The 72,089-nt window shown below is 37.1% G+C and overlaps 1 protein-coding gene across 1 annotated transcript; it reads right to left on the bottom strand.

Moving 5' to 3' along the window:
* Positions 1–17,649: 17,649 nt before the first annotated feature.
* TAT (tyrosine aminotransferase) lies at positions 17,650–30,132 on the bottom strand. The gene is made up of 12 exons (XM_074199844.1): positions 30,026–30,132; positions 29,122–29,368; positions 28,807–28,911; positions 26,919–26,986; positions 24,412–24,570; positions 23,218–23,356; positions 22,625–22,677; positions 21,958–22,110; positions 21,083–21,211; positions 20,615–20,698; positions 19,400–19,498; positions 17,650–18,851 (listed from the first exon to the last, which is right to left on the bottom strand). The coding sequence occupies exons 2-12, from the start codon at positions 29,354–29,356 to the stop codon at positions 18,711–18,713; spliced, it is 1,365 nt and encodes a 454-aa protein (XP_074055945.1). The 5' UTR covers positions 29,357–29,368; positions 30,026–30,132; the 3' UTR covers positions 17,650–18,710.
* Between the last annotated feature and the right edge of the window lie 41,957 nt (positions 30,133–72,089).

A 72,089-nucleotide genomic window follows, 5' to 3' on the forward strand; every position in this document is an offset into this window, starting at 1 on the left:
AATATTTAGATCACTGACAAGCTTCACTTTGATTATGGGTAGTCTAATGTGAAATCCAAAAGAAGGGGGGAGGAAGAAGGAGAAGAAAAAAGGAGGAGGAGGAGGAGGAGAAGGAGAAGGAGAAGGAGAAGGAGAAGGAGAAGAAGAAGAAGAAGAAGAAGAAGAAGAAGAAGAAGAAGAAGAAGAAGAAGAAGGAGAGGAGGAGATGGAGGGGGAATGAGAGTGAGGAGGAGGAGGAGAGTGAGGAAGAAGAGGAAGAAGAAAAGGAGTTTTAAGGTTTGTAAAGTACATTATAAATCTATCTAATTTTATCCTCATAGCAATATGGAATGTAGATTATATTATTATCTCTATTTTACAAATAAGAAATTTGAGGTAAACAGAGGTTAAGAAAGTTCTGCAGGATAAATGCCTGAGACAGTCTTCTTGACTTCAGGCCCAATGTTCTATCCATTGCACTGTCTTGTTGTGGCCTCTAATCCCTTCTTTCTTCTTCCTCTTCTGTCCAATCAACTACAAAGTCTTTCTGATTTCCACAACATCTCTTGCATTCATCCATTTTTCTCTGGTCACACAACCAACTCCCTGGTTTAGGCTCTCATCACTTCTCAGACTAATTGGTCCCTTTGTTTCTAATCCGTTCCCTCTCCAATCCATCTGGCACCTGACTTTCAACAAGGACTATGGACTCAAGGGTTCTGACCCTTGTATCCCAGCAGGGAGTTGCACTGAAGGGGAACTTAGTGAAAACTACACAATGGAAGAAGACTTCTAATAAGCAAAGGCTGTGATACCCTTTGAAGACATGTCCTCTCTAAGTTTGAACCTCTTTTCCCAAAGAGCCTTATGAATGTAAGGGCAGAGTTTGCTTCTCGTATAGGATGATCCTTTGTATTCATTATTGTTCCTATGTCAAATTAGTATAAACTCTTTCTAAAAGGGTAAATTAGGCTAACTGGTTAATAATCACTGGGTAGTACACCAGATGGGGGGTTTCAAGAACAATAATACCAGAATTCTCCAACCCTTAGGATTATTCCTAGGGGTAGAGAAGTCAGGGATCTTCTGGGGATCCAATCTGCCAGTAGTAGAGAAAGTTACATCTACATGTTGTCTACTCAGCTGGAGCATAATGACTAAATCTGAAGAATGAGAGATAGCTAGTCAGAAGCTCTTCCTTAAATGAAAGTTCTAGAAGAACTCACCAATGGGAAAATAACTTTCAATCTATCAGTGAGAGTGAATGTAAGTTGGGGTGTTGGGAGCCAGGGTCTCTAAGCTGTTTGACACAGTCGTGGCAAGAAGACTCAGGGCAGTCACACTGCCTGATGGAACAACATTTCCTTCTTCTATATATAGGGATTCCATGTATACCCATATTTATAGGTCTATTATTGATTGCAAAACTTACTCATCCTAATAGTGGAATGACTATAAAGGAAAGATTTCAGAGAAATTCCTTGAATAAAACAGATTGTGAACTCTGTCCAAATTTAACAGGACTGCCTCTCCCTGAGACATACAAAAGGCTTCAGCATTATGAAATCTTTGGAAGACACAGCACTGGGAGTTCCAGGGAGATGTCAGAATATATACAGGGAAACCAGATACAAGATGGGTCAGATAGAATTCCAGGGAAATTGACAGTTTTGCTCCCCTTATCATACACAGGAATATATGATAAAGATGGTGAGAGAATAGTTAGTATAGGTAACCAATATGTGAACTCTAACAGCCTTAGTTAATTGGCAAAGAATAAAAAGTCATAGAAACTGTAGCGTCTACCAACAAGGGCTGAAAGGAAAATTAGTTATTGAAGGAGTTAACGGACAGGTGGACAAGCATAGCTACCCTCACTATAGGTTGTCAAGGGAGCATATCGAAAACATTACATATGCGGTACAAAAACATAGAAGCATTCCATTAAACAAATTACATCAAAGATTATTCTAAGGAAAGTTCTGTTTAATCAATAACTTTACTATGCAGCAACAAACTAGGCAACAGGCAGGTTGAGGTCATCACGGTCTGAGCAGGGACAAGAAAATTAATTACATGATTGATAATCACATTTGTAACCACTACATGATCAAACTTGTAACCATATGAACTATGTGATTAATGATGAAAATTGTATACTTTTGTAACCAAGGAAATTATTTTAGTTTGCTTGTTTCATATGATTCTAAGACTATAAAAATAAATCTAAACAGCTGACAGTCAGTCAACCTGCTCCTGCCTTTACCCACTTGTTGACTCAACTCATTTTGCCAACTCTATCCCTCCTGTCAAGTTCCAAGGACCCAGCGGAGGCTGGACCCCCACATTGGGGGAGAAACTCAGAGGAAGTACCACATTTAAAATAAATACAAAATGATCATGGGGAGGTGGCTCTAATAACTGGTGAAATTAGCCTAATTCCAGATCTTCCAGGTCAAGAAGAAAATTGTTATGTGCTGTCAGGAAGAAATAATTCAAATGTCATGAAGTCAGAGTCGGGATCATACAAGATTTAGGAACCTCCACCTTAAAGGATAAAAAGGTTTGGAATATGAATTTCCAGAAGGTATAGGAGTTAGGATCACAACCAAGAATAATCTATCAATCAAAACTGATTTTGTAAGAAATGGATTCATATTTGTCAGAATAAGAGCCATTCTCCAATTGACAGATCAAAAGATATGCCTGTAAAGCTTTCTTTTTCTTTTCTTTTTTTGGTTTTTGCAAGGCAATGGGATTAAGTGACTTGCTCAAGTCATACAATTAACATCAAGTATCTGAGGTCAAATTTAAACTCAGAACCTCCTGACTCCAGGTCCAGGACACTCTCCATGCCACCTAACTGCCTCATCTGGGTGGGTTTTTTTTTTTTTAGGTTTTTGCAAGGCAAATGGGGTTAAGTGGCTTGCTCAAGGCCACACAGCTAGGTAATTATTAAGTGTCTGAGACTGGTTTTGAACCCAGGTACTCCTGACTCCAGGGCCGGTGCTTTATCCACTGCACCACCTAGCCACCCCCACTGTGCCACCTAGCCACCCCAGGGTGGTTTTTTTTTGTTATGTTTTGTTTTTGTTTTTAAGTTTTTGCAAGGCAAATGGAGTTAAGTGGCTTGCCCAAGGTCACACAGCTAGGTAATTATTAGGTGTCTGAGGCCAGATTTGAACTCAGGTACTCCTGACTCCAGGGCCAGTGCTCTATCCACTTCGCCACCTAGCCGCCCCTGGGTGGTTTTATAAGGAAGAAGATCAAGCTATCAATCGACACATGAAAAAAAAATGACTCCAAATCACTAACAGTTGTGCAAATTAAAAGTAAACAACTTTGAGGTTCCACCTCTCATTCATCAGATTGACAAAGTTGGCAAAAAAAATAAAGAAATGCATGGTTGGTGGCACTGTGAATTGGTCTAGCCATTTGAGCAAGCAATTTGGAACTATGCCTCTCAAGTTTCTGAATTGTGAATATTTTCTAAGTATATATATTATATGTACACACACACACACACACACACACACACACACACACATATATATACATGCCAAGGCCAGTTGTTTCAGAAACATTGCCCCAAATAGGGGACACTCTTTCCTCACAAGGTTCTAAGAAGAGTGGGATCAAATTTTAAAATTATAAAGTTAATAGTAACTGGAAGTCCTTTTCCTCTTTTATGGGCTCTTTAAATTCACCAGTATTTATTCTCCTGTTTTTTAGCATGATATTGTTGGATGCCTTCAATGAGGGTGAAAACAGTCTTCAACTACCACAATGACAGTAAATTATTTAACTTGAAAAGGCTACAAACCAAGGTGAAAGTGAAGAGGGAATTGCTGCATTACCTTTTATCTTTGGATGATTGTATCCTCAGTACAACTTCTGAGGCTGAGGTGCCACGGAGTAGTTGGATTCTTTGTTGCTTGTGTTAATTTTGGTCTGACCAAGAAAAGTTCTCCACCGACCAGTACCACACCATCTGTATGTGAAACCATCAGTTTTTTTTAAAGGAAGAAATTATTTTATTTTTATTTTTTTAATTTTAGAAATGTTTTATTTATTTTCAGTTTTACAATCTTTGCCCCAATCTTGATGGAATTATCATTTTTTAAATGCTGTGGATAAGTTCACTTACCTTGACAATCTACTTTCCAGGGATGTACACATCGCTGATGAAACTGATGCATGCATTGCCAGAGTTAGTTAAGCAAGTTCAAGAAAGTGAGGGAGAGAAGAGGTATTTGGTACCAAACTGAAGATCTTCAGAGTCATTATACTGATCTCATTATTATTTGCCTGTGAAACCTAGACAATCTACCAGGACCATGTCAGAAAATCGAACAACTTCCATTTGAATTATCTCAGAAGGATTCTGAGGATCTTTCTGAAGATCACCTGGCAAGATAAGGTGTTGGATACTGAGGTATTTTGTCAAGTTGAACTGCCAAGTATTCAAACTATACTGCAGAGAGCCCACTCTAGTGGGCTGGCCACATTGTTCAAATGCCAAACATACACTTTCCAAAAAAACTATTTTATAGTGAACTCATATAAGTCATAACATGGAAGTCAGAAGAGATATCAAGACATTTTCAAGGTCTCTCTGAAGAACTTTGGAATTGATTATTAATCATGGAAAATATTGCCTAGCATGGCATGGCCCTCATCAGAGAAGTTGCTGTGCCCTGTGAGTGAAGCAGAGCCATCATAACTCAAAAGAAACATGAGATGCATAAATTTAGAGACATCTACACTCCAAAAGTTCTTATAGACTATCTGTGCCTGAGCTATGGTAAATCTTCTAAGCTTGTTTAGATCTGATCAACCACAGTCAGATACATTCTACCCTAACCCCAACATGGGATGTCACTTTGGTCCTTTTTGAGCATGAAGGATAACAAACAAGGTGTCTATAATTATATTAATTGAAGTGAAGTTAGAGAATTTAACTTTAACAAAAGCCAAGAATATTTTTTTTCTTTCTGGTATTCCAATGAGCACTTATCTTTTTATCTTTTTAATTCTCCAGCCTCAGCATGTCTAAAAAAATAGATGATATTATAGAAGCATATTGAGTCCCTATGCCCTATATCTTTATATATTATAATGTAATGGGTTATGTATTACTAAATAATATTAGGAAAATAGTCCAAAGTCCTTGGTCACAACTGGATGAGAAACTCTCATCAATTATTAACTATTAATTCCAAAACAATTTCCTGAACGAAATCAATTTTTCACTCTACCAGGGATGTGGTTCTTCCTGAAGCTAATCAACTACTTTCTGGTCCTGTGAGATCTACCTACTGCCAAACACCCTTTGTACTCCATAACCTATCTAACCTCCTTCCTTTTTTTAAAATGGGAATTATATCTGTATTCTAATGAAGCAGACAGCATGCAAATGCACACTAAAATCTGGGATAAATAGGTACTAAGGCACAAAGTTCTAAGCATGTTCAGGATAGCAAATTCCAATAAAGTGGATCCAAGACTTTTCAGTGATTGAGGATACATTTGACAATCAGAACCCCTCTTTTATAGCATTTATGTAGTGACTATACAGATGAATTTCACTTCTTATTGGTTGGTACTGCTTCATCAGCTGGACCAACATTCCATGAGTAACATCCTCTGGAAAGTCCTCGTGGTGGGCAAACAAACTGAACAGATTGATTCATCTCCACCACGGTCAGCAAAAACTCAGATCTGAATCTTTGGAGCTGGACTTTAGCCCACAGAAATAGAGAAGTTAAACTCTTACAAACTTTACAAATAGGAACTATACAATCAAGTTTGAGTTTGATTCACAAATATTGATTCTGATTAGATACACTGATAAGATATAATTCTCAATAATAATTAATCATGCAATATCAATTTTCAAATTTCCCAATAGTTGGCTGAAGTTACAGGATTAAGGAAGCACAATCAGTAAATATTGGATTGATCATTACTGCATAATACATTGACTAAGCCTTATTAAAATAAGACAACATAAAGTGGAGTATCAATTTTCAAATTCCATAATACAAGAAATATACAGAGTAGATCTGAAGGTCATCTGAGAAGATATGGTTAAATTAGTAACTGGAGAAACTAGGAAATGCTTCCTGCCTTTTTTTTGGGGGGGGGACACTGGGTTTCCTCTTTTTTCCCCAGATTAGACATATAGCATCAATTCCTGAATTAGTCCTGCTTCTAAACACCACAAGAGTTCAACTGATTTGATCTGGGTCTTGAAGGAAACCTGGGAATTTAAAAAATATGGGTGAGACAGTCTAACATTCTAGGCATGGTTAGACATCGCATTCTGTGACTAAAGTCCTTCTGTTAGTGTTTGAAGAAAAGTCCTCTCAAAGGAACAGAGGGCAAGTCCCTGCTCATAGGGGACACTAAGTTCAACGAGTATCAAAGTTTAAATGGTCACTTTTGTATATGAAAGAAAAATGGGCTAAAACATAAGACTGGGATCAGAGGGAGATGCCTCTGTGCTTCTTCCTCTATTTCCAAGGGGAAATAAAAGACATAATTTAAAAATAGATAGATATTAATTGCATATGATTGGGACATGCCCAGGAGTGTGATGTAGACAGCTTGAAATAATAGTCCACCTAGGGTGTGGTGGAGCCAACTTGAGCTTCAAAATGGCTCTGAGAATGAATTGCTACATTTTCAAGTGGGAATAATTATGGGATTCAGAAAATGCTATAAATAAGAGCTTGATTTACTGTTTATTGGTTGTCTGGACTTTAAAAAGTGATGAAGAAAATGTTAATCATGAAGAGCAAACTTAAAACATATGTTCTGCTACAATATTTTTGAGAGTTGGTTGTTAAACATTTACCAACTTTCCATGGTTGTGTCCATACAATAACATGGACAATAAAATCTAAATTACCTTATAGATTTAGGTATTTCAGTCTATCTCAATCAACTACCGAAAGGATTACCTTATAAAATTAGAAAAAAATTAATAAAATTCATCTGACGGATACTGATTAGGGACATAGGTCTGTAATTTTCTTTATTTTAGCTCTTTCTGATTCAGGAATCAACATCCTATTTCTGTCATAAAAGAGTTTGGTAAGACTCTTTCTTTGCCTGTTTTTCCAAACACTTTATGTAGTATTGAAATTATTCTTTGAATAGTTGGTAGAATTTGCTTGTGAACCCATCTGAACCTTGGGATTTTTTCCCTAGGGAGTTCAGTAATGGTTTCTCAAATTACTTTTTCTAAGATGAAGTTATTTATTTATTTTTCATTTTAAAATTTTATTTATTTATTTTTCCAATTACAAGCTAAGATAGTTTGCTATAATCATTTTTTGTAGCACTCTCCCTGATAGAAAGCAATCCAATCTATGTTAAACACATATCCATATTAATCAAGATTGGTTATTTAATCATTCTGTTTCCTGATCTGTTAATTTGTGTAATTCATATTTTCCTAATATTCATCTATTTCACTGAAGTTATCTGATTTTCATTGACATATAATTGGGCAAAATATTTCCTAATAATTACTTTAATATTTTTTTTGTTGATGGTGATTTCACCCTGTTCATTTTTTTTTATTTTTTTATTTTTTGCAAGGGTTAAGTGGCTTGCCCAAGGCCACACGGCTAGGTGTGTCTGAGACCAGATTTGAACCCAGGTACTCCTGACTCCAAGGCCAGTGCTTTATCCACTATGTCACCTAGCCTCCCCGCTGTTCATTTTTGATACTGGATATTTGATTTCTTCTTTCTTTTTTTAAATCAGAATAACCAATGGTTTATACATCTTATTGTTTTTTTCATAAAAACAGATCAAAGATTTATTTATTAGATTAATTGTTTTTTACTTTCAGTCTTATTTATTTCATCTTTGTTTTTCAAGATTTTCAATTTGGTGCTCAATTGGGATTTTAAATTTGTTCTTCTTTAGTTGCATATTCAATTCATTTAGCTATTTTTTCTATTGATTGATATAAGAATTGAGAGAAATTAATTTTACCCTAAGCACTTCTTTGGCTGCATCTATAAATTTTGATATGTTATCTCATTGTTATTATTCTCCTTAATGAAACTGCTTGTTTCTATGATTTGTTCTTTGACCCACTTAATCTTTAGAATTAGATTATTTAGTTTCCAATTAATTTTTAATCTTTCTCCTGCCCTTTGTGAAATGTTATTTTTATTGCATTATGATAGAGAATTTTTTTTAATATTTCTGCCTTTCTACATTTGATTTTGAGATTTTAATGTCCTAATACATTATGTCCAATTTTTTTGTAGGTATCATGTACTGTGGAGAAAATGATACATTAATTTCTGTTCCCATTCAGTGTTTTCCAAAGGTCTGACATATCTAACTTTTCTAATATTTTATTTACCTCTTTAGTTTATTTCTTGCTTATTTTTGGTTGAATTTATCAAGTTCTGATAGGGGACATCTGACACCCCCCACTTGTATAGTTTTGCTGTCTATTTCATCCTAATAGATATCAATTAACTATACCACTTGGTGCTTATATATTTAGTATTAATATTGTTTGTGTTTTTTAGGTTTTTGCAAAGCAAACGGGGTTAAGTGGTTTGCCCAAGGCCACACAGCTAGGTAATTATTAAGTGTCTGAGACCGGATTTGAACCCAGGTACTCCTGACTCCAGGGCTAGTGCTTTATACACTACACCACCTAGCCACCCCTTATTTAGTATTAAGATTGCTTCATATCTTTTTACCTTTTTCCTTATCTCTTTTATGTCTGAGATCAGGATTGCTACCACTGCTTTTTTTGTTCAGTTTTTCTTTCAATTTACTTTCACTTCTTTTTACCACACCCAATGTTCCATGTACCACCTCTCAAATATTGGCTATCTAGAGGAAAGAACCTCAAACAAACAGTACTTCACCCTTACCCACACCCACATAATAGATTCTACTCGAGTCTCTTATCTTTATTCTGTATATGTCTCTCAGTTTCTTGTAAACAATATACTGTAGAATTCTGGTTCTTGATCTACTCTGCTCTCCTTTTCCATTTTATGGGAGAGTTCATTCCATTCACATTTACAATTTTGATTGTTAACTGCCTATTTCTCTCCAAATGACCTTTTCTCCCATTTGTCCCATCTCACCTTTCACCCTTTCCCTATTCACCAGTGTTTTGTTTCTGTCTACACCTCCTCCAATCTACCTTCCCTTCTGTCAGTCCCTCCCTCCCCTACTTATTCTCTCTCCTATGTGCATAACTGTGGTAATTTTATTTTTTTAGGTTTTTGCAAAGCAAATGGGGTTAAGTGGCTTGCCCAAGTCCATACAGCTAGGTAATTATTAAGTGTCTGAGACCAGATTTGAACCTAGGTACTCCTGACTCCAAGGCTGGTGCTTTATCCACTACGCCACCTAGCAGCCCCTATTTTTTTATTTTTTGTGATTCAGTGGTGTTAAGTCACTTGCTCAAGATCATACACTGTGGTAATTCTAGAGCTAAATTATGTCAAACAGTGCTGACCCAGGCCTTTTCCTCCCCTGTCTCCCACCCTACCCATTGGGGAGACCCTGGGGATGTGTACATTTGTCAGCCCAAACCAGGCAGTTTTCCCTCAATCAGGGGTGGGGGTACCCTGCTAAATTGGTAGGTCTAGATAACCTCAGGCCAATTGTGTACCACCTCCCCCTTACCCCTGCAGAAATGACCCAGTCAAATATCTGCCCTATCAACTTTTGATGGTACTTGCGGTGCCTATGTACATATATACATACATACATACATATATATATATATGTACAGATATACAGATATATATATATGCATGTGTGTGTGTGTGTGTGTGTGTGTGTGTGTATGTGTGTGTGGCTACTATATCCAAAGTAGGCAGAAAGCAAGCAAATTACCTAGTCCTAATCTGGGAAGGTGATGATGAAAAATAACAATACAAGAAGCTTTGGAGTCTCTATAATTGGAATAAGTATATTTTAAATCCTTTAACAGGGCTCCATAGGGGAGCAAATCTGGTGCTAGTAGCCTGGGTAATTCCAACTCCAATTACATATATTGAAGTTGCTGCAGTTTAAAAGCTTGTAGCTGGAACTTGGGATGGAGCCACTTGTCCCCATGTTCAGCCCCTGCCTCTCAATGTTCTTAGCTGAGTGTCCCTTGAGGTCCAAAGCATTTACTTTGATAAAATTAGAGTGTTCAAAGCATAATTGAGTCACCTGGATACCCTAGCTAGGAATAATGGAATGGGATCCCAGTTCATTTTTGGAACTGGGGCCGTGATTACGAGGGATAGCAGGGGGCATTGTACAACTAGGTGGTATAGTGAATAAAGCACTAGCTAAGAAGTCAGGAAGACCTGAGTTCAAATCCAGCTTCAGATATTTATACTTGCTAGCATGTAACTTTGGATAGGTCACTTAACTCTGATGATTACCATCCAAGACTATCTCCAATCACCCTGATTCATATCTGGTCATTGGATCCAGATAGCTCCGGAGGAGAAAATGAAGCTAGTGACTTAGTACAGCACCCTCTCACTCAAATACAATTCATGTGCTTGTTATGGCATCACCTCCCTGATGTCATGGTCTTCTTTGAGAATGAAGGATGAACATCATTGTGCCACTAGAAGTTAAATTCTTGGATTGGAGCAAGACAGACAAGACAGACAAGAAAGAATTTGCCAAGAATGTTTTCATTAATCAAGAAGGAAAATTAGAGGTTCAAAGATAATCAGAAACTGTTGTAATTCTGACCATAAATGATGTTGACTAGCAGCTTCTAGGAAACCAAAGTCTTTGAGTTCCCAAGGGGAATATGGAGTATATTGACAATTAGTCCATCAAGAGACAGGTTTGGATGTATTGTGTTATTGCCAGTTTGTCACCAGAAAATCATATGCTGACACTTTGCCTGGTGTTACTGGAGCACTGTTGTACCTGTTGATATGGGAGGGAATTCCATCTATAAGACCAAAGACTTCCTCAGCATTCAAACCATCACCAGAAGTCCTGTTTACTAATAAATCAGGCCATGGATGAAAATGGTTCTGGAAAAGGCAGTGAGAAGGATGCACAACATTCTCCTCACTATAATCAACATAATGTACATGTCATACCATCATTCTATTTGATGTCATGGTCATCATGGTCAACCTTTACTTAATCTCCTCTCCTTCTGCTTCTCTATTGGGTAAGATAGATTTCTATATTCAACTGATAGTGCATATTATTCCCTCTTTGAGTCAATATTGATGAGACTAAGATTCAAACAATGTCCCTTGCTCACCCTCTTATCTTCCCCTCCACTGTAATAAGTCTTTCCTGCCTCTTTATGTGAAATAATTTACCCCATTCTACCTCTTCCTTTCCAGCCAGTGTACTCCTCTTTTTCATCCCTTAATTATATTTTATGTCACTCCCTCAAATTCACCATATAGCCATATATTCTGTCTATATATTCCTTCTAGCTGTACTACTAGAGAAACAATTTTTAAGAATTCCCATGTAGTGGGCCAAGTAGATGGCGCAGAGGATAGAACACTGACCCTAGAGGCAGGAGGACCTAAGTTCAAATCCAACTTCAGATACTTAATAATTGCCTAGCTGTGTGACCTTGGGCAAGTCACTTAACCCCTTAAATTGCCTTAAATAAATAAATTTTTTTAAAAAAGAATTCCCATGTAGAATATAAACAGTTTATCTCAATTGAATCCCTTATATTTTCTTTTCCCTTTTTAACCTGTTTATGCCTTTCTTGGGTCTTTCAATGAATAAACTAAAAAACAACTTGAAATTATTAACAACTTTAGCCAAGTTGCAGGATATATGATAAATCTACTACATCTCCCAAAAGAATGTGAGTAAGCTCCATGCCTGCAGGGATTGTTTTTGTTTTGTCTTTGTCTTCTGAATAGTACTTTACACACAGTAGACACTTAATAAATGCTTATTGAAATGAATAATACTAGAAAGTACCCTAGAGGGGTGGCTAGGTGGCAGTGGATAGAGCACTGGCCCTGGAGTCAGGAATCCCTGAGTTCAAATCCTCAGACACTTAACAATTATCTAGCTGGGTGGCCTTGGGCAAGCCACTTAACCCCATTTGCCTTGCAAAAACCTAAAAAAAAGAAAAAGGAAAAAAGTGCCCTAGAGTGCCATTCCCTGATTTCATAAATGAAGAGATTAATGACTTTATTGGAGGTGATGCTTTAGTGAGTAACAGAGCCTCAATTTGAATCTGAATTCTTTGATTCCACACCCAATGTTCCATGTGCCCATCTTAAATAAAATATTGGCTGTTTAAAGGAAAGAACCTCAAACAAATAGTATTTCACACACACCCCATGATCCCAGGAGTACCACTTTCTAGAAAAAGAAGAAAAAAATGAACACTCTCTGAAAACTACCAATAGAGGGCTGAGATACCTGTAACTTGAGTTCCTTATGTTTGCAAGTTGAATATTTTTCTATTTTTGTCTTGTCATCAAGAAGTTTACCATGTTGTGGTACATGGACTACTGGCTGCTGAGTCCATTAGACTTAGATTCAAAATCTGTTTCTGATGCACACTAGATCTAAATTGCTCCCACTGGGAATTCTCAAAGATTTAGCCAACCAGTCAACAAATATTTATTTATTAAGGTCTTCAAACACTGTGCTAAGTGGTAGGGACATGAAATAAGGCCAAAAAAAAGTCTTTGCCCTCAAGCATGTTTGCATTCTATTGGGAAAAACAACATATAAATCTCTAGTTAAATTTAGAATCTATGAAAGGTAGAGACAAAACTCACCCAGAGCTCCATAAACCAGGGAAATCGTGGAGCCCAAACCCAAATCTCACTAGTATTACAGAGTTAGGAGAATCACTTACAGGTGAAATGGGAAGAGAGTGGCAGGAGGAATATCAAGTCCTGAATCAAAGTCATAAATAGAGGAATAAAATGTCTTTAATCAGGTTTAACAGGATAACAAAGCTATCAGCCTGAGGGAATGTCCCACCAGAAGATTCACAGGACAAATGTCTTATACTTTTAGGGGAAAAGGGGAAAAAGAAAGTAGGAGATAGAAAGGTCTGGTCACAAGACCCCTATCACCCTGGCAAGGAATCAGGTGTAAGAACATTTTGGAAATTAATCTAGCTCAAGCTGGCTTTGTTTTATGGATAAAATCCCAACGTGGGTAACTTTATATACATATATACATATGCATTTAAATTATACATACACACACACACACACACACACACATATATATATATATATATATATATATATATAGAGAGAGAGAGAGAGAGAGAGAGAGATAGAGAATAACATTACATAATACGGATGAAGGGAAGAGAGACTGATTGATACATTGACAGGAGTTTGTTGGGGGTGCTCCTTAACAAGTAAGCAGACATTACACAGAACAGAGGCACATAGGGAAGAAGTTAAAAAGCAAAGGGTTCATTTCATCAGTCCATCATACCTCAGATCTTGGACATATCATAAAGTTATCTGGCTTCTGAGAACAGCTCCTAATGTAGTTCTCTAGAAATCTCTCCTCTTTTGTGAGTGGGGTTTCAGAGCAGCTTCTAGCAGATTTACTGCTCTGGGATCCCTTTTTCTGTTAAAATCTCTTAGAAAAATAGATCTTAATATATTTCATATTTGAAGAGAGACTCTAAAAAGAATCTATGAAGATCCTACTTGTTGAATGAGTCATTTTAGTTATGAATTTTATATTTGCCAAATATAATTATGGTAGGCTAAGGTTATTGACAAATCTCTACTATGATTGAACTTCTCAGTGTTCATCAATTTCATTCTTCACTTCGGATTCAAGTTTCATAAATGGTAAGAACTTCAGAAAGGGAAGAAATTTTAGTTTATCACCTATATATGCCTTGTGATATAGCTTAGTAAATTGTAAAGCTGACATATTTGGGAAATTCAAATACTAATTGAAAAATCAGAAAATTCCTAACCCAGTTCTTGTATTTGGCATATAATAATTATCTGATCTTGTTACTTTTTGTGAAAACAAAATTTCACTCAAAACAAAATCTTATTTATTCTAGTTATTTTTTTAGCTGCTCATTCGACCTCAGGAGGAGATATTGCTAAGAAATTAATAAACATTTTTTAAAAACAAGATAACCACTAAAACAAAAATGAATTCATTTAAAAATTGTCAAATTAACTTCAAACCAGACAGAAGTCATATGGGTATCCAAATGTACTGAGTGAGGCTCAAATGATGGGATAACTTCCCATTCAAGAGGAAATGTCATACTAGGGAAATTGAGTCAGGAGATTCCTACCTCAGTCCTTGCCAAGCATTGTTCTCCCAATCTTTCCCTTGAGAACTCTACCTACAATTCATAGCAGTCGACTCCATAGGGTTTCTGGCATCATGGATCATTGGCTTACTAGCATTCCTTGATGATCATACCTAGAATCCCATATGGTCCTAAAGAGAAAGCTTTGGGTGATTTAGTTATTAAGGATCATATATAACAGAGAACAAGCAGCAACTCTAATTTCAGATTGAAAACAGTAAGAGATTTATCATTTAAAAAATTTTGACTTATCTTGACCTGGTTAGAGATATTTGCTTTGAGAAAAAGAAGCCGAAAATTCAAATGGAAATTCCTACATTAAAATATACTCAAATTGAACTATCATGTGGGATGATGATGGTGTGAGGATCAAATGATGTGAAATATTTCACACATTGTCTGACATGTGTCAGTAAAAACTATATAAATGTCTACTATTATTATTAATTATTATTGTCATCATTATTATTTTTGTTATTTTATGTAATTATTCCATACTGGATTACTCTATACTAAGTTTTAGGTGTGGTTACTATAGAATGCAAAAGTGAAAAGATGAATGATTTTCTATGTAAAATAATTTGCATTTGACAGAATTGATGTCATCTGATTGGTAATAAGTTTTGTTTCATTTTTAAGGACATGATATTCTGTATGTTATGATTGTGTTTCTAAAATTTTTTAACTTGTAAAATTTGGGAAACCAATGTATCTGAAATGGTAAATCTGGAATTAGAAAAGTAACTACTCTTTAATCTGCATGTTATTAGATTGTGAATTGAGTTGTCAAAGAAATGTGGTAAAATGTTTGAAAACTGGCAAATATTTAAAGGGGTGTATTTGCTTTAAAGCAGATAATAAAAATCATTATAGTGTTTTATTGGGAGAAAAATTGCACAAACCCCTTAAATTCTCCTTATTTGTCAGGTTCTTTAGGACCTTCTATTTGGGCAAGTCACAAGAACTCATTAGCCTTGCTGTCTACAGTTTCTAAAATTCTTAAATACTGAGTTTTGAGACACTGGAACCTCTCCTAGACAAAGTAGAAAATTTACAAGTTTTCCTATTGTTAAGAGTGGGTTTTATCTGAGATTATATGCTTATGATTTATGAAAATTACAAAAATGTTTCTTAACAATTAGTATATTGAAGTTGCATCTTTGAATCAATTTAATAACAATAGACTTCAAAGATTTTATTTTGTCTTAGGAGTTAATAGACCATATGGATATCTATTAGTCTGGACTAATTTTCTGAGAGTTTTAAATTAATACATTAACTATTCACTCTATGTGTGAAATTCAAGGATGTGACTATTCTTAATTTATAAATGAAGAATAAATGAAATGCCCTAATATTTGCTCATTATTAAGTGTTAGGGGAAATATGAAAAACTAATAATATTCTAGCTCTAAGCTGTGATTAGTGAAATGTTGCTATTTGAGTAATATCTGGTAGGACCATTATTTAATATTATTCTAAATTTTGATTTCAGAGGTTTTCTGAATTGTCATTAAGTCAATAATCCACCATTCAGGGTGAATGCTATATACTGCCCAAAGAGAGAACTACTACTGGTGGATATCTGGATCTAGGAAAGTTGAGGGGATGAATTTTTGATTCAGTTTCCCCATTATGCTATTTCATTTCTGAACAGGAAATTCTCCCACTTGTTTAATTCTGAGTCCGACCTTTGATAACTTATGAATAATACAGAACTGTGCAGTATATCAGTTAACTATGACTCCTGCCTGAAATTATACCGAGCCAATGGAGTATTTTTGTCTTCACTATGGCTTGTATCAGATCAAGCTGTGCCATTGAGGGAACAGTCTTGATATTGTCCTAGTCATGTCCATCCTTATTTCCTTGCATTGCAAAATTTCTCTAATCAAGTCAGGTGAACAATGGAAATTTGTTATTACAATACTAAGTCTATTAATAAATTAATTCTGAAACATCTGAATTACTATAATAGGACACAAGTATGAAAGCCTTACTATTGCTGATCTTTATTTGTAGACAGCTCCTTAACCTATGTAACTATATAAATAAGTTCTTAGGCTTGGCACCCACCCATCCCCCTTGCTTTCATCTTCTCTCCCTTACCTTTAATCTCTTTTCCCTGTGATATGACAATGAAGGAGAAGCTTAGAAATATGCATCTGCAAAGCATACTATTTTCATTTTTTAATTTGTTTTTTCTTGTGGTTTTTCCCTTTTGTTCTGATTCTTCTTTCACAGCATGACTAATATGAAAATATGTGTAACATGATAGAGCATGTACAACCTATATCAGATTACTTGCTATTTTAGGGTGGGGGAGGGAAGGATAGGAGGGAGAAAACTTAACAAAAATGAATGTAGAAAAGTATATTTACATATAATTGGAAAATGAAGTATTTCAAAAAAGAAATCTATATCTACCTTGTTGTAAATTTTAATTGTAAATTGTCTCTGAGATAATTCTAACTCATCCTCTTTTGGAGATGCATACTGATCAGGATTGTCTTGCTTTTATTATGAAAAGTTGTCTTTCGGGGCTGTTCCCAGTTTGAATTCCATGTTTTTCCCTCATAGCCATTCCACTAATAAGTTTCAGCCTTGGTGTTGTTTTTAATGAACTCCTTTTAATTTTCTCTAAGTTTTACCTCTTTAGCTGGGGAAAAGACCTGAACAAAGATTTTTTTTTTTTTGGTTTTTGCAAGGCAATGGGGTTAAGTGACTTGCCCAAGGCACATAGCTAGGTAATTATTAAGTGTCTGAGGCCACATTTGAATTCAAATCCTCCTGACTCCAGGGCCAGTGCTCTATCCACTGTGTCACCTAGCTGCTTTTAACAGAGGAATGATAAATGAAGCCTTGTACCTTGGGCAACACTATTACAAGTCCTATGCCCTCTTCAAAAAGAGTTGAGTGTTATTAAAATGTTTTAATCTCCAAACTCCCTAGAAGCCTAGGTAGGTGTTAGAGATAGCATTTGAGCCCACATCCTTTGAATCGAAATCTTAGTCCTCTATAGTGCATTGCATCTTCTAATTAATTCTGCCCCCAAAGACTCTGAGATTAGGAGTCTCTTGTTTGATGAACTCATTTAGCAACATGAGGGCTACTTAAAGTGGAAAATATGCAAAGCATTACTATCAGAATTGGCTAACTCCCATTTTGTCAACACTTTAAGATCTAATTTGATTTGAAAGTATAAAAGAATCAACGGAAATACAAAACTGATTGTTCTTCAAGGACTCCTGTCTATGTAAAAGTAAATGGTGACCTCACTAACACCCTAAAGAATAGAGATTATCTTTGCATCCTCAACAAAGGAGAAAAATCACACCACAGGGCTGTAGACTTTGTAAAATTTATTTTTTAAAAACAATAATTTATGCCTTTTGCAAAACAAAAGGTTTGGTCAGTATAAATGGTCTTTAGATAACTTATTAAAAGATAATATAATATATAATATATAATATAATAAATCAACATTAGAGTTACACCAAAGGTGATTCCATGACAGGTCAGACTATTCCTGGTTCTTTCACCAGAATGGCACAATAACTCCTCAAAAGGTCCTTTCTGGCATAAAAGTTTATCCCCCCCCTTTAAGAAAATCCAATATACAAAAATATAGACACAAAACAGATAAATTATAGAGTTATTATTTCCATTACAAAAGGACTCTTCAAGTGATAAAAATTATTCCTGTGAGGGTTCCTTTAAAAAGTTAACTCCCCCAATACATTGAAAGTGCAATTGCCAAAAATTTGTTCCAAACCCAATTTTTTTCAGTAACATCTATTGCATAGAGTCAGTAAGATGGTAACTGAATTCGGCTCCACAACTAATTTGTATATCCGCAGCATGAGAAAGTAGAAGGGACACAGGGTCCCTTAACCTTCTGTTTCCATCCTTTCTTTTCCATTAGATTGGAAGCCCCTTGAAGGCAGGAATTTTCTTTTGCCTCTTTTTGCATCCCCAAAGCTTTGCAAAGTGTCTGGTACTTAATAAATGTTTATTTACTAACTCTTGATCGACTGACTGATTTCTTTGCTCTTCATTTTCTCACTTTTTGTATGATACTTCCTTGGGAAGCCAGAGATTATATTAACTAGGTTAGATCTTTACTAATGTGTTACACCGAGAAAAAAGAGAAGAGAATCTAATGATGGGGAGATACTAAAACTAGGGGAGTGAATCATGTTACTACAACTTTAGGAGAATATATGGAGGCAGAATGTGTTCATTTGGGACTAGGAAACAATAGGAGTTCTAAAGAGTTGGGGGGGGGAAGTGGGGTGCTTTTTTGGCCTCTCTCCCAGGAGTAGGTATTCCAACTCACTGGGTAACATAAGGACACTGTCACTCTAGCCCCAGAAGGTGCACACTGTATGGGAGAAGGAAGATGGGCTTATTTGTCACATTCTTCCTGGGTTCCTTCAGCACCCTGGTAGTGCTTCTCACAGAACTCCTGGATCCGGCTGCAGGCCTCCATCATCATCACTTCAGGGACTGTGATAACCACTCGGAAAAAATTGGGGTATTCAAAGCACTGGCAAAAAAATATATACATTTTAGCTTTGGAAAACTTGAACTTTGGACAAGATGATGCCTAAGATCATACATCCCCTAAGTTACAAAAGGCATTGACTTAATTTTAGATACTTTGGGTAAGGAAACCATTCAGGGAATGGCCCAAGTGGAAAGTGTGGATCTTAAATCTAGAGGAAGGAACATGGCTTCCTTTCTCTCTCTTAAAGCAAAGAATCTTTACTCAGTCAACAAGTTGGTTTTTTTTTTAGTTTTTTTTTGCAAGGCAATGGGGTTAAGAGTCAACAAGTTTTTATGAAGCTTTTACTATGTTCAAAGAGCCATGCTAAACATTGGGTATAAATCAAGAAAAAAAGAAACTCACATCATGATTAATAGATTAAAGTCAAACCCAATCTTTAGGTCTATGGGGGTTGAAGAGGGTGGGAATGATCCTTTGAGATTCAGAGATGAATTTTTAAGTCAAACCAAATGACAAAGAAGTCAGGGAAGTCCTGGGACCATCAAGACCTTTAAGTAACATGAGTCTATTCTGACAAAGCTACTCACCTTTCCTGGAAGACAAACGACTGACTGCTCTGCAATTAACCTCTCGCTGAATTCAACATCATTTTCAAATTCTGGAAAATGTTCCATTTCGATTCCAACCTATGTCCATAGCAGGAAGGAGGAGATAGAAGTGAAAGATCTTTCCCAGGTATAAGAAAGAGTAAGGAGTGCTAGCACAGTTCCCCAAAAATGTCCAATTTATCTATCTTCTAATAATAACTCATATTTATATAGCATTTTTTAGGGGTTTTTTTTTTGCAAGGCAAATGGGGTTAAGTGGCTTGCCCAAGGCCACACAGCTAGGTAATTATTAAGTGTCTGAGACCAGATTTGAACCCAGGTACTCCTGACTCCAGGGCCGGTGCCTTATCCACTACGCCACCTAGCTGCCCCTTTATATAGCATTTTAAGGTTCACAAAGGGCTTTAGGAAGATAGTCTTTGTCCATTTATATGGGACTTTCTCCTTATTGGTGGAGATGAATGCTCAACCCTGTGTTAGGGGTAAGGTGAGAGTTGATGAGGAGAGCTTCAGTTCTCAGTCAGTCCATGCTTTGGGGACTTTTCAAATAGGAGTTCCCCTTTGGGACTCTTCAAATGGGAGTACTCCCTTTAATATTGTCGTCCCCCCCCCAGAGCAGGGCATTCATCTCCACCAAGCCCATACCAATGGGTTTGGGGATGGGGTTACACAATTATGGTTTTATTTTATTGTCACAACAACACTGGTGCCATTATTATCATTCTCATTTTATGAATGAAGAAACTGTGGTAAGCAGAGGTCAAGACATGTAAAAGGGTTGGATATTAGATGAGGAATTTTAACAGAAATCCTGAAGCTATAGCAAGGGACCTATAAGCCTGATGCATTCTTTTAGTGATGGAAGGGTTATTAGTTTTAGAAAGATTAAAAGGATTTAGAGATCAAAAGTAATCTTGGAACTTGATGTAGAATTCAGTTCTAGTGACTACTGGAGTTATAATCACTTCATTGATAAAATAATCATTAAGTCTTGAATAAATCAAATTTACTTTGGGATACACAGAAAAGAAAAGGGTCCTGCTCTATAGGGACAGTCCAAGCCATTGATTAGTCCTCTCCCTACTAAGACAGAGTTGAAGCCATTTAGAGAGGGAGAGTTTTTAATCTACATGGCTCCCCACTGACCTAGAATATATAATAGATTGATCCAGTGGTTGGTGGAGATATACTTACCATGAGGTACATGGCCCCAGAAGGCTGGACAGGCCGGAGTCCAGGAACAGCAGCCAAGGCCCCATAACAAAGGTCAGCATTTGACTATAAGAACCAAGACAGAGGCCAAAGATCACCATTTGGGGAAAGGGGATATCAAGCTATTGCAGTGAGCACCATTTTGAAAGACTAGACCCCACATTTGTTTGCCTATGAAAGAATCAACAGGGCGAGGATTGTTTCCATTCTGCCTTTGGTGGAATGAAAAGGGTTACCAAGAGTCCAGAAAATTATTCACATTGACCAAGATGGATGAAGGAAAAGTAAGAGAACCCACCCCAGACTGCAACCCTGACCCTCCCAGGATAAATTATATTGTCTCCTGGCAGGACCATAGATAAGATGAGGTTATTCCCAGGGTTCCATGTAAGCTTTTCCTCATGGATATCTTCCTTTCCCCAAAAATGGAAAATTTCTGAGCCATCTTACCTTCAGAAAGCTTAGAGTATTATGGTAGAATTCTTGAGGAGTTCTTCTCATGATGTTTTTCAGCGCTCCCTGAACAATAGTACAGGGTCCCAGGATCCTCTGGGTCAGCTTCACCAGCCCATCTCGGATCTGAAACATTCCAGGAATCACAGTCAGTACCTCCAAAATTATCTTTATGTAGGTAGCTCATGCCTTTCTTTGTTCCATTTTAAGTACTTAGGACACAGATCCATTTCTGGCTCTTCGGAATTTACCACCTTGCCTCTGCTCAGGGACCTTTCCTTCCTTCTTCTTCCCCTTTCATCTTTCTTTAATGTGTTGTCTTCCCCCATTAGAATGTAAGCTCCATGAGGGCAGGGATTATTTTTTTCTGTTTGTACTTGAATTTCCAGCATTTAGCACAGTGACTAAACAATAGTGAACACTTAATAGATGCTTCTTCACTTGACTTCACTGGATCCCAAAGTGAGAGAGAAATAAGAGCTCTTGACAAAATTGGGTTTTGGGTAAGAAATAGCTGCTTTTCTGGAGTCAGTATCTTCCTCAGAGTTCCTGAACCTCTAAGGGCATAGGATCATAGATTAAGAGCTAATTGGTCACTTTTATAGAGGAGACTGAGGCTCAGAGAGATTAACTGACATCATTCACCTCATAAGTGGTAAGGCAGGGATCCCAATCAGGAAACAACTCTAAATCTACTATGGTTTCCACTATGTTTTCTTGTTATTAATGCTAAAAAAACCCCACTCATTCTAAAACCCCCAAATCTATCTCACCATAGTTGTATGTGTAAGACAAAGGATGCATGAATATATATTTCTGGGCTGGAAGAAGGACCATAATCTCCACTGAACAAGAGATTCTGCTGCCCTTACCTCATTACCAAAGATGTCTCTTCTGTCATGGATCAGAATCCAGCCCAGTCTCCAGCCTGGTACCAACCATCTTTTAGCTAGCCCCCCACAGGATAAGATAGGAACGTTGGTGCTGAGGTTGGCCAAGGGTTCATATTTACAGTCTGAAAATACCTGACAAAGAAGAAGATCCATGATATTTCTTGTCTACCCTTTTGGGGATCTCTATCTTCTTCTATAGCCAGGATAGATCCTCAAATTTATGTTAGCCTCTTGACCCTTCCACCTATATACAAAAGCTAAGGAATAATTGGAATCTTATGGAGACTGGGAACTGATATTGATTCCAGGTGGGTTTCCATTCTGGCTGCTTCAAAAGGGATAGACCAAAGATGGTTATTCTGGATATATATGGAAGGAGGTTTGGAAAAAAAGAATATAATCCTAGCTCAATAACATAGGACAGGTTCCATATTGAATCTGTGTAAGAGAAATGAATACTAATAAAGTCTACTGTAAATGTAGAAGACTGAGGAAATTTGTTGAAAGGCATACCAAGATTAGAGAGTATGTCATACAAAAAAATTATTCAGGGGTGACTTTTGTTTGCCTTCTAAAAAAAGTATAATCTAGAGGTGATGATTCCTTAGGGTAGAAACCCAAAATGATTCTTTTGCCCAGAGCTCACCATGTCTCCATAGATCTCATCAGCCAAGATGGGAACACACTGTCTTGCAGCCACTAAAGAAAAGAAAAACATGCTCAGATCTCTCTCTCTGCCCTGGGGTCCTTCAGGATTCAAATATTCAACCAGTTTTGTCCTGAAAAGCAATTTGCTATATGGCCTTGTCACTTTTTTCAAACCATTGCATATGTGTGTGTATGTAGTTTTCTCTAATGAAATTATAAACTTATTGACATGCTGAAATAAATCCTCTAATCCTTTTTTATTTTTTTTTAATTTCACCCACAGCATCTAGCACAGGCATACACTCTATAAACTATTTTTAATCATTAATTAAAACAATCTATTTCAGAAAAGAAGAGAGGAATAAAATTCCCTCATCTTGTTCCTTCCTTCTGTGAATATGTATTTATATGTTATGTATGTTTATTTGGATTATCCTGCTAGGTCCATCACATTTCCCTCTACCAACTCCCCAGCTCCAGTTGCTTCCATCCCAATCCCAGATGATAATTTTGTTTCTTGCTTTTGAGCCCAGGCAGGGACTCCTCCAGATCTCCAATCGACCTGAATCCAGACCAAAGAAGTCATCTTACCAGACAGAATCTTCTGGAGATGCCTTTTGCTGAACACTGAACCACAGGGGTTTGATGGGTTGTTGACAATAAGACAAGCTGTCTTGTCATCAATCAATGATTCCAAATGCTTCAAGTCAATTTCCCAAGACTTTTCTGGCTGGAGAGGAAGGAAAGATTACAATAAATTCTAAGAACTCCATACAAGAAGTACCATTTTTCATTTTGTCTCTATTGCTAGCATAACATCTTGCTTATGGCAGATTCTTGATAAATACTTTTTGGAATGAATTTAATTACAACTTTTGCATAATAATTATTTAATATAATATTTAACTTAAATGATAAAATATATTTATAGCTTTGGCTATCTACATCAGAACCTTTTGCCTAGAAAATATATGAACAAACATAACTGAATCAGTATGTCTGGAGATTATTTGTGAAGGTACAGAGATAGTAGAGTGAAGTTAGAAGGCTCAAGTCTGAATTCTGTGACCTACATGAAGGAACTGAACATCATCTCTAAGGTCCCTTTCCTCTATAAAATCCCATGAAATCCTAGAAATTTAGAGAGAGATGGAATCACTTTATTGATTAAAGCACCAGATCCTGAAAAGGAGTATGAAGCAATGCGACTATAAAGATAGGCAAAAATAGGTCCCTGCCCTCAAGGAATTCACATTCTAATAGAGAAAAAAACCTACACATGATTATGAACCTACAAAATGTATACAGTGTGAATGGGAGGAAACCCCAGAGGGAGAGTGCTGAAGGAAATAATCAGAATGATGAAAAGGTTAAAAGAGGAAGAGGATATTAGGGACAAAAATGAGAGGGAAAGAAGAAAAACCCCAAGCAACCTAAAAAGAGGCAGAAGAAAATTCTAAAGGTCTTGAAAAAACTAAACTAACAGAGTGGAGAAAAGTTGATTTTAGCTACTATTCAATAATAGATCCCTAAATTCTCTCACATCACCTAAAACATAGGCCCCATGTAAATGTGCTTAGTAATCAAGGATCAAACACTTAGTAAGTGTATGAGCTCTAAGTACCTTATATCTAAAACACTAATACATGTCATAGGCAATTATATATATATAAGAAGGCAGAATGGACTGGCTCTGGGACAGGGTGGCTATCACCAATTCTATCTCTAAAATTAAGGAAACCTTCCTAAAGTGACTTCCTTCCAAGGTTTACTTGGATTACTCACCAACAAGTTGTAAAGTTTGACCTCAATCCCCATGGATTCGGCCAGAGTCTTATACAGAGAGAAGCCAGGTCTGGGTATCAGAATGTTCTGTCCTGGGTTGGCCAACACAGCTATAGCAAGTTCAATAGCCTGGCTACAGCCACTTGTCAGAATGACATCCTGTGTAGAATACAAGGGTTTAATTTAGATGGTGACTCTCAGAAAACAGAAATCTGAGAATAGCTTGAGGAATTCAAGTTAACAGAAAGGAGAGAGTTGGGAATAAGGAGAAAGAAATTATTCCTGAAATCTAGGTAGTGACAGGTTAACTCAAATCTGTAATGGTGTTTTAGCTTTTGAAAAGTATTTTCTTCACAGTAACCTTCAAAGTGGATATTATAGGTGTTATTATTCTCAGCCTCAGAGAGATTAAGTAGATTAGCCTCAATCATCTCAGAGCTAGAATTCAAAATAGCTCTTTGGCTCTAAGTCTTTCCATTTTACCACATTGCCTTTCATTAAAGAAACATTGATTATCTTGGGCTAAAACCAGAACATTAATAGGTTTTATGCAATTATGCATTTATGTATCTATATATGTGATATATATATATATATATCATGTAAAAATGTATATATACACATATACATATGTGTATTTAATTTTATTAGAAAGTTGGCCATACCTCAGCAGGCCACTATGTAAAACTGTAACTCTGTTGTTGGAGTTGGGAAAAATTCTCAGCTGATAGTATCCTTGAACTTTCTCCCTGGCTTATTTGCTCCTGGCTAGAGATATGAAATAGAAGGTGGGGGAAAGCATTCTCTCTTAGGAAATACCAACCAAAAACATCAGATGGTTGGCAGGTGGAGCAGTTACCCTAAACTTGGCATGGTCTTCCATTCAATATGCAGTTGCAGTCAAGAGATCTTAACCATTTAATTGCATTAAAATTCAGTTTTCCCTACCTTCAACAATTGGTGAGAATATAGACAATTATAAATACTAATAATAACTCTAAGCCAAGATGTCAAAGGAACTTCTGCCATCAATATAGCCATTTGCTTTCTAGAACTTATAGTCTTTGGCCTACCCATCTAATTTGCAATCTATAATTATAATCTCTGTCACTGAGACTCTGATGACTTGTCTATAATTAACCAACTAGTTTTGGAAGCAGGATCTCATCCCAAGTCTAGCATTATGATGGTTAGACAATATTTTGCCATTTTAGTGGACATATTTAAAGGACATTCTCAAGCACTGGATGACCTTCATCCATTACAACAGTGAAAATGGGATAATGGGAAGAACACTAGATTTAGAGACAAAAAATCAGAATTGAAGTCCCAACTCTATCCTTGAACAACACCATGATCCTGGGCAAATTACTCAACCTCTCTTAGCCTTACTTTGCTCATCTGTAAAATGAGATAAGGAGTCTTTTACACTATCTATCTTCCTTACAGAATAGTGAAGAATATTATTTGTAAATCTTTAAGTCCTATAGAAGTGCAAATTGCTATGATCATTAATCTGATTATAAAGAAACCGGGCAGCTCTGTGTTAATTACTAGGTCCATACCAATTTATCATTAGAATCCATCTCTATTGGAATTTTCCTGGCAAAAATACTGGAATGGTTTGCCATTTCTTTTTCCAGTTCATTTGACAGATGAAGAAACTGAGGCAAACAGGGTTAAGGAAATTGTCACACAGTGTCTGAAGCCAGATTTGAACTCAGTAAGATGAGTCTTCTTGACTCCAAGACCCAGAGCTCTATCCATTATGCCACCTTGCTGCCTATGGCAGGAGATTCCTTAAGGAGAATAAAATATATCCTTTACTGCTGGGGCCAAAACTAATAGCATTTGTTAAGCATTTTTGTAAATTTTGATCCCTTAACCCTTATATCTGATGATTGAACTCCTCCTGCTCCATACTATATATTTTTCTATTTCATAGTAGATGTCCAGCTAGTACCAAAAGAAAAAATAAATTTAACATAGCATTATCAACATGATCACCCTTATCATAACTTGAAGCCAGGGAGACTTGAACTCAAATTTAAACTGTATAATGCTGAACTAATCAGCCTCAGTGTACTCATCTATAAATTGGAAATAATAATAGCACCTATTTTCCAGGATTGTTAACAGTGAGATAACTTAGTCAATTTTATTTTATTATTATTATTTTTTTAGGTTTTTGCAAGACAAATGGGGATGAGTGGCTTGGTAATTATTAAGTGTCTGAGGCCGGATTTGAACTCTGGGACTCCTGACTCCAGGGCCTGTGCTCTATCTTACTGTGCCACCTGGTTGCCCCAACTTAGTCAATTTTAAAGGATTAACTATCAAAATCCCTAGAGATGCTGAAGGACCAGGACAATTAGTCCTCTCTTGATTTCTGAAGCCATTTATTTGACTTTTGTTATCTGGAGCTATAGGTTTGCCCTTAGTGGAAAAAGTTCAGAATTTGCTCCCAACTTCAGTTCTTCGAAAGTCTATGAGATGGCCTTTGTTACCTTAGCCTCCAGAGGGGCTTCTGGACAATGGTAATAGGAAGCAATTTCCTCTCGACTAGACAGATAGCCTGGAAATGGAAAGAGAGATCAATGAGTAGGGGGATTTCCTTCCTGAACTTGCCAGCAACCTTATATTAGAAAACGGATGATTTACTTCCTGCCTCAGATAAATTCCTTGTTATGAACTCTGAGCAAATAATTTAATATATTAATTATATTACATTAATTATATTAACTATTATATTAATATGTTATATTATCTTAAGTTATGTTATGTTATATCATATCATATCAATCATATCATATCATATCATACCTTAATATATTTATTCATAAAGTGGGGATAATAATAGATAATAATAGAGCACATTTTATATAATTTTGTGACTAAAGAGACCTGCTTAGATTCTAAACTATGTAACCTGGAGATGAGATTTACCAATAAATATTTTTAAAAATTGATTTCTTCTAGGTTTCATTGTCTTCTTCCTAGTACCATACCTTTCTCCCAAGGACTAGAACTTCAACTAATATGATAGCCATTGGAATTTGGCCTAGGTGCCAGATTTTACCAGATGCTCTGGAATCTTCCATTATTAATGCTATTTATTAACTTCCCCTTCATTCTAGATGTCTTCTTCAGCACAGTGAAACCTGGTTTTTCTCCTGAATACATAGCATCTTTCTCCACATTCTTCAATGATGTATACTCTCCCATACCCTTTGCCAACCATAGCCAAGGAGAGAAGTTGGCATATTGCCTGGTTCCCCAGTTTCACTCTCAGACCTTCCTCAAGCTATCATCACTCAGCAATCACCTCTCTTATTTCAGGTTGACTCCATCCTAGCCAAGTCCTCGTTGCCCTCATTGGTAGTTCTCCCTGCTACTCAATAAAATTGTCTTTACAGACTCCTCCTGAACTTTCAACTCCTTGGGTTTTTTTTAGTTTTTCAGGCTCTCCACCTTCCAAGACTTCTATCTCCAGTCAGCTCCAACCATTCACAGGAGTAGTCAAGGAGTATTAAGTCTCCTTTTCCCTGTTCAAATGAATTTGTCCCAGGAATAAGATCACTGGTTATAATTCCAACTAGGGCTACAATTAAATAAGAATCTTAAGACAGGAAGAAGTATAGGGATAGCACAATAGGAATTATTATTGTTCATAGGGTAGGCAAGTTCTATTCCCCAAGCCTAGGTGGAAGCAGGGAAGAGGAGAATGGAGGAGGAAATGATCACAGGAGTAGGTCCAACCAGAGAAAGAAATCTGAGAATTATTAACAGTATGTCAATAAACTTGTCTGAGAAATGTAACACAGTGGTTTGGGCTATCCTACATAAGGCATGAAGGAAGTAACAGGTGTTTCTCAAAGATGGGTTTAATATATCACTTTACCTTTATGATTACAGTGAAATTCCCTTATGCAGGAGTTCTTAACTTGGGGTTCACAACTTGGTTTTTAAAAATTTTTATAAGAACTATTCATAAGATTGTAATGCTATGGTTTTTCTTATTTTTTTTTTTGCAAGGCAATGGGGTTAAGTGGCTTGTCCAAGGTCACACAGCTAGGTCATTATTAAGTGTCTGAGGCTGGATTTGAACTCAGGTACTCCTGAGCTCTATCCACTGCTCCACCTGGCCACCCCTAATGATATGTTTTACATTATGTATTTAGAAACATGATTCTGAGGAAGTTCTCTTAGACTTCACCCGTTGACCAGAGGTGTCCATGCCTCAAACAAGATTAAGTACTCCTTATATCTATTTCTTTTTAGCCTCTGAATAACAAGACAGAAACAGAGACCAGAATAAAGTCTAGAAAGATTACAAAAATGGAAAAAAATTGGGAAACTAACATAAATGATATTACCAAAGTGGTCAAAACTCACCAATCGATGGAGCATAACCATTATATTTTCCTGAATCTAAGGCATCCTTCAGTGCCTGAGTAACTTCAGAATCTGTAGGAAGGTTTCCAAATACAGTTGGATCCCCTTTTTAGAGGAAGGAGAAAAAGAACCATGATAAGATTAATAACATTCCATAATCAGTGAGCAAGACAGAAACACTATTCCTTCTAGGTTCCTCCGCCCACTAAGAGATCTGAACTTTCACCTCCATTTTTATTCACCCCCCCCAATAATCAATGAAATAAACTGACCATGGAAAACTGTTTCCCTTTCCTTGTGATGGTCTAGACTCACCTATTGACAAAGAGATCATGGTCTTATTAGGATTTGGCTCCACTTTCATGCTATCCACGATGGCTCTGATGGGATTATAAGTTTTCTTAGACATATCAGAGGCTCTCACTGCCCATCTAGCCTTCCTGCCTTTCATTTTTCCTAAAACTGTATTTCTTCCATTCATGTTTAAGTGGACATCCAGGACTGAGGAAAGATCACGGTTGCCATTCATCTGGATCACATAGGAGTCCATTGCTAAAGGTACCTTTGGAGAGAGAAAAAAGAAAACTCATGAATATTAAAATGTCCCTTTACTTTGAATTTGTATACTAATATGAAGTCATTTTCCTGATAACATCCAGTCTTTCTTTTGAGTTCATTACTTTGTCCTCAACCTGCTTTTGTTTCTCACTGAAGACAGCTTCCACATGAATGACAAAGTTGTAAGACATCTTAAATGGAAAGGAGAGCCAAGGTGTTTTAAAAAAACTACTTTGAAAGGCATATTCCCAATGGAGGAAATATCAGCAATGAGAGCTTATTATCAACAAATCAGCCTAAGTTAGGGTAAGAACCTATTCCACAATATTAAAGGGAAGGCACTCCTTCAAACATTCACCCATAGTGTTAGGAAAATCCCCCCCCAAAAAAAATTTCTGCTTCCACTTGACTTTTAATGAGTTAGAATTGAGACAAATAATTACAGAACTTCAGGGTTCCAGTATTTGTTCCATCTCTTGAATGCACTGTCAAACCAAAGGAGATTCTCCCTAAAGCTTGATAGACTGGCTCCTGTCAAGAATGTGCTTATAAGAATATGCTGTTAGACATTGAGTTATTAAGAATTAAATATTTCCTGCTGTGGAAAAAGAAACAATATAAAAGTGTCTGAAATAACAACCTCTTAAAACTAGAATTTTACCTTTTAAGAAATAGAATCGAAGAACTAAATTGATGGAATGAATCTAGAGGCTTGCTTCTTTCTCTCTTCTCAAGCTGCAATGATAAACTCAGAAGCAAATCCTGATTACTAAAATACTCCCTACAAATGGGTGTTGGCCTTGAAAATCTTTCACAATTGGTCGAGGGTAAGGTCTCTATGATACTCCTCCTCCAGTTTTCTGTCAGGGATTTGTTCTCACTTCAAACAACTTGAATCTTTTGAATTAACTCTTTATTGGAGATGGAGAGGCTGGGATGGGAACAGGGGATTGTTAAGAGTTGATAGATTTCTCATTGGGTCCTTAATGAGCAACTGAGAGAAGGGGGTAAATCCCTTCCTCTCCTCTGCCTAAATATCCTTAAGAGACAGGGTATCTTTTTATTTTTTTATTATAATAGTATTATTTCCAATTATATTTGGAGATAGTTTTCAACATTCTTTTTTTGTAAAAATTTTCTCCCTCCCTCTTTTTTGTTTCCCACTCCCTGGATAGAAAGCAATTTGATTATAGGCTATACATGAACAATCATATTAAACATATTTTCATATTAGTCATGTTGTGAAAGAAGAATCAGAACAAAAAGGGAAAAACCATGAGAAAGGAAAAAAAAACAAATTTAAAAAAGTAAAACTAGTATGCTTTGATCTGTATACAGACCCCATAGTTCTTTCTCTGCATGTGAATGAGATTTTCCATTACAATTTTTTTAGAATTGTCTATGATTACTGTATTGCTGAGAAGAGCTAAGTCTATCAGAGCTGATCATCACACATTGTTGCTTTTACTGTGCGCAAACTTCTCTTGGTTCTACTTTCTTCACTCAGCATTAGTTTATGTAAATCTGTTCAGATTTTTCTGAAACCTGTCTGCTCTTCATTTCTTACAGAACAGCAGTATTCCATTTCAACTTTCAGTCATCCTCTCAATATCCAATTCTTGGCCAGCACAAAAAAAGAATTCTATGGATATTTTTGTACTTGTAGGTCCTTTTCCCTTTTTTTCATATGATCTCTTTGGGATAAAGATCTAGTGGTAATATTGTTAAATCAAAGGATATGAACAGTTTTACTGTCCTTTGGGTTTAGTTCCAAATTGAAGAGATAGGTATCTTAAATAGAAAAAGGCTTTTCTTTTCTTCTCAATCCAATATTCAAATTACTCTCTAGGGGTGGCTAAGTGGCACAGTGGATAGAGCCACCGGCCCTGGAGTCAGGAGTACCTGAGTTCAAATCTGAGCTCAGACTCTTAATAATTACCTAGCTGTGTGACCTTGGGCAAGCCACTTAACCCACTGCCTTGCAAAAAAACCTAAACAAAAACAAAACAAATTACTCTCTAGTGTGATTGCTATGTTGGTTGTTCAACTGAAATATCTGGTATGACTTAGAAAAATCTTCTAAAGGTCATTCATCAGAGAATTAAAGTTTCTTCAAAGTACTTAAAAATAACCAATTATTTAAGTTAAAAGGAAATCTTGGAGGGTATTTACCTATTGAGCTGCCATTTACTGTTACCTAAGACACAAAATACTGAGGAATAGTTGAAAGACTCATTAATTTCCTATCCCTAGCTCAGTTTATAGATTGGGTTCCATTCTTTTTTGGTGCCTCCCTTCCCTCAAATCAAAATGCTTTGAAATATACTTTGCTTAAAAGAATAAAAGAGTGAATTAGTCAAATTCTGTAAAGTACTTAGATCAAGGTGGTTCTTCACCTAAGATGTGTGACTTTGGTCATTTAAATTTTTGATAATCGTATTTAAATATAATTAGTCTCCTTTTAATTCCTATGTATTTAGTTTTTTTCATTTAAAAACATGATTCTAAGAAGGGATCTCCATAGAATTTATCAATTTGGCCAAAAAGGTAGGACACACACACACACACACACACACACACACACACACACACACACACATAAAGGTTAAGAATCCTTGGCTTGGAGAGAGAATAAGTAAAAGGTCTTCCACCCCGTGAAGCTCTAATTTATAATAATTACTTAGGTGGGAACATGATAATTGTCTTGAAGACTATGAAAGACCATTACATGGAATCTTGTCCTATTTGGTCCCTGGAGGCAGAACTAGAAACCCTGGGCTAAGAGGCACATTTTAGGTTTCATGAAAAGAAAAGCTTCCTAACAATTCTAGTGACTCCAGGGAGGTGGATGGTCTGTCTCATGAATTAGTAGGTTCCTTCCCTGGGATTCTGGTTCATTCAAATAGCAACTAAGAATAAAGTATAAGTGTTCCAACTTTTCTTGGAGCATTCCAAACATTAGTCAACCATGCCACCTTAAAGTAGGCAAATTCATAAGACCAAAACAATTGACTGAAAAGGGAAAATAAAAGGAATTGATCCTTAGATAGACAAGAGTTGAAATATTCCTGGGAATCTAATATTGTTTGTTGTTTGGTGTTACTGATATCAATGTCAATCAATCAATCAATCAACATGCATTTATTAAGTGCCTACTATATGCAAAGCACTAGGCTAACCCCGAGTCAGTATATAGACACAGGCCTTATTGGCATATGTAGCCTACTCTTTGGAAAGGGTTAGTGACAGCAGAAACACTGTAATTACCTACAGAGGATGTTTGGCCTTGACTGGGAAGGTTAGAATGGGACCATTCTGAATAGAACAATTGCAAAGTAATAGAATAATTACAGCCAGGTCATTGACCCCCAGTTTTCTCTAGTACAACCTAAAGGCCCCACTTAGGTTTACAGAGATCAAAGGGCAAACACCCTCAGCACAAGGTTTTGGCAAAATGTCCTGCAAATAGTGGGGTTGACGCAGGACTGGCAGTGGTGTGGGTGAGGGCAGTGGCCACTGAATCAGACAGGTCATCATACCCGATACTCCCTAATTTCTGTTCCAGCTAAGAATAAGAAAGAAAAACAGGTAAAACAAACAGACTTGTGCTAGCACTCCCTTTTCCCATCTGCTGCTAACAAAGAGCTGTTAGGAAAAGGGAATTTTATTGGCATGTTAACTGTTCTGTTCATACTTGATGGCTGACACTAAGTTGACTTAGAGTCAACCATCTAGAAGTCCTCATGAAAGTGAACATCTACCATAGATATCAACCCATCTCACCTGTTTCTAGGCCAAACACAGACCCAAATTCTTCCCTTCTATTTACACTGGCTATACTTTACAGTCTTACTTGTTTACATATTGTCTGTCTCATTACACTGAATTTCTTGAGGGTAAAGTAGTGTTTTTACCCCAGAGCTTGGCACATAATGATTCCCAAATGCTTGGTGACTGAATGGCTGATTAAATCTTCCTTCCTGTTTTACCTATGAAATGGGTCAGAAATTTCAGAATCTCAGAAAATGGATGCTGACTGAATCAAATCAAGAACCAAAAAATGGACATCTTATAACAAATTAAGAGCCACAAAAGCAAAGAGTCATAAAGACTGAAGAAATTTCAGATTCCTTATGAAAATGTATCCATGCTAGCCTGTGTGGTATAGCCTCAAAGAGTTACAACCTGTGAGAGTTTGGGCAATGTCATTTAAACTCTATTTGCTTCAGTTTCCTCAACTGTCAGATGGGGATGATAATAATAGTCTAAATCTCTTAGGATTTCTGTGAAGATCAAATGAGATAATATTTGAAAGGCCTTAGTACAATAGATAACACATATTGGTACACATAAATCCTAGCCATTACTATTAATGTCTGTGATCTTAAAGTAATAATGATAATAATTTAATAATGCTTTCAAGTTTGCAAAGCACTTTATAAATGCTAACTCATTTGATTCTCACAACATCCCTGGGAGATAGTGTTCTCTTAATTTTACAGATGAGGAAACTAAGGCAGACAAAGGTGAAGTGACTTGGCCACGTAACACTCTATCCACTGCACTATTTAACTGGGTCATACAAAATATACATAAATAGTATATTGTGAATAGACTTCGGCACACATTGCTCATATACTTCCTCTTTCTAGACACATTTTACAGAAAAAGCAATTTGCTATAATAGTGAAAGTGCTAGAAGCAGGAAGACTTTGGTTCAAATCCTGCCTTAAGACACTAACTGTGCGGCCCTATGTCTTTATCCATAAAATGAGAGGTCTGGTCTTGACCTGAGCTCTAACTGGTAATTCCAAATCAATCCTCTTCTGAATTTAGGAATAGATATCTAGCTCAGCTAAGAGAGAGACCGTATACTATATCTATGAGATTTACATATACATATATACACACTATATGAGACCTCTTACTATATATAAACTCTGTATAGAGACCATATTCTATATACTAGATACATAAGAGATTGTATACTATATATACCATATATATAGATCTTATATGATAAACTATATACCTGAGACTTTGTATCATTCTATACCATATGTAGATATAATGCTATTTACTATATATAAGAAGTCTTATACTATATATCTTATATAGATTTTATACTACATGTATTCTAGAGATCTTATACCATATATTATATGCATGAGGTCCTATACTATATAAACTTTATATAGATCTTATACTATCTATCTATATTCTATATAGAGACCTTATATTATTGACCAATAAATAAGAGGTATTATATAATATTTAACATATGTAGACCTTATATTATATACACAAGACTTTATATTATATACCATATATAGACCTTATAACTGTACACTGTATAGGAGAGATCTTATGCTATTTATGCCATATATAGAGACCTTATATTTATATGTGTTATACACACACACATATATTTATTTATTGGCAATTGATGCTAAGTGAAATGACAAATATCTCACTCTTGAATGGAGCTAGCTAAAGTTTCATGTAGAAGTCATTGGAATTCAGAAGTTAAATCAGTGTTTCTCCAAGAGGGATCCAGCAAACATGGCAGACCCTTACAATTTACATTAAGGTTCCCCGGGACCTCCTCTCTAAGTCCTTAAGCAGATTTCATTTTATCTTTTGGACACTTGGCTCTGAAGCTCAAACAAAAAATAATCAGCTAAAAGTTAGAATGAAGCTGGATCATTGTATCCCTTTTGTAGGGACCCAGTTTAAGCCAGGAAAAAAACTGAGACCTAATGGAAAAATCCCTGGATTTGGAGTCAGAGGTCTCAGGTTCAAATTTGCCTCTGACATTTATTGGGAGATTTAATTTCTTTTAATTTGTTCATTTCCCAAGCAAAATGGAGATAGGAACTATAGATTTCAAGGGTCATGAAAGCAGCTGAAGCTGACAACTTTGTGTAGCTCTGCCTCACTTAAATTCAAGAAATCACCTTGTGATATCATCAATCCTCTTTGAAAGGAAGGACAAAAAAGAAGTTTCCCATTATATAGCTTAAAATACTCTACCTATCTCACTCACAAGGTTATTGTGAGAAATGAAATGTATTCACTCTAAAGTTCTACAAAGTGTTTTATTGTTCTTTTTATTTGTGATGTTTTAATTGTCATATTATTTTCATGTATTATTATTCCAAGTATGATAAAAGAAATTCAGTCTGAGGCAGATTGCACAGGTTAAACATATATATATATATATATATATATATATATATATATATATATATATATATATATATATAATTTCAGTACAGATCATTGAATAAGTATTGTGTTAAGTTTACACCACACAAGTGGCACTTGGTTACTTCTGTATTAGTTATTCTTTCCCTTTTCTCTTCAACCAATACTTATTGGATGCCTCTGTGCATCAATTGATCTCTCCTCTTCAGACCATACTCCACCTGACTGCCAAAATGATTTTCTCAAATGATAGGCTTGACCCTTTCACTTTCCTGTGCAATAAACTCCATTAGCTCCCAATGCCTTCTAGAACTAAGTATGAGTTCTTCTATTTAGAATTCAAGGCCCTTTTCAAGCTAACTCTAATTTACCCTTCCCATCTTGTTATACAAAATGATTCTTCTTCCTATATTTTTTAGTCCAACCAAACTGGCTTTCTTTGCTCCTCACCCACGATAGGCCAGTTCTCATCTCTGTCCTATCTCCCATGCATCTAAACTCTCCTTCTTAGAAGTTCTTGTTTCCATCAAAGTTCAGCTTTTCTTTCTCCACAAAGTCTTTCCTTCCTTCCCCTACTGTTCCCCTCTCTCTCCATTAACTTATAATGATTTTGTATATACTTTGTAAATGTTTGTATATGTGCCTATTGTCTGCCTGGATAAAATCGAAGTTCCTTGAAGGTTTTATCCCTAGCTCCTAGTGCAGTGTCTAAATAGATATTTAATAAATGGCTGTTAATTGACAGATGGATATATCTGTCTCATCTCCCCAACATGAATTTTAATGTTATTTTTTTAATTTGTCTTTCATAATATCTAATAAAATACTGCAATACTTTACATACAGTAGGTGCTCAATAAATGTGTTAATTGATATTGTCATTATGGATATAATTTTCACACTATTTCAAGAAGCTGAATCACAGGAAATCAGGACTATTGTCTATTTTGAAAAAAGGGGAATTAGGAGATTAGGAGGAGAAGATTGTTACTTTTCTAAATCTGTGGTTAATCAAGTTGCCCTAGGCAGACGTTCTAAAGAGGACAGAGACATTTGCCAGGCCCTGTTCTTTTCTGATCCCTGTTCTTTGCCAGTCCTCAAAATTGTCCTTGGACTCTTTGCTGAGTGGTTGCTTAGCACTTAATCCAGTGTTTAGAACACACTGTTTAAATTTGATTTGACACCTGATGTGGCTTGCTTGTCTTCTCAGTAGGAAATCTACACTTTTCAGTTCAATGCCGACCTTAAATTCCTAAGAAACAAGTTTATTTTTGACACTAAAGGGCTTTTCCTGGTAATGGAGGAAAGTAGAAAGAGCTACTCATGTATAAACATGAATCAGATATAGAACAAGGCTTATTCCTTTTTTTATTTTTAATTCCATTTATTCGTTCATTCATTCATTCATTTATTTGTCCAGCTACATAAGTAGTTTTCAACTATCATTTTTTTATAAGGTTTTAAGTTTTACATTTTTCTTCCTCCCTCCCTTCCCTCTTCCCTCGCCTCTCCAGAAAGAAATCTGATACAGGCTCTACATTTGTAATCATGCTAAACATAGATCTATATTAATCATATTGTAAAAGAAGAATCAAGTCCAAACAGAAGAAAAGAACATTTAGAGAGAAAATCAACATAATACATAAGACAACTTTTAAAAATTGAAGATAGTAAGCTTTGGTCTGGATTTAAACTCCCTAGTTCTTTCTCTGGATACGGATAGTATTTTCCCTCAAAATATTTTAGAATTGTCTTTGATTATTGTACTGCTAAGATGAATAAGTCCATCATAGCTAATCATCACACAATGTTGCTGTTAGGGTGTATAATGTTCTTCTGGTTCTGACCACTTCACTCTGCATCAATTCATGCAAGTCTTTCCAAGCTTTTCTGAAATCCTGTCCCTTATCATTTCTGATAGAACAACAGTGTTCCATCACATTCATATGCCAAAATTGAGCAAGGCTTATTCTTGTTGAAAAAAGATGAAGGTTTTTCACTAAAAAATCATGAAAGGATTAGAAGAACTCCAATAATTCATCATTACTAGTTCAATTAACTGAGTGTGATAGTCAAGCTGCTTTGAAACACTTGCAGTTTCCTTAAGAGCTGAAGACAGTTGAACCAAAAGCAAATGAAGTTTCTTTTCAATGGTCTGTCTCTATTTCTGTCTGTCTCTGTCTCTGTCTCTCTCTATCTCTCTATCTCTGTCTCTCTATATTGCTCTCTCTCCCTCCCTTTCTTTTTCTCAAGATCTCTCTTTCTCTATGTCTACATCTCCCTCCCTTTCTTTTCTTAATCTTGTCTCTCTGTGTTTCTGTCTGGCTCTTTCTGTGTCTCTGTCTCTGTCTCTGTTTCTGCCTCTCTGTGTCTCTGTCTGTCTGTCTCTGTGTTTGTTTTTGTCTGTCTCTGTCTCTCTGTCTCTCTGTCAGTCTCTGTCTCTCTCTCTGTCTCTCTCTGTCTCTCTCTCTCTCTCCATGTCTGTCTCTCTCTCTCTCTCTCTCTCCATGTCTGTCTCTCTCTCTCTCTCCCTCTCTCTCTCTCTCTCTCTCTCTCTCTCTCTCTCTCTCTCTCTCTCTCTCTCTCTCTCTCTCTCTCTCTCAGCAATAGGCAATTCTTTCTCTTCCCAACAGTGTGTTGTTGTTGTTGCTGCTCCTGCTACCCTTCCATCCAAATGCCTGGAAAAGGGAAGATATCGAAACTTTGGAGATCTCAAAAGACCCTATAGTAAAGGAAAGAACACATAAGTGGGAGATAATTTCATTCCAGCTACAGTCTTGTACACACCCTACTTAATCTTTAAGAATATTCAGAGAGTTATTCTTACACTTTAAACTTTATGTTAAAGTTGAGCTCTGCTAACCATTGTATACCCTAATAGCAACATGGGGGTAATGATCAACCTTAATGGACTTGCTCTTTCCATCAGTGCAACAATCAGGCACAATTTTGGGGATATCTGCAATGGAGAATACCATCTGTATCCAGAGAAAGAATTGCAGAGTTTAAGCAAAGACCAAAGACTATTATCTTTATTTTAAAAAAACACTACTAATGGGGCGGCTAGGTGGTGTAATGGATAAAGCACCGGCCTTGGAGTCAGGAGTACCTGGGTTCAAATCCGGTCTCAGACACTTAATAATTACCTAGCTGTGTGGTCTTGGGCAAGCCACTTAACCCCATTTGCCTTGCAAAAACCTAAAAAAAAAAACACTACTATCTTATGATGTAATTTTTCTTTTATACTTAATTTTTTTCCTTAAGGATATGATTTCTCTCTCATCACATTCAATTTAGATCAATGTATGCCATGGAAACAATGTAAAGACCAATAGACTGCCTTTGGTGGGGGTGGGGGAAGGGAAGCGAGATTAGGGGAAAATTGTAAAATTCAAAATAAATGAATAAATTTTTAAAAATAAAAGAATCAGATTTACCACAATAAGTGGTGTTGTTGGGAGTATTATTAATAATTCACATTTTAAGTAGTGCTATAACCTTCATAAGGTGGGGGGTTTTTTTTTTTCAAGTGGCTTGCCCAAGGCCACACAGCTATGTAATTATTAAGTGTCTGAGACTGGATTTGAACCCAGATACTCCTGACTCCAGGGCCGGTGCTTTATCCATTGCACCACCTAGCTGCCCATAAAGTGGTTTTCTTACAAAAAAAAATTCAGCTCTGCTTTGTCTCATGCATTAGGTTTTTTGGTATTGCTCTTTTCAGAGAAAATTGTGGGGGTCTGTTTTCAAGCAGTATGCAAAGTGGTATGATCAAAGGATGTTCCTCCTTCATTTTTGGAAGAGGACCAACAACATCACAGAGTGAGGACTTCTTTTGCCATGAATTAGGTTTAAGTGAGGCAGAGTTGCACAACATAATCAGCCTCATTCTCTCTTTCAGAATCATCAAAGTCCAATGGCAAGACAAAACTCAAGATGACTGTTGACAGCCAGGATGCAGTAGATAGCCTTGGCATTTTTGATGATCATCCGAATCAGCTTCTTTTATGGTTCTCATCCACCCATTTCACTGGGTGGGTGGGTGGGTAGGGAATCTTCACATGCTTGGAAATAGACTTTCCCTTACTCACTGACAAGTTTGAAGTCTATTGGATTCTCTCAACCTTGTAGGCTGCCTGCTGAGATGATTTTACTAGAATATGGTCATTATACATATTGCTGAGTTGGGGGACAGGTAGACACCAAAGGTATATGAGTAGCTATGAAAAGGGCTCAGAAGAGAGCTAATCCTCTCTGAATACCTAATTACCCCAATCAACAGTACTAGAATTTTGATGAAAATAATGAGGAAATACAGAAGCTACTGAATGAAAAACGAGAACTTCACAGGGTTTACCTACAGTATTGTTCATCTATTTCTAAGAAAGCAGCATTTAATTCCATCAAAAGTAAAGTTTAAGCAAATCTTAGAGAGATACAGGACTCTTGGCTCAGTGAGAAGACAGATGAAATTCAGTTTTATGCAGATAGTAACAAACCAAAATGCTTTTATGATGCCCTGAAGGTTATTTATGGACTAAAGACCTATGGTGCATCTCAGCTACTCAGTACAGATGAAATCACATTGATTAATGACAGGGACATGATCCTAGAGAGATGGGTTGGACACTCCCATAATGGGTTGGGTTTTTTTTTAAGGCAAGGTCACACAGCTAAGTAATTATTAAGTGTCTGAGGTCAGATTTGAACTCAGGTCCTCCTGACTCCAGGGCCTGTGCTCTATCCACTTTGCCACCTAGCTGCCCTTTCCATAATGTTCTCATTAGACCATCATCAGTCATTGCAGAAGTCATTGACCATTTACCTCAAGTTGAAGCTAATCATTCCCTAACTGAAGTTCCAACTGAAGAAGAGATTTTGAATGCCATTAGGCTCCTTTTAAGTGACAAAGCACCTAGTCCTGATTCTATTCTAGCTGAGATCTACAAGGTGGGGGATCCATTGCTCATCCAAAAACTGAGTGAAATTTTCCAGGTTATATGGTTTGAAGAAGTTATTCCCCAAGAATTCAAGGATACCTCCATTGTCCATCTCTATAAAGGTAAAGGGAATAGATTGTCCTGTGACTATTTCTCTTTTAGTCAGTTCTGGTAAGATTCTTGATAGAGTCCTTCTCAATAGATTGATCCTTCACCTGGAAGATGGTTACCCCCACTGAGAGCCAGTGTGGCTTCATAAAGGGTCGAAGAACAATCAGTATGGCGTTTGCTGCCTAACAACTCCAGGAAAAATGCTAGGAACAGAACAGAGGTCTGTATACAACATTTGTGGATTTAACCAAGGCCATTGATAGTATCAGTTTGTGAGAGTTTATGAAAAATTATGTCAAAATTTGGTTGCTGGAAGATGTTCATCAGCATTGTATGTCTGTTCCATGGCAGCATGCTTGCCCAGGTTCTGGATAGTGGAAGATGCTCTCAAGATTTCCTGGTCACCAATGGGGTGAAACAAGGATGCGTCCTTGCTCCCATGTTTGTTAACATAATATTTTCAGTCATGTTATCAAATGCCTTCACTAGGGATGAACATGGCCTCAAGGTCAGCTACTGCATTAATAGTAAATTCTTCAATTTGAAAAGGCTACAAGCCAAGACCAAAGTAGAGGGAGTGTTGGTGCATGATCTTCTGTTTGCAGATGACTGTGCCCTCAATGCAGCTTCTGAAGCTGAGATATAACAAAGTATGGGTTGATTCTCTGCAGCTTGTGCTCACTTTGATCTAACAATTATCACCAAGAAAACTTAGGTGCTCCATCAGCATCCATATGTGGAACCATGGATTTCAGCACATGGAGAAGTTTAGAATACTGTGGACAAGTTCACTTACCTTGTCAGTGTCCTTCCAAGGAGGTACACATTGACAATGAGGTTGACACATGCATTGCCAGAGCTCCTTCAGTATTTGGGAGACTCCGAAAGCAAGTGTGGGAGAAAAGAGGTATTAGACTGACTACCAAACTGAAGATTTACAGAATTGTTGTGCTGACCCCATTGCTACATGCCTGTGAAACCTGGACAATCTACTAGTGCCATGTCAGGAAATGAATCACTTTCATTTAAATTGTCTTAGGAAGATTCTGAAGATAACCTGGCAGGAGAAGGTACCAGACACTGAAGGCCTTTCTTGAGCTAAACTACCTGGCATTTCATCATTTCTACAAAGAGTGCAACTATGACGGGTTGGACATATTGTTAGCATGCCAGACATATGCTTACCAAAAAAATTATTTTATGGAGAATTCACACAAGGCAAGTGCTTACAAGGGGGTCAGAAGTGATACCAGGACACCCTAAATTTAAAACTGAATGTACAGCATGGGAGACACTGGCACAGGAATGACCAGCATGGCATGCCCTCATCATTGATGATGCTGTGCTCTATGAGAAGGGCAGAATTGAAGCAGCTCAAAGGAAATGTGACATATGTAAATTTAGATTACCAACCCAGGTATTCATATGGACTGTTTGTGCCCAGCCTTTGGGTACAGCTTGTTTTGTTCTGATCAGTCAGAGTTTGATGTGCTGAAATTTGTCTCAAACATAGTGATGTCATTTTGGTCTTCTTAACAACAAAGGATAAGAACCAACTAATCAACTAGAACCCTGAGGGAGAGTAATAGTTATTTATTCCTTTGACAGCATAGAAGTTAGGGGTACAGTACTCCTGCAATCTGAAAATGCTCATAAAATGTTTTGACATTCCCTTCATACCAGGGAAGAAGTCTGATTTTTTTTTCTTTTTCTTTTATGGAATGTTTTTAGTACTTTAATTGCAAAATTTGGGTTAAGTGTTTAGTCATAGACTCGTGTCATGTGCTGGTCTTCACATGTTGTCTAGGGCTTCTGCAAAACTCCCCCCAAGTTCCCATATAATTTCTTTTTAAAATTTTTATTTATTTATTTAAGGCAATAGGTTGAGCAACTTGCCCAAGGCCACACAGCTAGGTCATTATTAAGTGTCTGAGGTCACATTTGAACTCAGGTCCTCCTGACTCCAGGGCCGGTGCTCTATCCACTGCAACACCTAGCTGCCCTCATTTAATTTCTTATGCCAACCATGACATATCAAAAACATGTTGGGGAAAGTCTCAATGTGGAAGGGATACCTATGTTGCTTTCTGTGACACTCCCCCATCCCACCCCCATCTGTAAATCTGAGTACCATTTGGGAGAGTGGCTGTAGATAACTGACTACATCCTAAAAGCAAAGAAGAGAAGTTCATAGTTTTTTATACTAACCTTTTCTTTGTTCTCTACATTTACAAATTTTGTGCTAATGGCATATTGTTTCATTGTTGTTAACAATTAAAAATAATTTTTAAAACAAAGTATATGAACCTTACATTGTAACTGTGAAAAAGGTAAAAGATTTAATGAGTTACAACAACAACAGAAATGTTAGAAGACAAACTTTGATTTGTTGCTCCAAAACTTAGATGCTAGGCAAACTCCTTAATGTAATCAAAATTCAGAGTAGTAATAGTTCCCTTCAGACTGTGTTGTTGTTAAGGTTTTTGGGGGAATGGTAAATTTGAACATGGTAGGATAGAGACACTGACTTGAGTGGTTCAATACAAATAGAACCTAATAATCCTTATTGAGAATAATTAGAAAGTGACTGGGAGTTAGCTTGCATTATGACCCTTTTTATTTTGACATCACTATCATTTCTTAAAATTCAGTGGCACCAATAAATTAAAATCTTCGAGGAAAAACAGTTCATGCTTAATCCATCTGATATTATATTCACAGTCTCTTGGTTTTCAGCAGAGAAAAAAAGGTTTGTTTTATTCTTTGTTCTCTGGAAGCATTACTGGTTTTTCAGTTCCTCGGAGTTCAGTATTTTTTTTTTAGGTTTTTTGCAAGGCAAATGGGGTTAAGTGGCTTGCCCAAGGCCACACTGCTAGGTAATTATTGAGTGTCTAAGATGAGATTTGAACCCAGGTACTTCTGACACCAGGGCCGCTGCTTTATCCACTGCGCCACCTAGCCACCCCAGAGTTCAGTATTCTTTAAGTGATCTTTTCATTTATATCCATGTGGTCATTTGGAAATCATTCTTTTTTGCTTAGTTTCACTCTGAATCAGTTCATACAAATCTTTCCATGTTTTTCTGATTATCTCATAGTTATCAAGAGATGCACCGAGATATAAGTTACAACCAACAGTTGTTTTGCTAGATATGCAAAAGAAATAAAGATCCCAGGTACCTTGCTCCAGGAGAAATAGGTTTGGCCAAAAAAGCAGAGTATTGTTTTTATAGATCAAATAATACTCAATTCTCCAATGTTACCCAATATCAGGGACAAAACTGAAAGAGTTGGGTGCATTGGGAAATTAGTAGATGGTACTTAGAACACATAATTACATATGTGATTAAGGATAAGAATGGAATAGAGGGCATGCTAGGATCTTATAACAGGAGTTTACATTTTTGTAGCATTTTACAATTTCTCTTTTTTCTTTTTTTTTTCTTTTTGTTTTTTGCAAGGCAATGGGGTTAAGTGGCTTACCCAAGATTGTACAGTTAGGTAATTATTAAGTGTCTGGAGTCACATTTGAACTCCTGACTCCAGGGCCAGTACTCTACCCACTGCGCCACCTAGCTGCCCCAATTTTACAGTTTTTCAACTGAATGGGCATATAAGTTCCCTTCTCAAAAACTTGCCTACATAGAGACTACCCTCTGCAAAAGCAATTAAGTAGCAAAGGAGGACTATGAATGTAGAATGGAAGGAGAAAAAAGAATTGAGAGAGAACTTGAGGTCTTGAAAGCAAGTCGTTGCACCTTCCAAAGGTTAAAAAGAAAAGAAAAGAAAGCTCTCATGTTTGCTGACTAAGGTGCTTCCTGGTCACCACTCCTGGAGTTTAGCAAATAAACGCATCCTGTTTGTTTTGCCTTCTTTGCATAATAGTTGAAACTCCCACCACCACCACCACCCATTGCTCAGTCATCTTATTCAGAACGTGGTGTTCTAAGGCTTTTGGATACCCAGGGCCTCAGTTTTATATCAAAAATACTTGAAGGAAAAGGAGATTTGTAATTAGAGAAAAGGCTTCAGTTCAATTTAAGAAAAAAAATTAAGGATCTGTTATGTAAAAAGCACGGTGATAAGTGATTGGGATTACCAGTATGACACAACATATAGATTCCACACTCAATGAACTTAAAATGTAATAGAGAAATAGGATAGATAGATATGTAGATAGATAGAGATAGAGATAGGGATAGAGATAGAGATAGAGACAGAGACAGATAGAGATAGAGATAGAGATATAACTAGAGATAGAGATAGATAGAGGTAGAGATAAATAGAGATATAGTTATAGATAGAGATAGATGTAGTTATAGATAAATAGAGATGTGTTTTATACACACACACACACACACACACACACACACACACACATAAATAACCACACATGTGAGATGAACCTGATCAAGATCTAGAAGTCTAGAAAAAAAGATATGAGAAATTTAATGGTCAGCCATGGGTGTTTATGAAAACTAGGATTATTTTCATCAGATGTAGTCTTTTTTTTCCAATGAAAGATTTTATTTATTTTGAGTTTTACAATTTTTCCCCCTAATCTTGCTTCCCTCCCTCCACCCCCACACAGAAGGCAGTCTGTTAGTCTTTACATTGTTTCCGTGGTATACATTGATCTAAGTTGAATGTGATGAGAGAGAAATCATATCCTTAAGGAAGAAAAATAAAGTACAAGAGATAGCAAAATTACATAATAAGATAACAGTTTTTTCCTAAATTGAAGGTAATAATAGTCTTTGGTCTCTGTTCAAACTCCACAATTCTTTCTCTGGATACAGATGGTATTTTCCATTGCAGACAGCCCCAAATTGTTCCTGATTGATGCACTGATGGAATGAGCAAGTCCATCAAGGTTGATCATCACGTCCATGTTGCTGTTAGGGTGTACAATGTTCTTCTGGTTCTGCTCATCAGATAGTCTTTAAAAGAACAAGGCTAGAAATAGGTGTCATTGCCATTCATCTTGAGTAAGGCTGGTAAGGTATAAGATGGCCATATCTATCTTTTCCCTCATTGTTCCAGTCCCCTAAGTGAGTGAGCATGATGAAAAAATTAAACAAAACAATACAGTCTTATACCTGCTATTACTTCTCTGATTTCTAAAGATGAAGATGAGTGATGCCAGGAGAGTGATTTACTACTTAATAACTATTAATGCTAATATCATTCCTCTTTTGATTGTGTCTAATCCATCTTGTCTATATCTTATTTGTACATAATTATTTGCATTCTCCTATAGGCTTCCTTTCTTTGTATCCCCAGAACTTAGTACAGTAGTGGTCACTTTGTGAATACTTGTTGGTTAATTGATTAATTGGTAGGACATCCAGGTAAGCATAAGGAGTTGGAAATGTGGGACTAAAGCACCCGGAAAAGACTGAAGGTGACAAATATTTTGAATTAATTTTCATAGACCTGAGTTTGATTCTTAGGACCTTATCCACAAAAGGATCGATGTCTCTCTTTGGATCATTACTCATGCCCCTGAGTTTTACTCCAAGAAACATTCCAAGATAAAACTTCAAATTATTTTGTGTCTGGATTTCCCCAAATGCAAGTAAGTGGGTCTTCAACTTTCCTTCAGGCACTTGATGTACAATCAGGTATGAGGTAACCTTTATTTCACCCCCTACAGAAAATGAAACCCCGCTAATTCCTTTAGACTTGGTTGTTGTGAGCCCAGAATCTTGAGCGAGATGGAGGGTAAGGGGAACCTGGGCCACATATAAAATCTTTATCTTTGAGATCAAGACATTTCCAAATTTAATGCTACTCTACCATTCCAGTCCCATCTGATATGGCTTTGATTTATATACTCTATCTTCCAACCGAGTTAAACCACTAAACATTGGTTCTCTAATGTTATACTGCCCTCTCCAGCTTCTGTCTTTTTACATACACTGTCCCCATTTCCAACTTTTAGAATCTCTTCCTTTCTTTAGTGTTTTTCTCATGTGGAGTACCAAGATGGAGCAGTGAGGAGAATGCCAGTTCTGGACTCAGGAGATCCCGAGTTCAAATCCAACCTCAGACACTTACTAGCTGTGTGACCTTGGGCAAGTCACTTAACCCAAGAGGACTGGAGATTTCTGAGCCATCTCCAGTCATCCAGATTCATACCTGGCTACTGGAGCCAGAGGCTCCAGAGGACAAAGTAAAGCTGGTAACTAAGCACAGACCCCCACTTAAATCCAATTCATGTGCCTGTCATGACATCACTGCCCTGATGTCATGGTCTTCTTCAAGAATGAAATAGAAACATCAACAACAGCAGCAGCAGCAGCAGCTCCTCCAAGAAGACTCCCCTGATTCTCCCAGTTAGTCCAGTCTTCTCATAGCACTTTGTTGGGCTCTCTCCTTGGGACTATTCTAATTTATGTTAGAATCAATTGTGTAGATGTCTTGTTCTTACTTTTAGAGGATGACTAGATCTACTATTAAACTCCTTGAGGCAATGGGAGCCACTGAAGCTTCTAGAGCAGGTTAGAACTTCACTTTACTAATATCATGAAGGTTGTATTGGAGAGAGGAATACTGAATTTGGGTAGATCAATTAGGAGACGTCTGCAGAGATCAGGGTGAGAGATGTCCAGGGTCGTGAGTGGAGAAACGTCTACAAATGGGAGAGATGTGTAGAAGCTGGAAGTGACAAGTCTTAACAACCAGATATGGCGGTGGTGGACGAGTAGGAAAAACTGAGATCAGTTCAAAGGATGAGGATTTCCTTAACAGAAATAGAGAAGTTTAGAAGGAAGGGTAGGCTTGGGTGGAAAGATAATGAGTTTTATTCTGGACATGTGGAGTTTCAGATGATTGTGGAACATCCAATAGGTACTTGGAAGCAGAGTTTTTAATCTGCTCCTTGAAAATAAAACAAAACTCAATGAATATGGTAGTGAGAAGCTGATTTAATGAGTGAGGATCCCTCATTCTAATCAGGATCAATCAATCAATCAATGATTCTAAGTTCTGTATTTTGGGTCCCAGAGCTATGAACCTATAGATGGTAAGAGCACTTATGCAATCATAGGGAGCTAGTCAGAGGTCCTCCAATCTTGTTTTACCTTGTTGTGGTGACCAAGCCCCATGTGGCAGGGGTGACTAAACTGCATGAAAGTCCTAATTTATTTTTGTATCACTGGCCCAACCAAGTGACCATCTTATGTCTACTTAGTCAGGATGTATAATCTGTTCCATTTTCCCCTACCTAACGTAAGATGTAGCCTATCCATCTTATAACTAATTTACAGCTACTTAGTCAACAGAGATGTCCATCCTTCACCCTGTGATTCCCCCCTGCTATGGTATCATTTTGACCCTCAAGAGCAGGGTCTATCAACTGAGATTCTGTATTTCACCATGTCTCTTTTGTATATTTGAGTAAAACCCTATAACAACAAGATTCCAGATCATGAGGAAGATCTGAGGTTCATTTCATTAGAGGGGACCTTAGACCCTTTAATGAAGTGCCATTGACTCAGAGCTCTGCCTCAGTTTCTTTTATCATAGGTGGGACAATTTTATCACTACATTTTTGGCAATGGCAAGAAACTTACTTCTTCCTGCCCTCCAATTCAGATCACAAACTAACTAATGTTTGTAACAAAGTTTAGAAATCTGTGTCTGCTTGCCTTCATACCTCTTGAGTTGATTCTCCTGTTTTTAAAAAAAGATGCCAGTGTCTTTGATGTATATGGCTGAGTGACTTTTAGTTAGTCATTTAATCTCTCAATATCCCAGTCAGATTTTGAAGTTTATAAAATGACAGACAAGTTGTCATCAGCATAAGTGGAGGGAATTTCTTCATCTCTGATGAAGTTTCTCCTACTGATGACAATAATATTTTTAGCATTTATTTACTCCTTTAAGGTCTGCAAAGGATATATTTTTTCATGGTAACTCATTTGATTCTCACAAAGATTTTTTCATAGATGAGGAAGGGATATGGATAGAGCACCAGCTCTGAAGTCAAGGGGACATGAGTTCAAATCCAACCTCAGATGTTTACTAGTTATGTGACCCTACCAACCACTTCAGTATCTTTGCTAAGAAAAACCCAGAGTCATGGAGAGTTGGACTCAACAACAACATATAAGGAAACTGAGGCAGAGAAAGGTGAAGTAACTTGATAAAGACCATACATCTAATTAAGTATCTGAGGCAGAATTTAAAGTCAGATCCTCTTGACTTCAAGTCCAAAGCTCTTTTTGCTGAATGGTTTAACTGCCTTTCACTGATGAAATCCCAAGTCCAGATCAACTTCCCTCTGACACCCCCAACTTCTCACTGAGAAAGTGAATTAGTGTTTTACAACAGAGTTTAGCTTAGGTATAAGAGAAATTTCTTGAAAATGAATGTCATTATATTAGTGCATTATTGGTGGAGTTGTGAAATGATCCAACCATTCTGGAGAGCAATATGGAACTATGCCCAAAGAGCAATAAAACTGATCACAACTTTGACCCAACAATTCCAATTCTAGGTCTATATCCAGAAGTAATAAAAAAATTGGAAAAAGTCCCACATGTTCCAAAATATTCATAGCAGTTATTTGTGGTGGAAAAGAATTGGAAACTGAAGGGATGCCCATCAATTGGGGAATGACTGGTATAGAAATGTTAGGGAGTACTATTCTTATAAGAAACTATGACTGATTGGAGAAGCATGGAACAAATTATAGGAACTGATGCTGAGTGAAGGGAACAGAACCACAAGAAGATTGTACACATTAATAACAACATTGTGATTTGATCAACCTTGATGGATGCAGCTTCCCTCAGCAATGACTAATCTGTAAACATGTTAAGCACAAACGTATGCATAAAATGTCCTCCAGACTGTATGCCATTGAGGGAAGGGGGGGATGGGAAGGAAGGGTGGACAAAAATTGCATAACTTAAAACTGTGCATATGCATGTGGATGAATGTTGAAAAACTTTCATAACATGTAATTGGAAAAATAAAATAACATTTCAATGGAAAAAAAGAAAATGTTATTCAATACAGTAATAATTCAATGGAGGCCTCCTCAGAGGGCAGTTACCATTCTATATAAGATTATATAGCATAGCATTTTATATTATTTTATATCATTAGATTATAAGCTCCTTGAGGGCAGGGACCGTCTTTCTGCCTCTTTTTTGTATCCCCAGCACTTAGCAGAGGGTCTGGTACATAACAGGTATTTAATATTTGTTGCATTGAATTAAATGATATGAGATCCTTTTTCTTTACAAATTAACAGGAATTTGAAAACTTTTCAAGTTCAGAGAGACAAACCTTCCTCCCTATGCTCTGGGCTTTCTCCTGTGCAGGCTAAACAACTTCCATTTCATTAGGTTTTTGGTTATTGATCATTCCTCTGATCATTAGCTGGTGTCTCAATTGTGTCTGACTCTTCATGACCCCATTTGGGGTTTTCCTGGCAAAGAAACTAGAGTAGTTTGCCATTCTCTTCTCCAGCTTATTTTATAGTTGAGGAAACTGAAGGAAACAGTGTTAAGTGACTTATTCAAGGTCACACAGCTAATAATATCTGAGGTTGAACTCAGGTCTTCCTGACTCCAGGCCTAATAATCCATCTACTGCACCATCTATCATCCCTCTAATTCTTCTCATTGTGTACCCAGAAGGTTCTCCACTTTTTTAGGTTGTGATACCCCAAACTGAAGTAAGGAGCTCCACAGGATGTGATGTGCTAAATATAAAGAGTGAGCTGCCCCACATGCATCTTTGTGCCTCTCCTGGATTCTGCTGAATCATTTTTAGAAGCTGCACTGCCCTGCTGATTCATACTCATTCTGTGGTCCACTTAGGCCCCCAAGATTCTTCTTCTTAAATCTTTACCCTACTGTTTCAATGCAGTACAGAGCCATGAGGTACAGAAGCCTGTGCTATAGGGGCCAGAAACTCATTCTGGAACACTGCTTCTTAAGAATCTGTACCCCAACTCTACCACCAAAGCTGGATGCCAATTTCTATCCCTTATTCTTTACCTTGACTTATCTATTGATAAGGCAGCATACTATTTTGGAATGTACACTAGACCTCTAGTCTCTGGGTCCTTCTGGGTTTCAGTTTTCTTATCTGTAAAATGGTATATTAGATTAGATAATCTCTTAGATCATTTACAGATCCAAATACTATGATCCTATCATTTTCCAATGAGGGTCTTCCCTCCACCCAAGGAGGTCTCAACCCAAATAGTCTGGGAAGTGAGGTTCTCTGCCTCACCAGAGGGTCACTGACCCAGTCTCACCTATGGAAAATTCTGAACAGGCCTGAGCAGAGCCAGCACTCCCATAGACAGGAAGGAGACAAGAGTTAAAGGGTGGCCTCTGTCCCTCTGATGAGCCTCAAGGCCACTGCCTCCTATTTTGGGTAGAATAAATGCAAAAGAATGATGCAACTCAGCAAACTTTACCCAGGCTCGTCTGCAATCTGGATGAGCAGGAAAGGGCAGTAAAGTAGTGATGAGAAGAGTCTGGGTGAATTATTTAATACTTGGAAGCCAGGAAGAAAGAGAAAAGGTAGAAGGGGCATTTATGGTGAGGGAAGAGGGCCATGGTGAAGAAAAGGAAGAGAGACAGAGATACAGAGATAGAGAAGAGACAGAGAGATGAGGGAAGGGGAGAGGGAAGAAAAAGAACAGAGAGACAAGAGATCAGAGACAGAAAATGAGAGACAGAGAAAACAGAGAGAAAGGGGGGGAGGGAGAGAAAGGAAGGGGCATGGAAAGAAGGGATGTAGTGAATCAATGAAAGTCATAGATTTAGAAGTAGAGAGGACCTTAGAAATCTTAGTGGTCTTATTTTACAAATGAAGAAACTGAGGCCCTTAGGAATAAGGTGACTTGTCCAACTTCATCCAGCTATTAAGTTGCAGATAAAGAATTTGAACTGAGGTCTTCTGATTTCAAATGGGGGAGGGGAGTTATTTGTGCTATTTATGTTTGCATCATAGTTATTTCTAGATATTTCTAGATATCACACAACACACACACACATATACATACACACAAACACATACATTGAACCCTCTCTTGGCAAAAAAAACCTGTTTCTTATGATAGATGCAACATTCTATTCCCGTAGTCACCCACCTCTCTACCACACCAATTCTGTATCTAAAATTTGCTTTAAAATCATACAACTATAACCATAGTTGTAGGTTTGATCCTTATATGGATCAGTGAATTTAACACAAAGAATATCACCTTTCCACATTCACAGAAAGTACCCCTAATGCTGCCCAGTTACTTCACAAATGCATTCCATTTATGAATAAATGAATCATTCCTTCTTCTTTCATTCATTGGTGATAAAGGAAAGAGGGCAGGTGAGGATGATTGCTCAGTACCAACCCATCTCAATCACAGGAAAAAGAATTGTCCCCTTGGTGAAAGGTGATCAGGGTAGATTCTACAAATGGGAGGACCTGTGTAGAAATAAAGTCCTATCCTATAAATCATCCTTAAAACTCATATTCTTATTCATTAATCAGTATAGATCAAATTATTCTACTAGGTCCTAATCTTTCTTAGCTGAACAATTGAGTTTCCAACCAAACCCCCATGACCAGATTCCAGAAAGAATAAAGTGCCAACTTCATCCTTTACAAATATTATTTCATTGAATACTTACACTTTATAAAAATTTTTTCATTTTATATTTATACTTTACAAATATTATTTCATTTAATACTTACAACAATCATGAGAAGTGGGTTCTATTATTATTCCCATCTTAAAGATGAGGAAACTGAGGCAGATGTAAGTGACTTGATCAGGATCACACAGAAGTATCTAGAATGGATTTGAACTTAAGTCTTCCTGATTCCAGACCTGTAGATCTGTCCACTGAGCCCACAAATTGAGAAATAGTGTATGTTCCATTATAATGATTATCCATGATAAGATTACCACATTAGTTAGCTTCATCTAAAATGCCACATTCTACAAGTATCTTTGATAAAGGTCTTGTTTCTCAAATCTATAGAGGATAGAGTCAGATTTATAAAAATACAAGACATTCCCCAATTGATAAATGGCCAAAGGATATGACCAGGAAGTTTTTAGACAAAGAAATCAAGGCTATATATATAGTCATTTGAAAAATGCTCTAAATAGCAACTGAGTAGAGAAATGCACATTAAAACAACTTTGGGGTACCACTTCATACCTACTTAGACTGGCTAATATGATAAAAATGGAAAATGATGGATGTTGGAAGAGATGTGGGAAAACTGGAAGTTGTGAACTAATCCAACCATTCTGGAGAGCAATTTGGAGCTATTCCCAAAGGACAATAAAAGTGTGCATTACCTTTAATCCAGCAGTACCACTACCAGGTCCTTGTCCTAAAGACATCAAAAAAAATTGGAGAAAGGATCTGTTTGTACAAAAATATTTATAGTGGCTCTTTTTGTGGTGGCTAGGGATTGCAAATTGAGAGGATGTCCATCAATTGGGGAATGGCTTGACAAGCTGTGGCATATGATTGCTTTGTACTATAAGAAATGGCAAGTAGGATAACAAAAAACCTGGAAAGATGTATATGAACTGATACAGAGTAAAGTGAGTAGAACCAGCAAAACATTGTGCAAAGTAACACTGATGAACTGTGAACAGCAGCTATTCTCAGCAATATAATGATCCAAGACAATTCCAAAGGGCCAATGGTGAAGCAGACTATCTCCAGAGAAAGAACCGATGTTTGAATATAGACTGAAGGACGCTATTGTTGACTTTCTTTCTTTCATTCCTTCTATTCATCTTCTTATACAAAAAGACTAATAAGGAAATGTTTTACATGATTATATATATACATATATATATATATATATATAATATATATATATATATATATATATATGATTGCTTACTATCTCAGGGAGGGGGAAAAGAAGGAGGGAGGTATCGATTTGGAATTCAAAATTTAAAAATAATGTTAAAATGCCACCTCCTGCAAGAAATCTTTCCCTGATCCTCCTCGATGCCAGTGCCCTTCCTCCTGAGATTGCCTCCTACTGATACTTTAAAATATGCACAGATTCATACTACACCATTGTGACAAGTATAGATGCCAACTGGCAGCTTTGTCATCCATTATTCATAATTCCAGGTAACAAATATGGCTTGAGAAGGGGACTGCATAGGGGGTGGTTTCCTGTGTTGGGAGGTCCTGGATGGTGTACCAAGGAAGAAAAATGTTCAAAAGCCAGCAGCTATGACAACAGCAGCAGTAGGCAGCAGCAGCAGCAGCAGTGGTATGGTTTAGACCCCAGACTCACAGCAGGATCTAATTTACAGCATCTAGCCCAACCTGCAGAGTAATAATGAGGACAGGAGTCCTAGAACAAAGGGGAAACTATAATTCAGAACCAAAAGAAATATTGCACCTGTCTGATAGCTAGGTAATTATTAAGCATCTGAGGTCAGATTTGAACTCAGGTACTCCTGACTCCAAGGCCAGTGCTCTATCCACTATGTCACCCAGCTGCCCCATAGCAGTCCATTCTTGCTCAGATCCAAACCTGAATCAGAAACTTGCTCAGAACTATGCCCAAAGAGCAATAAAACTATTCATACCCTTTCATTCAACAATAACAAAGAAATCATTAAAAACAGAGAAAGTCTCACATGTTCAAAAACATGGCAAAGAATTAGAAATTGAGGGAATATCCACCAATTGGAGAATGGCTGAACAAATTATATAAGTATATGAATGTTATGGAGTACATTGTTCTATAAGAAATCATGAGCAGTTGGACTTTAGAGAACCATGGAAAGACTTGTGTGAACTGATGCTGAGTGAAGTGAACAGAACCAAGAAAACATTATACATATTAATTGCAACACTGTGGATTTATCAGCTATGCTCCTCTTAGCAGTTCGAAGATCAAGGACAATGCCATCCACAAACAGAAGAAAAACTACGGAGTCTGAATGCAGAGCAAAGCATACAATGTTTGCTTTTTAAAATCTTCTTTTATGCTTTTCCTTTCTTTCTCATGTTTTTTTCTTTTCTCTTAGTTGTAATTCTTCTTTCACATTACTACTATGGAAATAAGCTGAACATGATTGTACATCTACAACTTTTACCAGACTGTTCACTGCCATGGGGATGGGCAGGGAAGGGAGGGCGGTAGAAAAATGTGGAACTCACAAATTTGTAAATGGATAAATGTTGAAAAACTACCATTGTATATAATTTGAAAAATAAAATTAAATTTCAATTGGAAAAAAATAAAAGGTTGTCTTGCATCTTGAAGCTTCCCTGGCATCAAAGAGGGAGTATTTTTGACATGAGAGATGACAGCTAGTGATAGCACACAGAGTAAGGAGATAATGTGCCCTTCTTCTCTAAATGATTATTTTGTTATAAATGAAAGCTCTTTGTATAAACAGACAGGGTCAGACAGGGGAGCAGGAATAACAATTTGTCCTGAATCAAACCATTCTGGAAGCTCGGAAGCTTATAGTTCTCCATCCTTTCCCTGATCCTAAAATAATACAAAATTCAGTACCTAAGAAAACAGCAATAAGAATAGCCCAGAATCATTACAGAGCCCAGACCTAAAATCATGTCAAAATTCAGGAAGTAGAATGGAAGGATGGTCAAATAAAAAAAAAAACCTGCCATAACAATTATTGTGGTGACAGAAAAGTTCAAGACACAAACTCAGAAGAAGGAAGGGAATGCGTCCAAAACATCTGCAAGGAAAGCCTCAGAGAAAAACACAGTTTAGATAAAAATTCAACTAGGATTCTTAGAAGAGAAGAAGCAAGAATTATAAAAGAATTTTTTTTTTTGGTTTTTGCAAGGCAAATGGGGTTAAGTGGCTTGCCCAAGGCCACACAGCTAGGTAATTATTAAGTGTCTGAGACTGAATTTGAACCCAGGTACTCCTGACTCCAGGGCCAGTGCTTTATCCACTGCGCCACCTAGCCGCCCCTAAAAGCTTTTTTAAAAAAAGTTTTGTAAATGAAATGAGAGTGAGGGGGAAAGGTGGAAAAGAAATGGGAATCATGGAAGAAAGAAGAGTAAAAATCAATTAATAGCTTGGCCCAAGAGACACAAAACTTTGCCCAAGCAACAAACTCCTTAAAAATTAAAATGGACCAACTAAAAGTTAGTGACTTAATAGGACAACAAGAAATATTAAAATCAAAAGTTGAAATACATGTGTCTCCTCTGAAGTCTATCAACATCAAGATTCAGAAGAGTTCAATTAGACAAGATTCTTTTATGCCTTGATAATCTTTAAAAAAAAAAAGGATGGAAAGGGAAAGAAGTGTACTTAGGGGAGTTGAGAGATAGGAAGGGAAAAGAAAGTTAGAAGAAATTATAATCAGGATGCACAAAATCAGGAGGAGAGGATGGGAGGAAGTGACTGATACTTGAATCTCACTCTCATCTGATCTGGTCAAAAGAAAGAAGAATACATGCACATACAAAACTGAGAACAAAAATCCCTGTTCATCAAAAGGGAATGAGGGAAGGGGGGAAAGGATAAGGAGAATTAAAGGGTGGGCAAATTAAGGGAGGGATTGGTCTCAAACAAAACAAACTCTAAGAATGTATACAATTATTTGCAGGCAACAAAAAATAGAAATATGAGAGTATGTCCATAAATTGGGGAATGGATAAATAAGTTGTGGCGTATAAATGGATTGAAATACCATTGGAATACCATTATGCTAAACTCTTATTATAATGACCAACCAGGATTCCAGAGTACTAATGATGAAACTCTCTGCCCACCTTCTGATAGAGAGGGTAAAGATTCAGAAGAGAGGATGAAGCAAATATTTTTTTGTATGTGGCCAATATGAAATTTATTTCGATTGAATTCATACGGGATTTGTATTTCTTGTGTCCTCAATGGAAGAAGGGTGAGAGGGTGGGAACATTGATTTAACTTAAAAAACCAAAATTTTAAAATCTTTTATGAAAAGTGTGTGTATATAATTTTTTTTTTGTTTTTTAGAGATCTGGTTGGTAAACATTTACCATGATACCCCTGACTATGACTATTCACCTAGGTTCTTTTCCATACAGTCTCTACCAATAGATTGTGAGCCCCTTAAAGGGGTCTTATGTTCTTTGTTTCCCCTAAACTTAGCAAAGTGTCTGGCATATGAGTACTTAGCAGATGCTCTTTACTGAATTACTTAACCAAGAAGGTGATAATAAAATCATCAGAATAAATAATGAAGTTATGATTGCAAAATCCCAAAATGCTTTAAAGATGAGGTATTCAAGACATCTATTGATGGCAATGTCTTCTCTCTAATAGGTTTTAATGTTTAGGAACCCTTTCAACTTGTTTTGTTTTGGGAATGTTGTTCACTCTTGGATTTTTGTTTTATTTTGGTTTTCCCCCAAAGGTGATGACATTTGGTAACGTTTACTTTTAATATTTGTGACCCTTCATTGTTTACAACTGGGCTTCAATAACTATGAAAAAATATTTTGAACTGGAGAACTCAGTCATATAGTCAATTCTTCCAAGTCAATATTTATAGAAGCATAGCACAAAATCAACTGAAAAATTGTTTGGGACGGAGTTCACATAGTAACAGACCCTTGTTGAACGGGATGCTATTGACCTCACTTCAGGAGGAAAGGAATGTTTAGCTATTTTCCCTATGGAAAATGGAACTGAGTAATTCAAACCACTCTCTTACCTTAATGTTCTTGGGAGCCATAGTATAAATGGGGAACAGCCAAATGGGTTGAAGATTGAAATTCCAAAATGGAACCATATTAAATGGTAAATAAAAAGATGGACTATCTAGTCTTTGTCCTCAGCATCACAAATCACAAACAAATGGGTTTCATTCTGTTTTTTTATACTTGCGGCTTGAATAGCACATGCACAAGGTTGTCCTTGCTGCAAGGCTGACCATGGGCATTACTTAGTTCTGAAGAGTGTAAGCACTTTGAGTTGATGAAGCCACCCTGTTAATGAAGAAAGAACCAGTGATTCAGTGGATCTTGAAAAAGAGTGATTCTGCTCCCAGCTCTTGACTTTCAACTCTTCTCTGGGCCTTCCTTTTGCTAGATTTCCCATAAAGGATGGGGGATGTTGGGTAGCTAAGGTGTTCAGTGGATAGAGCACCAGTCTTGGAGTCAGGAGGATATGAGTTCAAATTCAGCCTCAGACACTTAATAATTGCCTAGTTGTGTGACCTTGGGCAAGCCACTTAACCCCATTGCCTCAAATAAATAAAATGTTTAAAAAGGGATAGGACAGTGTTATCACTCTTCCCCTCCCCCCCATGCTCTCATGTGGTAATTAGATCAAGAGGACCAAGCAGGTGAGTTTTTACCTGAATCCCCAGTGATTTTTGCCACTTGGGTTTCCTTTCCTGAATAGGTGATCAATTGTCATCAGGAGGAATAGAGTTCAAGCTCGGAAGTAATCTTGTGAGTTTGAGAGATGAGAGGACCTGGCGTCATTGGGTAGAGTTGTCACTGGTAGAAACTTTTGTATCAGAGAAGATAACTACCTACAAGAAAGGAAAACCAAGTTTTGGCCTGGTTAGTCAGGAAACATGGAACTTGAGCCAAGGTGAAATGCCTAATCAGTAGTACTGAAAAATGGCTTCATTTTTAAATGACTAAGTGTCAACCTTCTGGGTTGGGTATAAGGATAGTTATAAATCGTTACTAAATTCTATTGTCTTTGTTAGTACATATTTATGATTTTTATGTTTAGCATCTCTCTCTCTCTCTCTCTCTCTCTCTCTCTCTCTCTCTCTCTGGTTTTGGATTTTGCAGGGCAACAGGGTTAAGAGACTTGCCAGCTAGATAATTATTAAGTGTTTGAGGTCACATTTGAACTCAGGTCCACCTGACTCCAGGGCCGGTGCTCTATCCACTGCATCACCTAGCTGCCCCCTAGCTTCTCTTTTTTTTTTTATGTAGGAAATAAAATGCCTCTTCTATATGTAATTCATATTATACTCTGAATACCTTTCTACTTCCACTTTGAGAATGGTGATATCAGCAAAAAACCTAATCTTTAAGAAAATCATCTCTAAATCCCTAAAATAAAAGTTTAACAAATCAATAAGTGAGAAAAGGGAGCCTAATCTCTGTATTAAGAGGCCAGGTCCCTCAGAATATAACCCAGTCTATACTTTGTGTGTGGGTTCAGAGCAGAAATTCCCTTTTGTGGAAATGAAGTGAGTACAGTGTCCCTGTTGCCTGGGTCCATTATTAGGTCCAAATGTTAGACTCTTTATAGCTAAATAAATAATTTATTTTTATAAGTGTTAGTTTAATCTTTTTAACATGTGGGTACTGGTCAGTTTCATCACTAAAAAGTCAATTGTTGGGATAGAATAGAAATCTAAAAGAAAACTTTCTACATTTATCCAAATCGACAATCAATTTAGAGTTCCTAAAGACATCCAACTACCCCAATCACCAAGATGACAATTAGTTTTATCTTGATGTTCCTCAATCACCATATTTTTCTGTTTTCTTTTTAAAAAGTTTTACCAACACTTTTAATTGTTTGGTTGTTGTCCTTCATTCTTGAAGAGTATCAAAAATGACATCATTGTGTTGAGGTCAAGGTACAGTATGTGTCCAACTGTGGCTGTCAGACCAATAGGAACTTAGAAAGTTTTACCTCAAATGGGGTACAAAATGTCCATAGGAATATTTGGAGTGAAGTTGTCCCTAAATTTGTGCATCTCATGTTTCTTTTGAACTTTTAAATTGTTTACATTATAATCATTTCTCAATCTACTTCCTCCCCATCGCTACTTGAGCCCTGCCTTTTAAACAACAAAAAAAAACAGAGATGGGAAATTCTGAACCTTTAATTGTTTACAGGGGTATGCTGGAGGCAACTTACATCGATCCATAAAAGCCAATTAAAATTTTTGATATGAACATTTTGTCATTTTGTAGTCATGTCCAACGCTTCATGATCCTTTTTGGTGCTTTCTTAGCAAAGACAGTGGAGTAGTTTTCCATTTCCTTCTCCAGCTCATTTTGTAGGGTTAAGTGACTTGTCCAGGATCACACAGCTAGTAAGTGTCTAAAGTCAAATTTGAATTCAGGAAGAAGAGTCTTCCTAACTCTGGGATTAGTGCTCTATTCACTGTGCCACCTAGCTGACAGATAGGGAAGACACAACTTTTTGTTGAAAAAATATTGGAATCTGAAGTTGAAAACTTCCTACTTCGGTGATTTAGAGGCTCTAATGCTCAAGATTTTGAGGAAATAAGACAAATGAGGTTAATCCCAGAAGAAAGATTCATCTAGCTGCCAACATTTTCATCTCAGAAATTGGGTGAAATTTCACCTCAGAAATCAGTAATTGACTATTTTGTTGATTTCTATACTTAAGTGATGAAAAAATATTAACAATGCAGATTAAACAAAAAAGTACAGCCTGCATCCTTTTTTCCCAGAGAAATCCAACTGATAAGTATTTATAGCATGCTCCTGATTCCTTACCTCTCCACAAGAAAAAAAAGGATGTTTTTGAATTTTGGGCAAGAACTACATTTCGTTCTATTTTCATTATTATTAAGCCACAGGTACATAATTCTTATTCCTCCTTCTTTTCTGGAACTTTGATCTCATCAATGTGGCTATTCTTCCTGGTGGAGCAGAACACAATTAATTCATACCTTTTCATTCTATGTGATTCTTAGACTTTGAGCAATACTATGATGATCTACAATGTGATGCTCAGATTCCCATTAATCCTCAGTGATGTCTTACCATTATAAGCCTTCCTCCAGGTCTTTTACCATTTTGAGGGTACCAATGAGTAATAGGGATTTGGCATATGACTAGACCACCTAAAATGGCACTATCCTCTCAGAAGACACGCCAAATCCACATTACAGATGTAATCCATAAATGATATACTTGTGCCTGCTGTATATTTAACAATACTTTCTTCACAGGAAGTAGGCATGTACATTAAGATGAAACATTTCTAGACAATCTCTCAGTAGTGAGGTAATAACTTGAGGTTTCTCTAGTCAGAGATCTTAGGTAGTTGAAGGCTTTTAAAGTCTCTGCTGTCAAAGTATGAAGAAAATATATACATAAATAATACCACAGGACATGTAAAAATTAAACACAATATAACTAGGAGTAATGTCAGCTGTAGAGAACAAGGAAAGCTTCATCTAGAAGGTAGGTTCTTCTTGTTGTTCAGTTGTTTCAGTCATATCCAAATCTTTGCAATCCCATTTAGGGTTTTCTTGGAATGGGACCGGAATAGTTTGCCATTTCCTTCTCAAGATCATTTTAAGGGTTAAATGACTTTCCTAAGGACACTTGGTAACACCAAGTTTGAAGTCAGGTTTTCCTGACTCTGGGCCAGGAGCTCTATCCACTGATACCTAGCTGCTGATCTTTAAAGTAAATTAAGAGTTTTAAGAGGCAGCAATGTGTAGGGAATGAATTCTAAGCATGGAGATGACTTGAGCAATGGGACAGAGATTGGGAATGGATGGAGCGTTGTGTATGAGGAAAGATAAGAAAACCAACTTGGTCAGACTATAGTCTGCAGGAAGGGCAGTAATGTATAATAAGGCAGGAAAGGAATGAAGGTTTGAGTAAAGGGGTGAAATGATTTAATGCCTACCTTTAAGTATTAGCAGAAGACTATGGTTAAAAAGGGTAGGGTGATGAAGGAGTTCAGAACACATCATAAAATGACACCCATTGAGGTTGGGGACTGTTTTATTTTTGTTTCTTAAATTCCCTGGTGCTATTATCTGATTATAGGAACTTAAATGTATGTTGGTAGAATAACAGTTTGGTAGCAAGGACTCTTGGTTCACCTTATAGAGCTTCAGAGAAGGAGAACCTATTTTTTTAAACCATCAGGAGAGGATCTGGTCAAGACACAGGATTATAGTTTTAGACACATAAAGGATTGTACAGACCTTTAGATCCATCTCTTCATTTTATTTATAATAGGGAATTGGCTAAGGAGCTCACAGTGGGCCACTCAAAAAACTTCTCCTTTACCATATGGTTAGCAAGCTGAACCCACTTGCAGAATGTCTATGCATGTTCCAAAATCCTGGTGAAACTGGCATCCGTCAAGCACTCTGTCATGTTCATAAAAACTGGGCTCATTAGAGAAGTAAAGTATTACACTGAAATAATAACTAAAAAGAAAACCACCCAGTAACATCCAGACCAATATAGTTGTTGCAAAACAAACTAGCTTCAAGGCTCTCAGAAGCTAAGAGCCCAAACTATTGATTTCTACCCAGTTAATATATGATTTGGAGGGAGTGAAAAAAAAGGAAAAACAAATTGAAGGCTTATGACAACAGGTTTCTTATTGGTGGAGAACTGGGAGACATCAGGTAGAAGATATTCTTGTGGTTGGGCGACAATGAGGAGGGGCAGTAAACTTGTGATTTATGAGGTATCTTTTTTTTTTTTTGATTTTTGCAAGGCAGTGGTGTTAAGTGGTTTGCCCAAGGCCACACAACTAGGCCATTATTAAGTGTCTGAGGTCAGATTTGAACTCAGGTACTCCTGCCTCCAGGGCCGGTACTTTATCCACTGCGCCACCTAGCCACCCCTCTTGAGTTGTCTTTAAAGCAGCTAAAAAAGCTTTACAAAATGGTGGTTAAAAAGACAAAATGGTGTCACATGTTATTTTAAATATTACAAAAATAACTTGAGGCAGCTAGGTGACACAATGGATAGTTAAGTCAGGAGAACCTGAGTTCAAATGCAGTCTCAGACATTTACTGACCTTGGGCAAGTCACTTAACCTCGATTGTCTCAAAAAAAAAAGGTAACTTGCTGGAAGTCCTTTAGGTACTAGGTGGTAATGGTAGGATTTGAACCTAGATCTTCTGATTTCAGACCCAGTAACACTCTCTACTGAACCATACTTCCTCTGCTTTCAAGTCATTTTTTTCTCAGTTAAACTTTAAAGTTCATCCCAATTGAAATTCTTGCCCTGAAAACCTTCTGCCCTCTCGACCCAAGATAGGTTTTTTTTCCTTCTAATGATCCTATATTTTAGAATCCTGGGAAAAGAGATCTGATTTGGATGCCAGAGCAAATATTGAGAAATTTCAGGCTACTTCATTTGATCTGTTAGTGACTTCAGAATTTCATACTGTTGCATGTTATGTTTGTTTTCCCCTCAAACAGAAGATTCTGGAACCAACTCAGAGGTAATAACTAGGAAGCAGGAGAAAAAAAATAAGCAAGTAAAACTAGTTGGCAATGAATGGGCAATGGAAACTGGAAAATAAGGAAAGGGAACACAAAGAGAGGAATATTTTTCAAGGGACCATTTATATATGTCTCAAAAAGGAAGCCAGATCTCAGAAAATTAAAAAATGGGCTTCAGGACATGTAAGTGATTCTGCTATGTTCATTCTCTCTGCTATGGTCATTCAAGTGGGACCGACTTGACTGAGGGAGGCCTCCCAAGCTATCCAGGTCAGAGGTTTCCCCCAGCAGAGAAGCATCAGTTTTTGGAAGGAAAAGTACTCCCAAGGCAAGCAAAAGGGATTCTTTTAAAAAATTCCTGAATGCTATTTATTTTTTATATCATGGCCTTTTCTGGATATTGTGCATGTATACAACATACACAGAAAATATTGAATCCTTCTTTGTGACATAGAATAATAGTTCAATAAAAGCAATCAATTTAGTAACCATCTGGTAGTGTATGCACCATTCTACTGTGGAGAGGAGATATGTTTCATTATGTCTTCTCTGTGATTAGTCATTGCAATAACTCTGCATCTAATAATAATAATGTTCCGTTAGTATTTAGGTTTGCACAGCAAGATTCACAAGATGCTTTGCAAATATTATCTCATTTTACTTTCACAAAATCCCTGAGGTTGGTGCCAATATCATCCTCATTTTACCATTGAGGAAGCTAAAGCAGACAGACTCTAAGTGACTTGCCCAGGGTAGCACAGCTAATAAGTGTCTGAGGACAAATTTGAACTCACATCTTTCCAACTTCAGATTAGTTATCTATATACTATACCACCTAGCTGCCATTTAAATTTCCTTTCAGTGTTTGTCTTTTTTGCATTGTTGGAATCATTGAATATATTGTTCTTTGGTTCTTTTTACTTTACTCTGCATCAGTTCATTCAGATCCTCTCACATTTCATTGAATTTCTCATGTTCATCCATAGGATTCCATTGCACTCATATACAAGGACACTCTCAAGGTCTTCCAGGAGAACTTTGGTTTTGATCATGAAACATGGAAGACATTGGCACAGGACTGCCCACCATGTTATTTCAAGCTCGAAAGAAACACGAAATATCCAAATTTATAGATAATTCCACTCAGAGACTTTTGAGCTTGTATTGGTCCGATCAGCCCCAGTTGGATATACTGCACGTTGACCCCAACATAACGATGTCATTTTGGTCCTTTTTGAGCATGAAGACAATCAATCATATCGTGGTTGGTTTAACCATTGCCTCAGTTCATATGAACTCACCTTATCTGGTCCTTAGCAACCATCTACGAATATTTTGGGAACATTCCACTTTGACCTCTGTGTTTCAAGAGTTATCTATTTTATGTAGATTGGTTTCCTTTTAAGGACAAAGAAGGCCATTCCTGGAGTCATTTTTTGATTTCCTTGTTTCCTATGGCATAGAAAGCCAAGCCATACTATAGGGAACTGATGTTCAAATTTAGCAGAATTCATACTGCCCCGTGAGAATTCATGCCACAAAGAATGTGGAATTTGAAGGGAGAGTCATTTTAATTTGTTATCTTTTTTAAAATTCAAGAACTGTGCCCTTTTTATGTCCATTTTTTCCTATATTTTACAGTCCAGGAGTGTCTCATTGTACTCTAACCTGAGATGGAATCACTGTTCTAACCTGAGTTAGTTCTAGTCCAAGTTATTTGGTGTGATGGTTTGTAATTATGTTTAAAGTCATTGTTGAAGTGAGAGAATATTAATGGAATAAGATGACACCTCAGATGATTGAATGGCCAATTGTATTATATTTGGGGGGACATTGGAGTGAGCCCCTCAGTGAGATAAACAGGATCAGTTTAGAACAACCAATCCAGCAATCTAGGCTAGCTCTACTTGCATAGACTGACTACAGGCACTTCAGATGGGGAAAGGGGTGAGCATCCCCACCACAGCTGTAGTTGTCTTCTCGTACCACTGGTCAAAGCAATTACCCAATCTTCCCATGTGTAGCAATATGATCTTTTCACATAGGACACATTCTTTTCTTCATTCTTTCTCAGCTCCATCCTGCTTAGACCCTTTCCTGCCTTCCACTCATTTTATGGTGTTATTTAGGAAAAACTTGTGACTTGGATGGGTACTGGCTGCTTGTTGGCAGCAATAGGATGACCAGGGCTTTTTACAAGAGTCGCACCTTGCTGGGAGTTGTCTGTTTTCATTGTAAACCGGAGCACTACCACATATCTCAGTATGTCCATGTTCAGTACTTTTTGTCCATGGTTCTTCCTCTTTAGTTTGTACTAGATAATTCAGTGAGCTCACCAACTCCCATGGTCTCAATTATCATCAATATGTTGATGATTCCTAGATCTCCATATCCAGAATGTGAGCATATATGTGCAAAGTAATTTATAGAGGAGAAACTGGAAATAATGAACAGAGAGAAGACACTAGAATTCCTTGCTGAGTCTTAGAGATCATCTTCCTTCCTAGAATTTTTATCTTGGACTTCCTGACACTGATGGGTTAGATGAAAAAGAGAACAACATCATAGACACAGATCCAAACAAATCTGGTACTGATACTCCTTAATTCAGGGGAGTCTGAGGATTAGGGGATTTGTAAATTTGGATGAGAAAAAAAAATCACAATTTTATTTTTCCCAACTTATAACTGAAATCTAGCATTTCCTTCAATTACTTACAAACATTATTCTGAGAAGGAGGTTCTGGGTTTCCCCAGATGTCCAAAGAGATCCAGGACACACACAAAAAGGTAAAGAATGCTTGCCATATCAATACAGAAATGAGTTTTATTTGGCTCTACATGTTTGTAATAGGGTTCGTTTTTCTTGCCTTCTCTTGGGAAATGGGGAGTAGAAGAGAATTTGGATTTGAAAAATAAATTAAAGTTGAATTTTTTAAAAATAATGCTTGTCTAAATGTCCTTCAATTGGGGAATGGCTTAACAAACTGTGGTTTACATATTATATATATATATATATATATATGTATATACATGTCATGGAACACTATTGCTCTATTAGAAACCAGGAGGGATGGGAATTCAGGGAATCATGGGGAGATTTGCATGAACTGATACTGAGCAAGATGAGTAGAACCAGAAAAACACTGTACACCCTAACAGCAGCATGGGGGTGATGACCAACCTTGATGGACTTGCTCATTCCATCAGTGCAACAACCAGGGACAATTTGGGGCTATCTGTAATGGAGAATACCATCTGTATCCAGAGAAAGAATTGTGGAGTTTGAACAAAGACCAAAGACTATTACCTTTAATTTAGAAAAAAAAAAAACTGATATCTTATTATGTAATCTTTATTTTTCTTCCTCAAGGATATGATTTCTCTCTCATCGCATTCAATTTGGATCAATGTTTACCATGGGAACAATGTAAAGACTGTCAAATTGCCTTCTGTGGGGGGGGTGGAGGGAAGTAAGATTAGGGGAAAAATTGTAAAACTCAAAATAAATAAAATCTTTAAAATGAAAAATAAAAGAAAGAAAAGGAAAAAAATGCTTGTCTTAGTAGAATGCTTTCTGAATGACACCCTCCCAACTTCAACCCCAGCTGCATAGGTTCTGGTCTCTCTGCATATTCAACATGGTCCAGAGTCCACTCACCTCCTCTTTTGAGCAGCTATGATGCATCTGCTGAACCTCCAAACATTCAGGCCTAAGATGCTCTTCCAAGGGGTCCTTTAAGTTTTCACTTAAACTCTTGTGAAAAAATTCTTTTTTTTTAAGGTTTTTTTTTTGCAAGGCAAAGGGCTTGCAAAGTGGCTTGCCCAAGGCCACACAGCTAGGTAATTATTAAGTGTCTGACTCCAGGGCCGGTGCTTTATCCACTACACCACCTAGCTGCCCCGAAAAAATTCTTTTGCCTCTGCCTCCTCTAGGTTCTAAGAATTTTTTCAATTAGCAGAGCACATGAATATAGGCTAACAATGATCATGGCCTTCTCTCAGAAGATTTAGAAGGACAAGGGGATACAAAGAAAGACAAAATCACCCCCCCAAACACCATCCCCATCTTCAAAGAGTTCAAGATCTAATTGCATAAACAACATGCTAACAATACAAACAACATATATGAATAGTGAAATAATCTAGATGGATTCTGTGATGGGCTTTGGCCTGGGATTTGCAGGGAGGAAAGGTTGGGGAAAATAAGCTTCTGAAAGTTTAGGAAGGATAGTATCATTTCCCACTGTTCTTGAGATATGGATGGGGATATGGATTGTAAGTTCAGTCAGCATCAGAGCCTCTGTGGCTGAAGGCTCTGATGTGATACTCCTGCTATGTAGTAAGCCAAGTAATCTTTCTCTGTGGTTTCCACAGATGTTATCCAACCAGAGCATGGTCCTCGAGCTACGTCATCCATCTCCTCAGAGCAATGGGTGAAGGAGAGGAAATTTCCAGTCTATGTTAGTGTTCCTGTGAGGATGCCAAGATCTGTCTACCTCTATCAAAGGCATACTAAAGCAATAGGGAAAGGCTCAGAAGCTATCTCAAGGACAAAGCCTGCACTGGCTTTATGATAAAATATCATTGCCTAAGTCTCTGGACCATGCTATCCCTTAATACTTTAGCAGTTCACAGTCCAGTCCAGTGCACAAGATTTTCCCTAGATCAAAACCAATAAAAGGAACATATACACAGAGAGAAATATTACCCAGACAGGAAAATCAACCCAAGCAATTAGACCTCCAGAGCTATGCCTCGTGATCTGACTCTTCTTGTCTCTATGTTCATCACAATCTGTTCTGCTCCAAGAGAGCCAGAAATCTGAACTCTCTTTGCCTTTGTGAGCTATTGGGGAAGAGAGGTTGGTGCACTCATAAGATTTTTGGTTAAAAGCTTCTGCCTTCCTGCTGCAATCATCAATTGCCTTGCCATCCTGCTAATGATTATAGAAGGGATTTTAAAAGTCATACCAGCCAGTCTCCCAACCAGTGCAGGACCCTTCTTTACATGATGTCAATTGGTCTTCATGTTTCTACCACTTCCAGTGATGGGGAATTCATTTATCACATAAAATAGTCTATTCCATCTTTGGATGATGTTGATCATTAGGAAATTCTTTCTATTAAGCTAAGAATGATATCCCTAGGACTGACTTATGGATCATAGTTTTGTCCTTTGGAACTTCCTAAGGTAAGTTTTCCCCATGAGAGTTCTTTAGATAAATAAGATCAATAACTTTGGTCTTCTAATTCTTCTCTTATTCAAGCAAATATCCGATATTTGCTTGAATAAGAGAAGATTTAAAAGGACAAGGAGTACAAAGAAAGACAAAATCACCCCCCAAACACCATCCCCATCTTCAAAGAGTTCAAGATCTAATTGTGGAAACAACATACTAACAACTCTATATAAATATCACATAAACGGGTTAAAAACTTAGAGGGAAGAAGGCACTAGCATTAATTGGAAGGTGGAACTTGCCAAAAGTTGTTGTTTCACCTTCATTTTTGAAGAGGACCAAATGACATCATAAGCTGATGTCTTGACTTGTTCATGAACTGGATTTAATTGAGGCAAAGTGGCACAATGTCATCTGCTTCACTCTCACTTCCAAAGTCACTGAAGTCCAGTGGCAAGACAAAAGTCAAGATGATTGGCTACAGCCTGGCATGCAGTGGATCACCTTGGCAGCTTTGACGTCTGACCAAGCTCTAAGCACTCCACAAAACCTGTTTCAACAGCCTTCATGGTCATTGGAGCAATTTTTTCTCATCCAGGAAGTCTTCACATGTTTGAGGTAGACATCCCCTTAACTCTCAGATAGATATTAGGCCTGTTGTTTACCCTCAACCTGGTTTAGCCTATCTACCAAGATGGTTTTACCAGAGTATGGCCCCTGCATATGCTACAGTTTCTTGAAATCAAAAGTAGGATTTTAGCGAAGGGAAGTCAGGAGATTAAGGTGAGGAAGGAGAAACTTTCAGGTAATAGAGAACCAGTGGAGTTCATCGAGTGAGTGAGTGAGTTAGAGAGAGAGAGAGAGAGAGAGAGAGAGAGAGAGAGAGAGAGAGAGAGGCTGGTATATATGTGTGTGAGATGGTCAGATCTTTGTTTTAAGAAGTCAACTTTTTTTTAGGTTTTTGCAAGGCAAACGGGGTTAAGTGGCTTGCCCAAGGCCACACAGCTAGGTAATTATTAAGTGTCTGAGACCAGATTTGAACCCAGGTACTCCTGACTCCAGGGCCTGTGCTTTATCCACTATGCCACCTAGCCGCCCCAGAAGTCAACTTTGATAGCTGAGTGGAGTATGGTACTGTTTGTTCTTCATTTTTGAAGAAGATCAGGGAGATGATGCCATGACAAGCACATGAAGTGGATTTGAGTGTGAGGGGAGCTATGCTAAGTCACCAGCCTCACTTTCTCCTTCAGTCATTTGGATCCAGTGGCCAGATATGAACCAGGATGACTGAAGATGACTCTGGATGTGAGGCAATCAGGATTAAGTGACTCACCCAAGGTTACAGAGCTAGTAAGAGTCGAGTGTCTGAGGTCACATTCGAACTCCTGTCCTCTAGACTCAAAGGCCAGTGCTCTATCCATTGAGCCACCTAGACTGGAGGGAGACAGGATTTGTACCAGGTTAGTGGCAGTATCAGAGGAGGGAACAAAATGAGTATGAAGGATATTACAAAAGTAGAATATATAGGACTCTCAATAATTGAATGAATGAATGATATCCAACTGAGGAAGGAGTAATCAAATGATATTTATTGAAAAATGGAATAATTTTCTTAAAAATAATAACCTCTGAGGCAGCTAGGTAGCACAGTGAATAGAGCACTGGCCCTGAAGTCAGGAGGATCTGAGTTCAAATGTGACTGTAAACACTTAATAATCACGTAGCTGTGTGATTGGGCAAGTCACTTAACCCCATTGCCTTGCAAAAACAAAACACAACAAAAAATATAATAACCCTTACATTTGTATACTAGTTTTTACTTTTCAAGGACACACTATTTGCATACATTATTTTATTCAAGTCCCCATCAACATGGGGCACAAATGTCATCTCAAATCAAACCTGGAAGGGATAGGAGAGGTCATCTAATCCAATATCATCTTTTTAAAAAATTTGTATTGATTTATTTTATTGCTTGTCAATTTTATTTTATTTTCATTTCCAAATTATCTCTCTTTCCTCCTACTGCCCAATCCATTGAGAAGGCAAGAAAAACAAAACCTATTTCAAAAATGGTTTCACAAAATAAATTACCACATCCACCAAAAAAAAGAAAGAAAAGAAAATATGCTTCATCTTTACTCTGAGTCCATCATCTCTACATCTTGAGGTGGACAACATTTTTCATCATGAGTCCTTTTGAATTGTGGCTAATAATTATGCTGATCATGTATTAAGTTTTTTAAAGTTGATTATCTTTATAATATTACTGTTATTGTATAAATTGTTCTCCTGATTCTGTTTGTTTCATTTTGCAGCAGTTCGTATTATCTTTCCAGATTTTTCTGAATGCATCCCCTTCATCATTTCTTATACTACAAGTAGTATTCAATCTCATTCATGTACCATAACTTGTTCAGTCATTGCCTCAAATGATGGTCATTCTCTAAATTTCCAATTCTTTGCCACTACAAAAGGAGTTGCTATAAATATTTTTGTACATATGGATTATTTTCTTCTTTCTTTGATCTCAAATTAAGGGTCAAAAGTTTAATAGACTTTTTTTTTTAGGTTTTTGCAAGGCAACAGGTTAAGTGGCTTGCCCAAGGCCACACAGCTAGGTAATTATTAAGTGCCTGAGACCGGATTTGAACCCAGGTACTCCTGACTCCAGGACTGGTGCTTTATCCACTGCGCCACCTAGCCACCCGAGTTTAATAGACTTTTAAACATAATTAAAAATTGCTTTCCAGAATGGTTTCACAATTGCACCAACAATGTACTAGTGTTCCTGTTTTCCTACAGATTTTCCAACATTTGTTATTTTCCATTCTGTCATCTTTGCCAATCTGATAAAGCAATCTCAGAATTGCTTTAATTTGAATATGCCTAATTATTAATGATATAATCTAACATCATCTTTTGAAAAAAAAAAAGACTTGGAAGTCACAGAGAATATAAAGCCAATTATTGATAGAACTAGATGTTCAAGTCCAAGGATGGACTTCCAGGTTACTCTCTTCACTCAGGAAGCTGAATGGTCAGATGAAAGTCCCAGCTGTATGATACCACACAGGAGAAATCCTGCCAGTATGAAGCAAAATTAAGTCAGGGATGAACTGAAATATAGTTCCTTGTATTTGTACCTGCTCTGATGAAAGATATGAAACCACAGCCTCAAAAGTTAATGCTTGGGGGGAGGGGGCAGCTAGGTGGCACAGTGGATAAAGCACTGGTTCTGGAGACAGGAAGACCTGAGTTCAAATCCAAACTCAGACACGTAATAATTGCCTAGCTCTGTGTGTGTGTGTGTGTGTGTGTGTGTGTGTGTGTGACCTTGGGTAAGTCACTTAACCCCACTGTCTTAAATAAATAAAATTTTTTAAAAATAAATTGTTTTATCACCATCTAGATCCTCTATGGAAAGGGCTCACTACTGCCAACTTCTTACCTCCCTTGTTGCTTCAAAAAAAGCACATAAACCTTCTTTTAGTTTTCAAATATCTCCCTCCCCCATTTATTGCTAATTATAAAAGCAAAATAACTTGGGGTTTAAAAGAAAAAAAGAAAAGAAAAAGGGAAAGATAGAATTTTAAAAGTCATATAAGCCTATAATAAAGGAGTACTATTTTCATCAAGACGAAAATGAAGTTAGGATTGATCTTTTATATTGTAATAGATGTAGCCCTAGGGGAGATGCTAAGGAGACAAGAGACTCATGATGTCTCTATCCAAGAGTTTTTACCAGGTGGTGACATATTTTGAACTTAGTTTTCTGTGGAAATGTATGGGGATTTTTTGTTTCGTTTGTTTGTTTCAGAGGACTCTAAGAGGGGGAAGCATGAAGAAGAGAATTTCTTTCCCAGCTTGTGCTACAAAGGTGGACAGGGTTGAGGGGCACATCCAGTCTCTGGATAAATGCAGTTGGACTGGAGAAAGTGAGATGCTAAAGAGATTTCCAAGAGCTGAGTGTAACTTAAGTGAGAAAATTGAAGCACCATCAGATATCTCCATAAGATGAAAAAATGTTTATCCCTCAATACTTTCGCAAATGTGGATACCTTCCCTCCATT

The sequence above is a fragment of the Macrotis lagotis genome, chromosome 1, assembly GCF_037893015.1.
Source record: "Macrotis lagotis isolate mMagLag1 chromosome 1, bilby.v1.9.chrom.fasta, whole genome shotgun sequence".
NCBI classification, from domain to species: Eukaryota; Metazoa; Chordata; class Mammalia; order Peramelemorphia; family Peramelidae; genus Macrotis; species Macrotis lagotis.

Excerpts from the sequence above, each read along its gene's own strand:
- TAT (XM_074199844.1), bottom strand. The coding sequence starts at position 29,356 with ATGGACTCCTATGTGATCCAGATGAATGGCAACCGTGATCTTTCCTCA. Across the intron at positions 23,357-24,411 it reads TCAAACTTTACAACTTGTTG|CCAGAAAAGTCTTGGGAAAT; the intron begins GTGAGTAATCCA and ends CTTCCTCTCCAG. Across the intron at positions 21,212-21,957 it reads GAGACATCTTTGGTAATGAG|ATCCGAGATGGGCTGGTGAA; the intron begins GTAAGGGCAGCA and ends GGAATGTTTCAG.